Raw genomic sequence first — 72,089 nt, 5'->3', positions numbered from 1 at the left:
GCAGTAGCAATAGTACATGTCCCCGGTCACCAGAAAGGAGAAGACCTTAAGGCGCGGGGCAATTGTGCCGCTGATGCGGCCGCTCGAGAAGCGGCTAGCCGGGACTACGCCACCCCCATATTAGCCGTGGGACTTCCACCTCCTGGTATGGGGACTCTACCGCCAGTCCCCGACTATTCCCTCCCTGATCTCGCCTGGATCAACAAGGATGCCACCCTCCAGAAGGATGACCAAGATGGATGGTACCGGGACCAAAACAACAACCTGATATTGCCTGCCACCCTGGGTCGTCACCTGTGTGAACACCTGCACACAACTACACACTTGGGAGAAAAAAAGACCCTAACACTTCTCCAGACGGCCTGCCTGAGGTTCCCTCGACAAAATGCAGCTGTACGAGAGATAATTCAAGCCTGCGAAGCGTGCCAGCTGATGAGGGCAGAGAAGAAGCAGCACTCGGGAATGAGGTACCGAGGGGAGGAGCCAGGGCAACACTGGGAGATAGATTTCACTGAGGTAAGGCCAGGCAAGTACGGGTATCGCTATCTGTTGGTTCTGGTAGATACCTTCTCGGGGTGGGTAGAAGCTTTCCCCACTAAGGGAGAGACAGCAATAGTGGTTGCTAAAAAGATCTTAGAGGAGATAGTGCCTAGGTATGGGCTGCCAGTGACTATGGGCTCTGATAACGGACCTGCCTTTGTGAGCCAGGTTGTACAAGGGCTGGCCCAAGCTCTGGGGACGAAATGGAAGTTACATTGCGAATATAATCCCCAGAGCTCAGGACAGGTTGAGAGAATGAATCGGACCCTAAAAGAAACTTTGACAAAGTTGGCAATAGAGACTGGCGGGGACTGGGTGACCCTCCTTCACTTTGCACTCTTTCGGGCGTGTAACACCCCTTATAAGCTGAATCTTACTCCTTTTGAGATTTTATATGGAAGACCCCCTCCTGTGTATCCTATTTTCGAAGGAAAATGCCTGCCACCCCCTACTTTGGGACAATTCCAGCAAACTCTGATGGCATTAAGTAAGGTGCATAACCATGTTTGGAAATTGATTCGAGAGATACACGAGGGCCAAAACAAGAGGGCCCTCCCCTCACATAATATTGGCCCAGGTGATTGGGTTTGGGTAAAACGACACCAATCTAGAGTATTAGAACCTAGATGGAAAGGCCCTTATGTTGTTCTCCTTACCACTCCTACTGCTGTCAAGGTCGACGGAATTGGACCCTGGGTTCACTGCAATCACGTGCGGCAAGCCACGCCGGAAGAACAGGAAAAAGCACGAGCAGAATGGAAGGCGAATCCTCACCCGTCAAATCCTTTGAAACTGAAACTCGCCCGCCGGGAGGCCTCCTAATTCTCCTGCTGATGGCAGCTCTCATCGACCCAGGAGCGACCAGTCATAACCCCCATCAACCTGCTAAGATCACCTGGAAACTCAACGACGGGCAAACTCATGAGCTGCTCAATGAGACCTCAGGAATCCACCCTCCGAACACCTGGTGGCCAGACCTGAACTTCGACCTCTCAAGCCTCTTCGCAAAGCAGGACGGTCTCTATGATAAGTACTATAGGGATGGGATAAAAAACCATAGGTTGGGGTTCTGGGCTTGCCCGGGCTATGTAAGAAATAACTGGAAAACCTGTGGTGGCATAGAAAGCTATTATTGCAGGAGCTGGAGTTGTGTGACCTCTTGTGATGGACCCCAGAGGTGGGATGTCGGAAACAGAGATCTAGTTAGCTTCACCTTCAAGGACCGTAGACACCATGGCCCTCAGGTACGAGTACAATTTAACCAGGAACGGGCGAAAAAAGAAAACCGCTGGACCTCAGGACTGACTTGGGGTTTTCAGCTTCATGTAAATTGGCCCGGCCCCTACCCAGGCGAGCTTTTGATCATTAAACAGGTTATTGAGCCAGTGCAGGTACATAGTTTAGGTCCCAATCTGATCAAAACGTTACAGGGGCACAAGGCGACCCCCAAGCCAACTACCTTCAGACCAAGCTCGCCGGGAACATTTAACATCTCCTCTACTCCGAGCCTTAGAGGCAAATTGACGGAGACCCCTGGCCCTCTGGCTGTTACCATTAGCTCAACAATTCAGGACCCCCTATGGGCCTTAGTGAATGCAGCCTTTACGGTCTTAAACCATACCAACCCTAATGCGACCCAGTCCTGTTGGTTTTGTTATAATCTTCACCCACCCTTTTATGAGGCTATAGGCCTCAATGTCTCTTACCACTTGTCTTCAGGCCAGAACCCGCCCCAATGCCGATGGGAAGAACGCAAGGTTGGCCTCACAATGAATGGAGTTTGGGGACAGGGACTCTGTTTGGGCACAGTGCCACGTGATAAAACTCCCCTCTGTGCCCGGACTATCAGTAACCTACGCTTACATGGCAAAAATTGGATTGTGCCAGAGGTTGGGGGTTGGTGGATTTGTTCACATACTGGGCTAACCCCATGTTTAAATGTGAAGGTTTTTAACCAGAATCAAGAATTCTGTGTCCTGGTTGCTGTAATGCCAAAAATCTTATACCACTCTGAAGAGGTTATGTACTCACATTGGGACCGGGAATTGCTAAGACAAAAGAGAGAGCCAATCAGTGCGATTACCATGGCAGCCTTGTTCAGTCTTGGGCTGGCAGGAGCAGGGACAGGAATAGCTTCACTGTCTCTGCAAGGCCAAGGGTTTTCCTCCCTACGAGCCGCCATAGATGAAGATATAGCTCGCATAGAAAAATCAATCAGCCACTTAGAAAAGTCTCTGACTTCATTGTCTGAAGTGGTCTTGCATAATAGGAGAGGATTAGACTTAATTTTTCTCCAACAGGGTGGGGTCTGCGCGGCTCTGGCAGAAGAATGTTGTTTCTATGCAGACCATACAGGAGTGGTAAGAGAATCTATGGCAAAAGTGAGAGAAGGGCTGGTGCAACGTAAGAGGGAACGAGAGGCCCAACAGGGATGGTTTGAGTCTTGGTTTCAACGCTCCCCCTGGCTGACCACCTTAGTTTCCACCCTCCTGGGGCCACTTATAGTGCTATTATTAACACTTACATTTGGCCCTTGTATTTTAAACCGGCTAATGTCATTTATTAAAGAACGTCTCAATACAATTCAGATTATGGTATTAAGGCAGCAATATCAGATGGTAGCCCAGGATGAAGAGAAAGATTCCTCTACAGGAACAAGAAGACAGGGGGGAATGTGAGGCTGCCAGGGTTAATTCCATGACAGGCAGCCTGGACCTAAGTTTTAGCTTTCCCCGAAATGGTAAGATTCCCTACCCCCATCAGGTAACCTGAAGCCAGCCAATCAATATGCGCCCAGTAAGAGACAAAGGGAAAGCTGAAAAGCCCGCGAAAGCCCAGGTTTGAAAAAGCCCGCGAAAGTCTGTACCAATAGAATTGCTTTGCAAACATGTAACCAATCCGCTTAAGCCAGCTACTAATTGATTATGCATATCTTATAAATTTGTGTAACAGCTTGGGCTCAGGGCTTTTCTGACCCTGCACCACTGTGATGGCAGAGGCAGAAGGCCCTGGCTCGAGTCAGTAATAAACTTCCCTTTTTTTGCGAGTTGCATTGCCTTGGAAGCCTTCTCTCTTCCCGCTCGGGGATTCGGACATCGGGCATAACACCTAATAAGTGCTTTGCAGAAAAAAGCATTAACTTAGGTGTTTGGTTGGTAGATGGTAAGCAAATTTACGAAAATGGATCTACAATAGATGATGAAGTTGAGAAAACTATAATTCTATTCACTTGACTTTACCAATCTGAATATTTATAATTTGATAAATGAATGCACTTATTCATTTAGAATTAAAATAAATATATCCACACAGAGCAAGGCATATAAGGAAATTCATAGACTATAGACTAGTTCTGAGCACGGAGAAAACTTTCCTTTCACTCTGTAAGGGAATATAAGAGAGAGAAAGAAGCAGCACGTACACTCATGGGCTAGAACAAGCAGAGGAGGCCTTCACCAGTGAAGGGACGGGAAGACGCTCGGTCGTGTCCGACTCTCTGCGGCCCCATGGGTTGTGGCCCACCAGGCTCCTCCATCCATGGGGTTTTCCTGGCAAGAGTACTGGAGTGGGTTGCCATGTCCTTCCCCAGAGGATCTTCCCGACCCAGGGACTGATCCTGGGTCTCCTGCACTGTAGGCAGACGCTTTACTGTCTGAGCCACCAGGGGAATCCCTGGCCTTCACCAAGATAATCAATAAATGATTTATGGTAATCAATAAGTGATTAGTTGGTGGAATTTAGCAGATTTAGAATTTCATGTAGTCTCTTACAATTATGTTTAACTTCATGATGGCTTAACTATTAAAGGAATATTATGGAGGTGAGTACAGTAAATCTTTTATGGTAAAACATAATTAAGCAGGTAAAATTCGATGGGCTATCTGAGTAGCAGTACATGGCTGCAGAGGATTTCACCTGTTGAGGAATTTTTCTGTCCTTATTCTTATATGTAACTCTGCCATGTCTCCTCAATTACAATCCTCTTGAAAAGGTTACAAGAAAGTGAGGGTTGTAAATATATGATAATTATGATTCATTTCCAAAGCCCATAGTAGATATTGCTAAAAATTTCTTATTCTTTCTAACTGAATCTCATAATTTTTTTCCATGTGGTTCCCCAGGCAACTGCTAGCAATTAGAATTGCCTTTAAAAAATATTTCAGGTAAGGAGATATATACCACAACATAGCATGACCTTTGAGGAGATGTTCGCAAGAGAACACAGCAGAGCATTCCTAAAAATAGAAATGAGAAGGATAATATGAGCACAGTATTGATATCCAGATGAGATTACCCATACTAGTTGTTAAGGATGGTACACATATAATTTTTCAGAATAAGCTGAAATATTAGGTGCACTATGTCTAAGGTCAAACTAAAACAGGGCAGTGAATTGTTTCTTATCCTGTTCGTTGTGCCAATTGTCTCGCTATTCATACTGTGTGCGCTGTTCCTTGAACCCATGGTAGACGAGGTGCAAGCGGGGAAGCTGGAAGAAAACCGCAGCACAGCCTCTTCCTTGGCTGGCACAGCGGCCACAGCTGTATTCTCTCCTGCCTGTTGCGGCGGTGGAAGCAGCAGACGCGCTGTCTTCTCTCCTCTCGTGGCTTACCCAACGGACACAGCCGTGATGCAGCAGTAATGCCACTGCTTTCTAGGTGGAGTTCATATGTCTGATTCACAAAAAGTAGCCCACAGGCAAGCAGCACCTCATGATGTGAATGCACAGCGCTCCAAGTGATCAGAGCTGTTACAGATCATTATTTGCAAAATGTGGAGCGAAGGCAGGAGGCTGTAGGGTGAGAGAGTCTGACCGTGTCATCTTGGCTAATTTGCAATTTCCCTACAGGCAGATACAATCTAACACAGGGGAAAAAACAAATAAGATGAAAATAAGGAGAGAAAATATGCCTTATTCCAGGTTCCTTGTTTTGCAATATCTTAATAAAATACCTCAAAAGAGATGATCTTGAAGATGTTTGCATAATTTAGGTTTCCAATAAGTCTTTAGAAGGACTCTTTGCAATGTTTCCATAAACTTACTGAATCGTTGATAAGTTTAGATTTGTAACGTGAAATAGGCCACTATTTTCTCTGAATTCATTTCTATTACAATTTATTCTCCATTTAAAAACACAAACCTTCATGACACTTCAGAAGATTGTTCAATCTATTCTCAAACCTCCCATTCTCAACACTCTTTAATTGCTTTATATTGCTAAAAAGTAGGACTCACAAGGCCTGAATACTCTACCTTTCTGTATAATCTCTGCACAGGTCTTTCTTCCTTTTATATATCAACCTCCCTCATAAATATCTGTCTTTCGTACCTAAAATGACTTTCTCACACTACAATATCCATATAAACTGGCCCTTCTGCCTGCAATGTACTTTTTTCCACTCAAATGTCTATTCTTTAGCTTTCTTAATGCATTTCTGTGAAGACTTCTGTTTAACATGATCTTCTAACATCACCACGCCTAATATGGGTGCCTCCTCATTATTCTCTGCAGGCAGAGAACAGTGTTGTGTGATAACCATGTAAGTGTATTATGTACTTTAAACATTCATAAGGGTTCCCTTGAATTTGAAGATAAGGAGGTAAAGGAGGTAATGAATGCAAGCTAAATTATATATTACGTTTGTGCTACGACTATTTTCCAATGAAGTAAAAAGATACTGTAATATTCCTCACATTTTGTAAGGTGGAAATTCAATATTATTTAATATTTGATTTCAATTATTTGAAGAAATATTTAAATGGTCTTCCCTGGTGTCTCAGTGATAAAAAATCGACCTGCTATTGTAGGGAACATGGGTTAAATCCCTGGATAAAGAAGATCTTCTGGAGGAGGAAATGGTAACCCACTCTACGGAGAGTGGAGCCTCTTGGGCTACTGTTCATGGGGTTGCAAAGAGTCGGACAACACTGAAACTAAACAATAACAATAACAACCTCCAAATTTGCAGAGATCAAAAAACGATCGTATACAACAGACAATATTTAGGGGGTGAGCCAGGAACTAATGTGCTGGTTGCTCAGTCTCTTAATGGCTGCCTTCATTTCCTGATTCCTTAGAGTATAAATCATTGGATTAAGGAGAGGAGTGATGATAGAGTAAAACACAGAAAGAAACTTATCTACAGAGTAGCTATTAAATGGGAAAGCATAGATGAAGATGGCAGGGCCAAAGAAGAGAGTGACTACAGTGATGTGAGCAGAGAGTGTAGACAGAGCCTTGGAGGATGCACTGGAGGAGCGCTGCCAGATGGTGACCAGCATGACAGCGTAGGATATGAGCAAGAGAATGAAGCAGATCAGCGACAGAAATCCACTGTTCACGATCACCAAGAGCTCTAGGGTGTAGGTATCAGTGCAGGCAAGCTTGATGACCAGTGGGAGGTCGCAAAAAAAGCTGTCCAATACATTGGGACCACAGAAAGGTAAATTCACAGTGAAAATCATCTGACTTGTAGTATGGATAAGCCCAATCACCCATGAGAGCAGCAGAAACCCAATGAGCACCCTGTGACTCATGATGGTCTTGTAGTGCAAGGGTTTGCATATGGCAACATACCTGTCAATGGCCATAGCTATCAGAAGAGACATCTCTCCACCCCCAAAGAAGTGCATAAAGAACATCTGGGTCATGCAGCCCCACCAGGAGATGGTCTTGTGTTTTCTAAGGAAGTCTGAAATCCCTTTGGGAGTTGCAGCAGAAGAAAGACATAAATCAAAAAATGATAAGTTTGCCAGAAAGAAATACATGGGGGAGTGAAGATGGTTGTCAACTATCACAGCGATGACAATGAGGAGGTTTCCTACTATGATGGCGACATAGATGAGAAAGAAGATTGCAAAAAAGAATATTTGAGTTTCTTGAGAAGCAGAAAGTCCCACCAAAATGAACTCAGAAACACTTGATCTGTTTTCAGGATATCCATTCATCCTTCTGCAGAAGCTTTCTGAAAAGGAAAATAAACAGTGTGTGATAGGGACTAACACGTCAGGGACTCTAGTCTTAATCACCCTATTTCTTATTCAGGAAAGTAATCCGTTTTATAACATGACTGCTTGTAGATATGTTGCAATTGGAGATATCTTACAGGACCACAAGACCATAAAAGTGTGGTGGTTATGAAACCAACTAGATTACTTTTTCTCTTCGTTAGTGCAAGGCAAGATCAACTGGACATTGAGCAAACTTGTCTTCCTTCATGTTCAGCTCCAGACCACACTCTGAATAACCACTTAATTTATTAGAGTGATAAGAGTTTTCAAAAGCATTAGGAGAATAGATTTTTTCTTTTGTGGGTTTCATATAATATATTTACTGACATGTTTTGTTACATACTACACTGGTGCTTCCATGGTGGCACAGACATAAAGAACCTGCCTGCAGTTCAGGAGATGCGGGTTTGATTCATGGGTTGGAAAGATCCCCTGAAAGAGGAAAGGGAAACCACTCCAGCATTCTTGCCTAGAAAATTCTACCGAAGAGGAGACTGACAGGCTATAGTCTATGGGGTCACACAGAGTCAGACACGACAGAGTGACTGAGCTCGCATACACTATGTAGTAAAATGTGTACCATATTAAAGAGGTATTGCTGAAATTGTATGATGTGCATTATATTTCCTGAAGAGAACTAATGATGAGTATGACTGTGACCACATTATGATAGAAAATTGAATTTTGAGACAGTTATATAGTAGTTAACAAAATTACTGAGATTTTATATTTGAATGACTTAGATTGACTCTCACAATATCAGATATTCATCTCACATATTTTCCTAACTCTTCAGTCTGTGTGGTCAGACAAGTAAGTGTATCCTGTTTGTGCATTCTCAGCCAATTGTTGCAAAACTGAATCAAATGACCATTTTTTCTGATATTTCTTTTCAATTCATATATTTTCACATATAGTGAGTCTATAGTAATGCCAAAATAACCATTATTAAGACTATAAACTAGTGAGGATTCCATGGTACTCTTGTTCATCTTGTCCGTCTTAAAGAGATGTAAGGAGTAAGGTGAATACTGTATCATTGTGAGTCTCAACTCAAAAAGGTTAATGATATTCTGTTTGAGCAGAGTAGTATTTTCAGGTTAATTTCTTATCCTCTTTGGACCTCTGTTCCTCACAGTAATCTACCTTAAGTTTCATTTAATTGACATTTAACCTTGTCAAGGATCAATAGACTCATAATATTGTGTTACTGACTGAGGTGAACTCAGCTAAACTAAATTTAAAATTTTCAAGTACATGGAAGGGGAAGAGGTCAGTGCTCAGTCTACATAAAGGTACTTATTTCAGTGCTTCCCCTGCTTCTCTGATTTTAGGCCTATTTTTCAAATCTCATTCCAGGCTTGTTGATCATCTTTAGTGCTTTTCTGGCCTTCTTCAGAGCCTAGAGCCGAACTTAAGGCCAAAATGAGAACACAAAATAGGACATATTTGATAATCCATGTACCCTTAGCCTTTCCATCACACTGTTTAAATGTTAGAAGTACAGTATATGTAGTTAACCATAATAAACATTTAATTATATACACTTATGTATGTAAGTTTACATACATTAAGGCACATTTGACCATAAGTGGCCCATACTCTAACCATTATGCTTGACAGCATCACTCAGAGTAGCACAAAACTTCTTATTTTCACATAAGAATGGAATGGAAAATGAAAATCTATATTCTTCTTTGTGCTTTGTTCTCTTAACGCAAGACAATGATTTTGTCTTATCCAAGCTACAGTCTTGGATGGCTTTGTTTTTCTAAAGTTTGCAAATAAATAAATAGATTTATAGGTACACATGAACTGGGCAAAGATAAGATCCCAGACAAGGTGATTTCTCTCAGCTTTTTTTTAACCAATTAATTTTTGTTTAAATATATGGCTATTTTCAGACTGTTATCAGAAGATGGTTGTATATTCCTCTCTAAAATTTCTGACAAGTGTAATGATAGTATCAATATTTTGGAAGTGGTGACTTTCTATGATTTTTTTTCAAGCCATGGATCAGGTGTTTTATCCTTGTAGTTTTCTTAACTCTCTTTTAATAATTGTATTCCTAGAAACAAATATGCAATTTTCTCTACATTATGCAATAATTCAAAGAAAAATTTAACCAGTCTGATAAGTATCACCAAACAATTTAAGCTTACCTAGATCCCTTTTCTGTACACATAAGTTATTTTGCCTGGATTCCTGTATTATTATCTTAATTCCCTGTAAACATCATTAGGGTGACTTTTGTATCTTTTTTCCATTTTTATAAAAATCAAATTTTTTCCAGTTTAAGATCTCCTTTCCCTCCATTCTTTCAGTTACTATTTTGGCATTTGAATTCATCAGTATGGATGGACACACATGTTGTAAATGAAATTTGTGATGGGTGTGTTATATAGGCAGAGAAACATGTCAGTATTATGTAACCTACCTGTTGGACTTCAGAAGTAAAATCAACATGATATCCTGAATGCTTATCTTCATCATCTAAAGGTTTTTGTCTCTGAACTTCAAAAGACAACGGTATATAAAAGTATCCCTTGATGGGTGACATAAAGGAGAAACCTCATTTGGTTATTTCAGCGTCCTCAGGGACTGGCAGTAAGAAGTAATTGGGATTGTTCACAGACACTTTTGCCACTCCAGAACATGAGAAATCAATTTTCACCTCTCAAATTGACAATACTTTAAAGACATCAATAAATAATCAAGAGAGTATTGAAAGATATCACTAGCTGTGAATTGTGAGTTTTTTGTATGATGTTTGTCTTGGCTGTAGATTCTTTCCTACAGGAAGCATTTATGATTGCTCTTCAGGCAAAATATGAATATACAGTCTAGATAATTTTAATTCTAAATCTTATTAAAATTGAACTTTTCCCATGCTTTAACTTCAATCTCTTGGAATTTATTGATAAAGGATGTGTATAATTATTTATATCATTGTAATTAAGTAAGTTAATTCCACTGAATTTTATATTTCCTTTTCCATTTAAAGATATGTGTAGACAAGTCTGCTTCAAGTAAACCCATTTTTCTCCTTTTTAAAAAATGAACTGTTTTTTAGAACAGGTTTAATTTCATGGCAATATTGAGAAAATAGTATTTCCCATACATGTGGTATTTTCCTTCACACAGGCATAACCTCCCCTTTAATCAACTTATTGCTCTATGGTGCATTTGTTACAAATGATGAACCTATGCTGACATATAACTGTCATTCAAAATCCACACTTCACACTATAGTTAACTCTTGATTGTACACTGGATGGATTGGGACAAATCTATAATGATATATAGACATCATTATAGAATCATATGGATTAGTTTCATTGCCATAAAATTCCCTCTGTTCCATCTAGTCTTCCTTTTCCCCCTCTATTCACTGACAACTACAGACCTTTTTCCTGTCTCCATAGTTTTTCATTTTCCAGAATGTCATATGATAGGACTTATAGAATATGTAAAAGTTTTTAAATTGGCTTTTCATTTAGCAATATGCATTTTTATCCAAGCTTTTAATGGCTTCGTAGCTTGTTTATTTTTTTTTTCATTTATTTTTATTAGTTGGAGGCTAATTACTTTACAATATTTTAGTGGTTTTTGCCATACATTGACATGAATCAGCCATGGATTTACATGTATTCCCCATCCCAATCCCCCCTCCCACCTCCCTATGCTTGTTTATTTTTAACACTGAATAAAATTCCATTGTCTCGATGTATCATAATTTATTTAACCATAAGCCTACTGAAGAACATCTTGGTTGGTTTCAAGTTTGGGTACTCATAAAGAAAACTGCTCTGAACATCTGTGTGCATTTTTTTCAGGATAGTTTTCAGTGCATTTGGGTAAATACAAAGGAACACAACTGCTGAAACATAACTGTAAAAGTATGCTTAGTTCTCTAAGAAACCACCAATTGTCTCCTGAGGTGGCTGTACGATTAGCATCCCATCAGCAACGAATGAGAATTCTTGTGTTTCCACATCCTTGCCAGCACTTGGCCTCATCGGTAATCTGGGATTTGACCATTTTCATAACTGTGTAGTAGTGTTTTATTACCATTTAATTTGCATAATCCTGATGACACCTGATGTATGACTTCTTTGGTGAGGTGTTAGGTAAGGTCTTTGCCATTTTCTCAATAGGACTGTTTATTTTCTTATTTTGAGTTTTAAGAGTTCTTTTTATATTTTGGATAGTGGTCCTTTTTGGATATGTATCTCACAAATCTGTTCTTCATCTGTGGCTACTGGTTTCATTCTCTTGACATTGTCATTCAGAGAGTAGCATTTTTAAAATTTTAATCAATCCACCTTACGAATTCTGTCAGAGACTGTGCCTTTAGTTATATATCTGAGAAGTCATTGCCTAGCCCAAGGTCATCTAGATTTCCTCCTATGTTATCTTCTATGAATTTTATAATTTTACATTTTATGTTGAATTCTGTGATCTATTTTGTATTAATTTCATGATGAATGTAAAGTTTATACTTAGATGGGTTTTTTTCTTGCATGTGAATGTCTATTTGTTGAAAGTCTATCTTGTATTACCTCTGCTCACATGTAAAATAAGTGTAAAATAAGTTGACTATATTTATGCAGGTCTATCATGTTCCACTGATCTACCTATTCTCTTTCATATTGTTACCACAAATTTTAATTTTACTCATTTTATTTTACAGTGCATTTTAATATCAGGAAGGACATGTTGATGCTTTAGATGTTCAGAATATCTTAGATATTCTGAGTTTTTTAATGAAATAGAATTATTTTCTGAAATTAAAACAAGTCCCAGTGGGATCAATCAATGCAATATTAGAAACTCATGATAAACATAGGAGAAATGAACAGTTGTACAAAATTGAGCATTTTCTTCTGGAAAGAATTTATGTAGTTTTTAATCTGTCTTATTTATAGCTTACAATAAGGTTTTATCATCTTGATTATATGAACAATGCAAAATTTTTATTAAATGAAATGTTACGTATTTTGTAACTTTTGTTTCTATGCTTAATCATTTTCCTTAACAAAAATATAGTCATATGAAATGTTATTATGTCTGTATAATTGGTAAATGTCAGTACACTGGAATTTAATTTTTAATTTTATTTTTATAAGGAAATTCATAGATCTCAAGCAGTTGTTATCATAGACAAAAATTTTTTACCATATAAAGGCTCTTTGAGAGATTAAGTGATGGGGGTGGCATGAAAGCTGTGAAGGGAAGAAGGTACGGAGAATAGCTGAAAAGGCAAGAAGAGACAAAGAGGCAGAGAGAAAGGAGAAAGAGGAGAAGGCTCTTTTCATCATATGGAAAGCTCTTTATGGATGAATGGTAATGAATTAATGCTTAATTAGTGGAGTTGAGTGGTCATCACTCTAAAATTTTCAGATTTTGCTATGTCTGTTGTGCAAATCTCTATGAGGTTAAAAACATTTAATGTTTAAAATATTTTAAAAATTCAGTCATCAATATCTGAATTTAGTTAAAAGAATATTAGTATTCAAGCTATCTGGTATAGCAAGATACAATGAGCAGTTTATGATTTTGATATTCAATACTTCAGATCATTATGGTGCTGAGAAAACTATTCTGGTTGCCAAAGAAATTATTGGAATATTATTTTATAAGTACATGATACATTCTACTAAAAATGATTAGCTTATCGAAGCTATACAGTGAAAAATTATTTTTCAAATTGTCATTCAAATCACAACTCCTTTATGAAGCTTCTATATGGTTGACATATACTGCAAGATTAATACCTGGTAAATTACTACATACAACCTGGAAACTAAAAGTCACACTGAACATCATATAATGTGCTTTCATTAAAATTTCATATTTTTATAGATTGGTTCACTAAAATATTTTATAAAAATAATTTTTGTCTTATGGATTTTATACATATGAAAATTTATATTATTTAAATACTTACTTACAATGTTTTTATATATACTTAAGACTCACTACCCACAAATAGCCCTGGAAGAGGAAATGGTAACCCTCTCCAGTATTCCCTCCTGGAAAATCCCGTGGGCAGTGAATCCTGTTGCACTACATACAGTCTCTGGGGTAGCAAAGAGTTGGACATGACTGAAACGACTTACACACAGACACACACAAACAGCAGAGAACATAAAACAATTGTTTGTAACAGACAATATTTAGTGGGTGAGCCCAGCACCAATATGATGTTTGCTTAGTCTTTTAATGGCTGCCTTCATTTCCTGATTCCTCAGAGTATAAATAATTGGATTAAGGAGAGGAGTGATGATAGAGTAAAACACAGAAAGAAATTTATCTACAGAGTAGCTATTAAATGGGAAAGCATAGATGAAGATGGCAGGGCCAAAGAAGAGTATGACTACAGTGATGTGAGCAGAGAGTGTAGACAGAGCCTTAGAGGATGCACTGGAGGAGAGCTTCCAGATGGTGACCAGCATGACAGCGTAGGATATGAGCAAGAGAATGAAGCAGATCAGGGACAAGAGCCCACTGTTCACGATCACCAAGAGCTCTAGGGTGTAAGTATCAGTGCAGGCAAGCTTAATGACCAGGGGGAGGTCGCAAAAAAAGCTGTCCAATACATTGGGACCACAGAAAGGTAAATTCACAGTGAAAACCATCTGGCTTGTAGTATGGATAAGCCCAATCACCCATGAGAGCAGCAGAAACCCAGTAAGCACCCTGTGACTCATGATGGTCTTGTAGTGCAAGGGTTTGCATATGGCAACATACCTGTCAATGGCCATAGCTATCAGAAGAGACATCTCTCCACCCCCAAAGAAGTGCATAAAGAACATCTGGGTCATGCAGCCCCACCAGGAGATGGTCTTGTGTTTTCTAAGAAAGTCTGAAATCCCTTTGGGAGTTGCAGCAGAAGAAAGACATAAATCAAAAAATGATAAGTTTGCCAGAAAGCAATACATGGGGGAGTGAAGATGGTTGTCAACTATCACAGAGATGACAATGAGGAGGTTTCCTACTATGATGGCGACATAGATGAGAAAGAAGATTGCAAAAAAGAATATTTGAGTTTCTTGAGAAGTAGAAAGTCCCACCAAGATGAACTCAGAAACAGTTGATCTGTTATTCAGAGATCCATTCATCCTTCTGCAGAAGCTGCCTGAAAAGGAAAACAAACAAGGTGGGATAGGGACTAACAGGTCAGGAAACTCACTATTTCCTTAGGCATGCTGCCTGTCACTCAGGGAAATGACAGCTTTGGCAGTACGAGTGCTTTGTAGGTATTATGCAGTTGGAGATATTTCACAGGACAACGAGACCATAAAAATGTGATGATCATGGACCAAATTAAATCAAATTTTCTCATGGTTAGTGCAAGGCAAGTTCAGTTAGACAGAAGACGTGTCTCCTTTCATGTTCAGCTCCAGATCGCACTGTGTAGAAACCCTTAACTATTAGAGTGAGAAAGGAGAATTTTAAAAATCTCCTGGAGGTAGATTTTTGTCTTTTGTGAATCTCAAGAAGTACATTACGATATCCTCAGTATGCAGTAACAAGGTTACCTTACTAAAAAAGATTTTATGAAGACCACTTAAAGACTAAAGCAACATGAAGAAAATAAATAACAAAAATTATAGCAAAAATTAAATGTGAAATTCAGAGAAAGATAACAAAGGAAACCAGTGAAACTAAGACCTTACTGTTATAGAAAAATGAATAAAAGCAATTATACTCTAAATAGGCTAAGAAGAAAAGAGAAGATGCAATTTTACAAAATCAGAAATGAAAGAGAATTCATCACTACTGGTCTATTCATCTCATAAACGTTATGAGGATAGTAAATAACTCTACGAAATAAATAAAAAATTATTGCCAAAATCACATTATGTGCATTATGCTTCCTGAAGTAGATTGATTAAAGACATGTATTATTAATAGAAAGTTAAGTATTGAGACAGCTCCATGGTTTACTGAGATCAAACCCTACCCCTTTACACCTGAAACACCAGATTAACTCTCAAAAGTGCAGTTTCTCATTTCACCTGTTTTCCTAACTCTTCCCTTTATGTGGCTATGCAAATAAATGTATTCTATCTGTGCATTCTTACCCTGCATGCTGCATGCTGTCACTTCAGTTGTGTTCAACTCTGTGCGACCCTGTGGACTCTAGCCTGCCAGGCAAGAATACTGGAGTGGATTGCTTTGACTTCCTCCAGAGGAACTTTCTGACGCAGGGATATCAATTGCATCTCCTGCATTGGCAGGCAAGTGTTGCAAAATCTATGACCATTTTTATCTGATGTTTGCTTTTAATTCACATATTTTCATAAATACAATGAGTATGTAGAAATACCAAAAATACTGTCACTAAGACCATGAGCTAGTGACGTAACTAAGGTAGTCCTGGTCAACTTTTCACTCAAAGAGATGTAAGGAGCAGGGTGACTGAATTGTTTCCCATTGTGCATCTAAACAAACAAACTAAAAGTATGATGAACTGTTTGAACAGAGTAGCATCTTTGGAGAGTTACTTCTCACCTTTGGACCTGTTTCCTCTCATTGATTTTCCTTAAGTTTCCTTTAACCTTTAACTTTGTCAAGGATAGACAGAAATAGATATGTGGTGCTGACTGAGGTGAACTCTGCTAAGCTAAATTATTTTTTAAAAATACAAATAAAAGGAAAAGTGAATATTTCATCTACATAAATTCACTTATCTCATTGCCTCCGCTGTTTATCTGATTTTAGCTCTATTGTTCAAGATTAATTACTGGTTCAATGATCATTTCTAGTGCTTTTATTGCCTTCTTCAGAGCCTAGAGTCAGTCCTAATGCCAAAATGAGAGAATAAAATAGGAAATATTTGAATATTTGTGGACCTTCAACTGTTAATCACACAGTATAGTTTTTGGAGACTCAGTATATCCAGTTGACCATAATGAACATTACCTGCACTTAGGTATGTCAGATTACTATCAGTAAGACACACATTTGATAAGTGGCCATACTCTAACCATTATGTTTGACACCATTACTCAGAGTAGCATAGAAACTTCTTTCTTTCAGGTGGTAGTCAGACAGAAAATGGAAATCTTTATATGTGAATCAACATTCTTTCTTTGTGCTTTGTACTCTTAATGCAAGACAATGATTTTATGTAAGCTATAGCCACTGGATCTTATGTTTTTCTGAAGTATGCAAATAAGTAGATTAAAAGGTGCTCATTGACTTGGCAAACATCACATCCTAAAAAGGGTGATTCTTCTCATTTTTTTTTTTTTTTTTACAAACTCAGTCCACTTCAATTCAAGTCAGTCGCTCAGTCATGTCTGACTTTTTGTGACCCCATGAACCTCAGCACACCAGGCCTCCCTGTCCATCAGCAACTACTGGAGTTTACGCAAACTCATGTCCATTGAGTCAGTGATGCAATCCAACCGTCTCATCCTTTGTCGTCTCCTTCTCCTCCTGCCCTCAATCGTTCCCAGCATCAGGGTCTTTTCAAATGAGTCAGCTCTTCACATCAGGTGGCAAAAGGATTGGAGTTTCAGCTTCAACAGCAGTCCTTCCAATGAACACCCAGGCCTGATCTCCTTCATGATGGACTGGTTGGATCTCCATGCAGTCCAGGCGATTCTCAAGAGTCTTCTCCAACATCACAGTCAAAAGCATCAATTCTTTGGAACTCAGTTTCTTCATAGTCCAACTCGCACATCCATACATGTCTACTGGAAAAATTATGTTTGTTTAAATACATGGCAATTTTCCGACTGCTGTCACTGGATAGTGTGTCATATATTCCTCTCCATAATTCTGAACAAGTGCAAAGAAAGCATCAATATTTTCTATGTGTTGAAACTCCATGATTGACCAAGTCATGAATCAGGCATTTTATCCTTGCAGTTTTGTTATCTATCTCCCTTTAAAAATAATTGCATCCCTGGAAACAAATATTCAAATTCCTCTATATTATGTAGTAGTTCAAAGAATAAAGTCATTTAATCTGATCAGGGTAACCAAACAATTAAAATATCTTGATAACATACCCCTTTCTCTAAGAATAATTTCTTTGGCCTAATTGCTGCTTTAATTCCCAGTGAACATGATTAGAGTAATTTTTATATTTTTTCCACTTATATAAAAATAAGCATTTTTTCAGTGCAATTTCACTTTTCAACCCTCACCTCAGTATTATTTTGGCATTTGAATTTTATCATTTATAGACACATTTATATCATAAATGAACTAACATGATAGATGTGATATATAGGTAGAGTAACACATCAGACTTATGTAACCTACCGGGGTGCCCTTGTACTTTAGAAGTAACATCACTATGAAATCCTGAATGCTCAGTTATTATCCAGTGATTTTATTTTCTGCTCTGGACTTCAAACTGCTCGGTATATAAATGCATCTCTTAATACGAGGTATAAAGGAGAAAACTCACTTGATTGTTTCAGAGTCCTCAGAGACTGGCAGTAAAAAGTAACTGGGCTTGTTAAAAGAGACTTTTGCCATTACAGAAATTGAGACACCATTTTTCAATTCTCAAATTGACAATTCTTTAAAGGCTACAATAGATAATCAAGGGGGGCTTTGGAAGCTGTCTCTAGTTGTAAATTGTGGGATTTTTGTATAGTTTTTTTTTTTTTTCTTTTGTTGTAGTTTAATTTCTAAAATAAGCATTAAGAAATGTTATATTTAGGCAAACATATATATGTTCTAGGTGACTTTAACTGTAAATTTTTTTAGGATTGAAAATGACACATTTAAACTCAAATCTGTTAAAATTTTTTGAGAAATGATATGAAGAATTTTTCCATCATTCCAATGAAATAATTACTCCAATAACAATTTGTTATGCTTTTTTTTTAAAAAAAATCATCTAGCAAATTTGTAGATGGATCAGGTCCTTTTTTAGGTCTGCTCATATTCTTCCTTGTCTTGGCTGTTAAATTTGAGAAGGTTCTACACACTTTATTTTTACTCTTTATGTTTCATGATGTATTTTAGTGTTAGAAAGAGCATGTCCTTTATCTTTGCTTTATTCATTCAAAGGTTTCTTGTATGTTTTTATATTCTTTTATTCTAAATTAGATTGATTTATTTTCTAAAATTAAAATAAGTTCTACTAATCATTTTGATATCACAGTATTAAACTTATAAAATGTAGAAAAATTAAGAGAATTACAAAATTGAGTCTTCTAGGAAATTCTTACATCCCTTTAAATATGTACTATCATGACACAGAAAATTTTGTCATAATTTTTATTTCAACACATTTTTTGGTAACACATTTTTGTTAAATCTAATTTTGCACATTTTGTACTTGGGTGCTACACTTACTATTAAGTTTTCCCCTAACATGATTGATCTTACTGTTACTGTTTTTGTTTTACATATAATAGGTGGTAAATGGTATCATTGCTGACATCTCATTTCTAATAGTTTTTCTACTACATTCTCTTCTTTTTATTAGGTTAATGATAAAATGATCTCCAAACAATATTTTTTCTATTACTTATCCTGTTAACTAAAATTTTCTAGCAATACTGAGTAACAGTGACAATAACTGCTATGGCCAAAATTTGTTAGCTTCCTAACCATGACTCTTTTTTCTTGATAATGACACCTCATTTTCTTGGGATTAGTTGCCTATGTACTTCCATGAAGCCTCAAACTCTATAAAAAGCTGCATCTCACTAACCAAGGTCAAGCCCAACTCCACTATTTTCCTCACCAGTATCTAGTTTAGCCATGATCGTAGACCATGTAGCAGAGACTGCTATTATCTACTGTGTGGCCTTCTCTTGTTCTTCATATGTAATGGATCCCTGAATTCATTTAGAGACATTGTACAGCCTCCCTTGTAATTAGAATTGGTAAATAGCATGAAATAAAGCAATATTATCATGAGGCTACTTGGTGGAAATTCCCTATAAGGGCTGACTCACCAAAAAGTTATGCTCTTTGCCTCTTGCTAACCCTATATAATCCACGTCTATGCTCCGGCCAGTAATACTGAAGAAGCTGAAGTTGAATGGTTCTATGAAGATCTACAAGACCTTCAAGAATTAACACCCCCAAAAGATGTCCTTTTCATTATAGGGGATGGGAATGCACAAGTAGGAGGTCAAGAATCAACTGGAGTAACAGGCAAATTTGGCCTTGAAGTACAGAATGAAGCAGGGCAAAGGCTAATATAGTTTGCCAAGAGAACACACTAGTCATAGCAAACACCCTCTTCCAACAACACAAGAGAAGACTCTACACATGGACATCACCAGATGGTCAACACCGAAATCAGATTGATTATATTCTTTGCAGCCAAATATGGAGAAGCTCTATACAGTCAGCAAAAACAAGACTGGGAGATGACCGTGGCTCAGATCATGAACTCCTTATTGCCAAAGTCAGACTTAAATTGAAGAAAGGGGGGAAAACCACTAGACCATTCAGGTATGACCTAAACCAAATCCCTTATGATTATACAGTGGAAGTGAGAAATAGGTTTAAGGGACTAGATCTAATAGACAGAGTGCCTGATGAACTATAGACAGAGGTTTGTGACATTGTAAAGGAGACTGAGATCAAGACCATCGACAAGAAAAAGAAATTCAAAAAGGCAAAATGGCTGTCTGAGAAGGCCTTACAAATAGCTGTGAAAAGAAGCGAAGTGAAAAGCAAATAAGAAAAGAAAAGAAAAGATATAAGCATCTGAATGCAGAGTTCCAAAGAATAGCAATGAGAGATAAGAAAGCCTTCCTCAGCGATCAGTGCAAAGAAATAGAGGAAAACAATAGACTGGGAAAGACTAGAGATCTCTTCAAGAAAATTAGAGATCCCAAGGGAACATTTCACACAAAGATAGGCTCAATAAAGGACAGAAATGGTATGGACCTAACAGAAGCAGAAGATATTAAGAAGAGGTGACAAGAATACACAGAAGACTGTACAAAAAAGATCTTCATGACCCAGATAATCACAACTGTGTGATCACTCACCCAGAGCCGAGCATCCTGTAATGTGAAGTCAAGTGGGCCTTAGGAAGCATCACTACGAACAAAACTAGTGGAGGTGATAAAATTTCAGTTGAGTTATTTCAAATCCTAAAAGATGATGCTGTGAAAGTACTACACTCAATATGCCAGCAAATTTGGAAAACTCAGCAGTGGCCACAGGACCGCAAAAGGTAAGTTTTCATTCCGATCCCAAAGAAAGGCAATGCCAAAGAATGCTCAAACTACCACACAATTACAGTCATCTCACACGCTAATAAGGTAATGTTCAAAATTCTCCACGCCAGGCTTCAGCAATAAGTGAACCACGAACTTCCAGATGTTCAAGCTGGATTTAGAAAAGGCAGAGGAACCAGAGATCAAATTGCCAAAGTAAACTGGATCATCAAAAAAGCAAGAGATTTCCAGAAAAACATCCATTTCTACTTTATTGACTATGCCAAAGCCTTTGACTGTGTGGATCACAATAAACTGTGGAAAATTCTGAAAGAGATGGGAATACCAGACCACCTGACCTGCCTCTTGAGAAACCTGTATGCAGGTCAGGAAGCAATAGTTAGAACTGGATGTGGAACAACAGACTGGTTCCAAATAGGAAAAGGAGTATGTCAAGGCTGTATATTGTCACCCTGCTTATTTAACTTATATGCAGAGTACATCATGAGAAATGCTGGGTTGGAAGAAGTACAAGCTAGAATCAAGATTGCCAGGAAAAATATCAATAATCTCAGATATGCAGATGACACCACCCTTATGTTAGAAAGTGTTGAAGAACTAAAGAGCCTCTTGATGAAATTGAAAGAGGAGAGTGATAAAGTTGACTTAAAGCTCAACATTCAGAAAACTAAGATCATGGCATCCAGTCGCATCACTTCATGGCATATAGATGAGGAAACAGTGGAAACAGTGGCTGACTTTATTTTGGGGGGCTCCAAAATCACTGCAGATGGTGATTGCAGCCATGAAATTAAAAGAGGTTTACTCCTTGGAAGGAAAGTTATGACCAACCTGGACAGCATATTAAAAGCAGAGACTTTACTTTGTCAACAAAGGTCCGTCTAGTCAAGGCTATGGTTTTTCCAGGAGTCATGTATGGATGTGAGAGTTGAACTATAAAAAAAACTGAGCACCAAAGAATTGATGTTTTTGGACTGTAATGTTGGACAAGACTCTTGAGAGTCCCTTGGGCTGCAAGGAGATCCAACCAGTCCATCCTGAGTGAGTTCAGTCCTGAATGTTCATTGGAAGGACTGATGTTGAAGCTGAAATTACAGTCCTTTGGCCCCCTGATGTGAAGAGATGACTTATTTGAAAAGACCCTGATGCTGGGAAAGATTGAGGGCAGGAGGAGAAGGGGGTGACAGAGGATGAGATGGCTGGATGGCATCACCGACTCAATGGGCATGACTTTGGGTAAACTCCAGGAGTTGGTGATGGACAGGGTGGCCTGGTGTGCTGAGCTTCATGGGTGGCAAAGAGTCGGACATGACTGAGCAACTGAATTGAAATGAACCCTATGTTTTCTCAGGTCTAATTTGGAAAAGTGTTTGTTTTAATGCTAACATGAGACACTGTAAATATTTATAGTTAAATAATGTTATTTTAAACACATTTTGATTACTCAAGTGGCACAATGACCAGGGTGATAACAGCCTTTGACCATCATTACTGTTGAGGACATATGAAATGTTCAATGTAAGAAGAGTTTTATTATGATATGTTAGTTAGTTAAGCTTAGTTTTCAGCAAAAGAGATTCAAGAGTTAATCACTGAGCAGATATCTACTGGCCTTATCATTTAATGCATAACAGAGAAGGTACTGTGCTGGCTGGTAGAGTATCAGAGTAATTATTTGATATCACTTTTTTTTTTTTTTTTTTTTTGCTATCACATTTGAACCATCCATTTTTATATTGCATCCTGCTGTCTTGGGATAGCATTCTCTAATATACACTCTTAGCCAGTGATTATTATAAGTCATTTTGTCCTAAGTTCCCCTATAGGAAGAATCTGTAGAATTTGTATTTTTTTCCTCCCACAACTTTAGACTCTGTAGTTCTGGAAGTTCTGGACATGCTTTCACCAGAAAATGCATTAAGATTTCTCTTTACTTCAACCTCTTGCTGCCACTCAGTAACTACATTTTCCTTTTCCAAAGACTCAAAGGCAAGGAAAGGTGCAACAGCCTTATAAAGAGTATTTTACATTGGTCATCAAGAGAAGCAGTAGTACTACAGTATAAATGGTTGAGTCATGGAGGATATTAAAAAAGTCCAAACTGAAACATGGGATTGAACTATTCTATTTGTGAGATGAAAATGCATTGACTGGTATTAATGACAAAGATGATATTGCAGAAAAAAGATTAGTGCACTTGAAATTACCAATAGAACTAAAACATGGAGAGAATTAGAAGATAATTTTTATTATATGTCTCTTTAAAAAATAAATACTTTTGCAAAGCAAAAGTAATAATAATGTGTTGTTGAATGTGTTAGCTCAGTAAGAAAATAGTAGACATTGAATATACAACACAAATATAAAAGCAGGGGGGAGGTAAATGGAAGTATACTGCTGTAACTTTCTTATATTACACCCAGAAGTATATAATTTCAAAATTAGGCAATGATAAGATGTACAGTATATATTTACAACCCTAGATAACCACTAAAAATCACAGGAAAAAGATTACTAAGTCAACATTATTAAAATGAATAAATATAAATTAATAATAGAAAATACTTAAATATTTCCCTAAAAACAAAAAGGATAAAATCAGAAAAAAATGGGTGAAACAAATATAAAATTGAACATTTTGTCAGTTTTAATCAAACTGTACCTATAATCATGATATATATAAATGGCTTAATAACCCAATTAAACACAGAGATTATCATATTGGATAAGATATATGTTACAGACAAGAAGTCATCATTAAAATAAAGATACATCGATTAAAAGAGGACAGAAAAGGAAAAGTAATACGTCATTGTTTAACTAAAATGTGATGTGCTGGTTGCCTCCTGCTGCTATAAAAAATTACCACAAACTTAGTGACTTAAAATAGCCATAATTTATTATCTTACAATTTTTAGGTCAGAAGTCTGATGCAGTCTCATTGGGTTAAATTCATAGTGTTGGCAGAGTTGCATTTCTTTCTGTAAGCTATAGGAGAGAATTCATTTCCTTGTGTGTGTGTGTGTGTGTGTGTGTGTGTGTGTGTGTGTGTATTAGTAACTCAGTCTGACTCTTCGCAACCCCAGAGACAGTAGCCCTCCAGATCCCAGGCTCCTCTGTCCATGGAATTCTCCAGGCAAGAATACTGCAGTGGGTTACCATTCCTTTCTCCAGAGGATCTCTCTTCCCCACCCAGGGATTGAATGCATTCTCCCACATTGCAGGCAGATTCTTTACCATCTGAGCTGCCAGGGAAGCCCTCATTTCTTTGCCTTTTTCAATTAAACCAAAAGAAAGCAGAAAAAATAGAGTAATACAAAACATCTGGCAAGAAAACAAGTTTTAATCTAACCATATCAATATCATTAAATATAAGGGATCTTTCATTTTTCACTATTGTCCTGCATTTATACATGTATGTACTTATGTCATATATGTAAGTCCCATGAGATAGCTACTATTTTTTGTACAGTTAATTTTCATTGTGTACTTATTTACATGCATCAACATAGTTGACAATCTGCTTCTATATCCCCCAGCTTTATAATTGCTATGAGGCCAGTAACTTGTCTTATATATCAATTTGTTGGCAATGTTTTGGGATTATCACTGAGTACCATACCAAAATATGCCTTTACAGCACTTTCCATGATTTTGTAAGCACCTAATGCCTTATATTACCTTATTTAAAAAATAACCAGAAAAGTTTAGTTATCTGTAACCAAATAATGACTGATATACCAAATACCTATCATTATTGCATTAAGTGAAAAGATTTTTGAGTGAACTCAAATTCCTTTCTAAGATTTAAAAAATAACCATTACAAATAACCACAAAACTCTCCAAAACTTTGAAATATGAAGTTAAACTCTTTCATGACCATTTTCCATAGGATATAACAGCTTTCTTTACCTCACTCCACCAAATTAGGAACAAACAACTACATCTTTAAGTGTCCATTAAAATTATGTAACAGCATGATACATTGTACGTAATGATATTTTACTATGCAAAACCCTTTATTTAGAATCTCGAGAATCCTGCTTTAAATCAAATAGGAAACATTAGTCACTCTTTTACTTAATACCTTTTTTGGCATATCTTTGAAATTTGAATAGATTGAACATTTTTTTAATCACCTAAAATATGTGATTTTCTGGTACCAATCTCTCTAGCTTCAATTTCTGCCACTTTCACACTAACTATGCTATAGCTAGTCTATTTTCTTTATGATTTTCAAATGTATCAAGCTTATAAGATCTTTGTGTCCCTGTATTAGTCATCCTCTCTGCCTAGAATATTCAGTCACTATGGTTATTGCATGGTTGTTCTTTAAAATCATCTGGATATCAGCTAATTACCACTCAATATCTTGCTTAACAACCAAAAATAAAGTAACTACCATCTCTCAAACTCTAACATGACATTATTTTTAATTTGCTTCAGAGTAGTATATCTTTCAGACATTGTGTCTTTTTTTCAGTTTAATAGTATAACCTATCTTTATCCACTCAAATATAGTCCCAGCAGATCTGGAATCTTACCTTTCCCATTCATAGACTTAGAATAATGCCTGAAACCTGAAAGTGTTGAATAAATACATTATTTGCTAAGTGATTGATTGATTTGGTGCATTAATGAATAAATAACTTACTTAAATCCAAATGAACTTACTCCCTTCCTTGGTTTTCCAGTCTTTCCATTGTATTCAGCAAACCATGTGATGACTCAACAACTTCCTCATGGAAGCTTTTACTTCCTGATTGCGAAGGGTATAAATCACAGGGTTCATCAAAGGAAAGATTACAGTGTGAAAGAGAGAAACCACTTTGTCAGCTGGGAAGCCTCTGAAGGGGCGGGTGTAGATGAAGATGGCAGGTCCAAACATGAGAAACACGATGATAATGTGTGTGGAGCATGTGGAAAGAGCCTTGCTCTTCCCTTCAGAGGAGTGCCCCTTTACATGGCAGAGGATGACTGCATAGGAGGCCAGAAGCCCCAGAAAGCACAGGAGGGTGAGCAGGCCACTGTTGGAGACCATCAGGAGCTCCACCACAAAGGTGTCAGTGCAGGCCAGCTTGATGACCTGCGGCACATCACAGAAGAAGTTGTCCAGTCGGTTTGGACCACAGAAGGGCAAGTGGATAATAAGAGCTACTTGAACAATAGAATGAGTAAATCCCCCAAGCCATAGAGCCAACAGCAAGGCATAGCAGGCTCTAGGGTTCATGACAGTAGAATAGTGTAAAGGACGACAGATGGCGATGTAGCGGTCAAAGGCCATCACGACAAGAAGGAACATCTCCCCTGCCCCAAGAAAGTGCAAGAAAAAGAGCTGAGTGATGCAGCCTCTATAGGAGATCACCTTCTTCTCGGAGAGAAAGTCCACCAGCATCCTGGGAGCCACAATGAAGGAGTAGGATGCATCCAGGAAGGCCAGGTTGCCCAGGAAGAAGTAGAGGGGGGCCGTGAGACCAGGGTCTGACCTGATGGTGAGGATGATGAGGAAATTTCCAGGGAGGATGATGAGGTAGAAAATTAAGACTAGTGTGAAGACCAGAAGTTGAACATCTTGAGATTGGGTCAGACCAAGTAGGATGAATTCTGTCACCTCAGTGCTGTTCTCCCTCTCCATCAGTCCTCAGTCTGTGGAATAACAAAAAGCAGAATACCATCTGTTATAACCACCTTTTCATCTATCCCCTTGCTCTTCTCCAAATAAAAATAATATTTTCCACATCCAGCACTTTGCCAGCTGAATGCAGCTTATGCATCATAGCTCTCCTGTGTTTGCAGTTAAGCTTTTTATCTTTCATTTTCCTGACTCTCCAAGACACTGATCTTACGGCCACAGTTACATTCCTATTTAAGCGTGTGTTTCTGTGTAATTGTGTTCCTAAGCTGTTTTGCTTGAAGTGTACTAGAAAATTCCTGATTAAAGAAAAAACTAGTCATTGTTAAGGTTGTCAGGTTGTTGGTCTTGTTGTCAGTGGTGCACTGTCTCTAAAGCTTGCATTCGTTGCTGAGTTTTGGTCCCCTTCTTCATCTCCACAGAGCAAAGATATTTTGCAGATGCTTCTTTCCTCCAGTTCCTGTAGAATTCCCAGTTCCTGACTTGCAGCTATGTGCCTTGTTTTCAGAATTTGTGCCTTATTAGTTCCATCACAGTGTTTTGCTTTGATGCCCTTGTGCAACCTTACTCCGTTTAGTCACCTGGATCTCAGCAACTACACTGTATTATTATATCTAACTTAGAAGGATTCCCCTAGTTGGGGCATCCCAGGTGACTCAGTGGGAAAGAATTCACCTGCCAATGCAGGAAATACTGGAGATGCAAGTTTGATCCCTGGATCACAAAGATCCCCTGGAGGAGATAATGGCAACCCACTCCAGCATTCTTGCCTGGATAATTCCATGGACAGAGGAGCTACAATCCACGGGGTCACAAAGAGTCAGACATGACTGAGCAACTTAGCACACATTCCCCTACTTACACCTCTGACTGGTCCCCAATCCTGCATGTATTCCACACCCTGTTCTTAAATCCTAATTAATACTAGTCCAGTCTCACTTGCTCACCATATATATCCACAGTCTACTTTTCCCTCAGATCTCAGGATGATAGCCAAATGCTATTCCCACAAATATTTTCTTGTAATGTAAAGCTTATGCAAATATAAAAATATTTTGACTATCTCAACTAATAAAATCAAAGCGAGATCTGGAAATGACCATATAGAACATGTAGTCTAATATATCATTTAACAGATGAGAAAAAATAGAGCAGTTTCAGTTAAGATTTTAAATTTGCAATGACTTGTCTTTTTTATTCTAATTAGTAAGTGATAGGGGAGAAAAGGTATGTGTTCCTCAGTTTAAACAGATTGTGTGTGTGTGCTCAGTTGTGTCTGATTCTTTGCAATCCCATGGACAATAGCCAACCAGGCTCCTCTGTCCATGGGACTTTCCAGGTGATAAAGTTACTAATTAGGGCCCCATCAACTTGTATGATTTTATTTAGGCGCTTAAATAATTACTATTTGTTTATGTAAATACTTTGTCCTTGTGGGCTATAATCTGATCTAAAGAAGAATTCTGTTCATGACATCCAGAATTAAGGTTTAGTCTATATAGTGGTCTCCAAAATGGAATATGCTCATCTCAATGGATAAACAAGATAATCCATTAGGGTACATAAAAACAGTGGAACTTCTCCATATATTATTATAAATCATGCTTGAATTTTTAAAAGTATTTGTGATTGCTTTCTAAGTTTTACATTACTATAACTGTAGAAACATTCTATAAATAAATATTCATATATGTGATATCTGTGCGTATTTGTTGAGATGAATGATGTGAAAGAAGAAAGGTTGTTGATTATAACAACATATTATAATGTGACATAAAGCAATATTTCCCTTGATTTTTAATTGCACACAATGTTGATTTTCAAAAATGCTATGCATATAGTGGAATGCAATTTAGTAATAAAAAGGAATTGAGTACTGATATATATTAAAACATGGATATAGCTCAAAACCATTATGCTATATAAAAGGAACCAGTCATAAAGGACCACATGTTGTATAATTCACTTTATGCAAAATGTCCAGACAAGGCAAATCTGTAGATATAGAAAGTAGAAGAGTCGTTGCCAAGGAATAGGAGTGGGATTGGAGTGACTGTTAATGAGTGTGAGATTTCTTGGGGAGTGACGAAAATGTTCTAAAATTATGTCATGTTGATGCTCACATAGCTCATTAAATACACTAAGCACTGAATAATACAGTCTAAATGGTAAATTTTATGATATGTTTTTTATATCTCACTAAACATTATTTGCACTGTGCTCAATCGCTCTAGTTGTGTCTGACTCTTTGTGTCCCCATGGACTGTAGCCTGCAGGGCTCTTCTGTCCCTGGGATTTTCCCAGCAAGAATACTGGAGTGGGTTGCCATTTCCTTCTAAAAATCTCTTTAACTACTATTTAATATGGCAGAGAAGAGTAGAGAGGAAAAAATTTCTAATTGAAATTTGACATGATTATCACTAGCATCCCTAGAAAGAGGAAGAGAGAAAAGGATAGAGTAAAGGAAGATCGGCCTTAACAAGACTGTACAGGGGGCTCATGGGAAATTCAGAAAACCCACCAGTATTTTAGGCACACTTATTAGGAAGCATCAGAACATGTGTCCTGTGTGATTAGTGACATTTGTAAGGAGCAGCCAAATGTGACAAAGAAGCTGTTTATAACTCATGGCTGGACTTCCCTCAGCTCAATCGGTAAAGAATCCGCCTGCAAATGCAGGAGACCTGGGTTTGATTCCTGGGTTGGGAAGATCCCCTGGGGAAGGAAATGGCAACCCACTCCCATATTCTTGCATGGAGAATCCTATGGACAGAGGAGCCTGGCAGGCTACAGTCTGTGGGGTCGCAAGAATCGGATACAACTAAGGGACTAAACCAACCAAAACATAACTCATGGGCACATATTTGTGCATAAAAATATATATTCACACATTGTGAGTCTAAGAAAATTGAAATAGAAAAAAAAATATCTTTGGTGACCTTCAAATTATTTAGGAGCTTCTTTCTTTCTTTTATCCACTTAAACACTGATTTGTCTCCACATTCATTCCTCATTCTGCCTGTGGAAACCTGCTCTCAGGAAAGTAAGTCAACAGCTCCCTCTATCTGTTCTTAAGTTTTATGCATTTCAGGTGCTCAAGGTTATTTCTTTGGGTTAATAGTTCCAGTTATTTCTTTGGGTTAATAGTTCCACTCTACCTTTGCTTTTATTTTCTATTACCCACCTCTACCCCCTATTTGTTATTAACAAATGAAAATCTATACCACTTAATATTTTAAATTCACTACTCTTCTCCCATTCTCATGTACATACCTTCTATTCCTGTGATCCTCAAATTGTGTTCTTCACAGAGATAAAGGACAGATGTGCCTAGAATGACTATTTCTCTGTTAAAAAAAAAAAAAAAAAAAAGAATTCTGAAAAAAAAAAAAAGCCCCAAACAATGGATCTTAGAGGGACAAGCTTTTGTCCTAATCCTATAAAGCAAACAAGTACTGTCAGTGTAGGCTAAAATAGAGATCTGAATGCTCTCATCATCTCTAATATTCCTTGTTGTTTCAACTGGTACAAAAACACATCTGGCACTGAAGATGCATGGGTAGAGATGTCTATCTCTTTTCCCTCTTTCTCAGAGTGCAGACCTGCAACATCCATCCACAAGCAATACTGATCATGCCTAAGTTTCCAGCTGCTATCAGATCAGCTCCCCTCTGGGGACCTGATTACCATCCTGGCATCTCACTCTTTAATCTTGCCTCATTTATTTCCTGTTGTTTTTTTATGATTCCCCATTCTCTTCCTGTTAATTATACCTTAATACATTCATTTTCTCAATTATTCTTTTCATATTTTCTTTAGCTTCTTTTATTTTCAATTTTATTCTTTTATTTTTTCTTGCAATTTCTCTTCCTTGTTATACCTCTTGCTTTCCCTTCCTCCTTGCTTCCTTTCTTATCATTCTCTTTCTTTTCCCTCTTTTTGCCCAAATTCTTTGTGTTAAATCTTTTTCACCTTCTTCTCTATATGAATTTTATTTCATCATGTTCCATGCCTGTCTTTCCATTAATTCTAAGATAATAGATTGTTTTTCTCATTCCATGGTAGAGGGAGCATGATAGGTGCTTCCTAAGTGTTCACTTAGAATGAATTTTCTACAGACTGAAAATTCTTAACTTGGTCTTCTGTGCTAGGCCTTTTCTCCTGAATACTATCCTCTGAAATTTACTCAGTCTCAATATCACATTAGTTATTCAATCACACATTCTCTCACATGTTTTGTCTGTTTTTAACTCATTCTGATAGATATGAAATGACTTTGTGCTCTAAAATTTATCTCCTTGATACCACCCTTGCCAAGATGAAAGTTCAAATATGACAATGTGTTTTCTAATAATGTATTGATTTCTATATTTTATTACAATATATTGTTGTTATTACTACAAGCTTTAAAAAATGTGGATCAGGCAGAAGAATAAATATTTAATTGATAGTAGAGTTGAGGATTATGTAAAATTTTATTCAATTGCACAAATCTTCACCCATACAGTATCTTATAAATTAAATGGAATAGTTATTATAGATCATGGAAATTTGTATTTTCCTTTAAGACTCCAAGATTTTATATAGTATCATGAATATTATTTGAAGATATTCTATTTAATAAAAGTGACTATTTCTATAGTTTGGTAACTGTATAACCTTGGGTAAGTCATTTAGTGCTTTAAAATCTTTTTTTAATCTAAAAAGGAGAAATAATATATCCCATCTTTCTGTTCCATGGTGTCAAATGAGACTATCAGTAACCAATTCACATCTACTTAGACTAAACTAAAACATCCAGTAATTAGACAAATTCTGGTAAAAAATGATAAAGTGGACACTATGTCAGTAGATCTTTGGTTATCGTCCTGGAGTTCATTCCATCAAAGATGATGATGGCTTCAATCTGAATCATTTCAGGGTAGAAGATCGTGGATGTTCAAGAAAGTGCCCATGTAAAGTTTTCTTAAATATTTCAGCTAGGGTTTGTGAATCAAGTCTTTCTTGTTTTAAGATCCCTAACTTGGAGCCTTACGTTTGTGTATGTTAGGACCGGATGCAAGAGAAAATACTCATGCCCACTGAGTGTGGGATCCAAGAAATGTGCAAACTTGTGACGTCAGTGTAGTTTCTGGGACTCTTAGGACTCTGATTCTTCCTTCCTTTATATCTGATTTAGCGTGAGGAAAAATCATTTGTATGATATCCCAACTTAAATTCAGATGATTAATCTTCTAAAGCTACTGGCATTTATACTTTTTTATAATAGAGGAAATAAAGATTTTATTTTCTTTAAAGTAACACTAACACCAGGAGGATGTGGCAGAAGGTGCATTTGAGGGGCAGGGTAGAAAGTGCTGCTGGAATGTAGATCTCACCTTTCCTCTGTTCCTGCAACATTATCCTATTATCATGCATTTTCAGGCAGCAAATGTCCGACAGCTAGTGTGAATTGTTTTCTATTTTCTTCTTCCTTTCAATTTCTTTCAAATACAAAGGCTGAGCAAAAATTTCACCTCAGCAGGTGTTCAGTGTTACTCTCAAACAAATGGCTATTATCTTCCTCCTGATGAAAAGGAGATTAACTGATCATTCCAGAATTTTTCCTTAAATATATATTCTCATGGTGAAACACGATGAATTCTGAATCTGTTCGACAATTTATAATACAATAAGCAGTGTTTGGAGTATTATAGCTACTTTAAGCCTGCAGAGTACTTCCAGTGGGAATATTAGAATGTCATTTAGAATTAGAAAAAGGAAAAGATGAGAATATTTTAAGGATTAACTGTTCAAAAAATGTACCAGCTAGGGCCACACAGGTCTTGTTAGGATTTAGAATTTGACATTTTATCAGTGGCAGTGATAATGGAATGGCACATATGTTTATTAAGCATAATGAAAGTAGAAAGTCTAGGGAGATTATTTTAGATCTTATTATACAATTCATACAAGTGATGAAAATGCATGGTTGTTTAATAAGAAGTTAAATAGTGAAAATAAGTCAATGGTAAATATGTTACTACCTGCATTTCTTTGTATAGAAGAGCTAGACAGAGAATACATTATGCTCAAAATGTTTTTCAGGAATAATTCTCCTTAAATAAGAGAACTTCATGATGTCTTGTAGAATAGTCTCTCTAGGGATATGCTGTATCAAATAAAAGAATTATTCTACTGTGATTTTTATGTTTATAGTTATTTACTTTTTTGAATGTGTGTTCAGCTGTAGCAAAATGAAGGCTTTTTAGTTTCTAAATTAATGTTATATGGAAGAAAAATGCTTAATTGTAAAATATTTATTTAGCTTTTTGTTTAAGAAGTGAAATAAATCCATCACATTAAAATTAAAATAACAAACATCTTTTACAAAAGGAATACAATATATGATCAAATGTACTTTCATTCAAATTTACATCCAATTCAACCAGAGATGCAGTAGGAGATAAAAAGTTGGAGAAAGAGGTAAAGAGATGAAAATAATGCTATTTATTTTTTCTTATTATAATCTGTGCTGCAAATAAATAACTTTGAATATATGTCATTTTGCTTGGGCAAAATTAATATAACAATATAAATTCCCAGAAAGACAGACTGAAACGTAATTGGAAAAGACAGGAGGAAAGAGGGAAAAAATGGAAAGACACAGTGGAAAAAATAGGAGAAAAGATGTAGAGACAAAGAAACCATGCCCACAGAGATGCCTGTGCCACAAAGGCATGTATGCAGACACAAAAAAAGGAGGAGAGAGAGGACAAAGGGAGAGGAAGGAGTGTCCAAGAGAGATGAAATATCTCTGGAAATGCAGTGTCTTGTGTTGTGGTTTTTGGTTTTTGTTTTTATTGTTTTTTTATATAATTACAGATTTCTCAGGGATCTCAGTTTTCAGTAGTGATTGATAAGATAGATTCTAGTTCTTTGAGAAGCCTCTGAGAAATTGAGGTGTTAGGTGCATGGATCAATTCTTTCCCTCCCAGGGAGAAATTGAAAGTTGAGGTTTTTAATCACCAAGTAATATTCTATAATATGGATATAGCACATTTTGTTCTATCCATTTATCAGTTGATGAACACTTGGGGATGTTTTAACTTTTTTATTATTATGATTAAGGCTGTTGTAATCATTCATCTACAGTTTGTTGTGTGCATATGTGTTTTCATTTATGTTGCATTGATATTTGAAGTAAAATTGCTAGGTCATACGTTAACTCTATACTTAACATTTTGAAAAACTGACAGAATTTTCTTTAAAAGTGTTGCACCATTTTATGTTTCACCAGCTATGTATTAGGGTTCCAATTGTTCTACATCCTTGTTGACCTTTGGAATTGTCTGTCTATTGGATTATAGCCATCCCAGTGTGTGTGAAGTGGTTTCTTATTGTGAATTTGACTTGGGTTTCCTCTTGATACTAATCATGTTCAGCATCTTTTTACATACTTATTGGCCATTTGTATATTTTTTATGGAAACATTTATTTAGATTATTTGCCCATTTTTAATTGAGTTGTCTTTTGATTCTAGAATTTTCTAAATTCTTGTATTCTGGATACACATCCCTAATCAGATACATGATTTATAATCGGCTTCTACCATTCTGTGTATTGTCTTTTCCCTTTCTCCAGATTCTCAACTATGCTGAACTTTTTGTTTGCTTGTCTTGGGTTTTTTTAATTGTGAAAGTGTGAAAGTCTCTCAGTCATGTCCAGTTCTTTTGCGATCCCATGGACTGTCATCCAGTCATGCTCTTCTGTCCATGGCATTCTTCAGGCAAGAATATTGTAGCCCAGCAGGCTCCTCTTTCCAGGCAAGAATATTGGAACAGGTAGCCACTCCTTTCTCCAGGGGATCTTCCCAACCTCAGGATCGAACCTGGGTCTCCTGCACTGCAGGCAGATTCTTTAGTGTCTGAGCCACCACAGAAGCATCTTTTATTGCGAGTTCTCTTTAAAATCTTTCTACAAGAGTGAGTATAGCCTGTCTGAAAATTAAAAGGAAACCTTAACTAAAATTGGATTTGGGAAGGCCTGTAAAGGGAGCTCTCATGGCCTACCATCTATCCTCAATTACCCCAAACAGGAAGTAATCAGGCACTAGCCTCAATGGGAATAGATGTATATAGTTCTCCCAAAAAGGAAGGGCAATTGCTCTACTTTCCCAGCAGGAGGAAAGAATACCTTCTTGTCCAGCAACAAGTTCAAGTCAAAGGAAAATGCCTAAGCTCAGACTTCACCTGAACTTTTACTTTCTTTCAATTAACTTTCTTCTTTTTATGACTTCCTTTTTATGACTTCCTTTCCTTATCCCACTCTGCTTACTATCAAAGCTTCATGTATATCTCACTCATAGTATCTTTCTGGCAGATGAGCTTTTCTACCTGACATGAATTATTTAATAAGCTAATTAGATCTGCAAATTTACTCAGTTGAATTTTGTATTTTAACAGGTGTTTCAAACCACAGTTTTTTCAGGAACTCTTGTGTTTTCTTCTACCAAATACCCAAGCCTATCACTTTGAAGTTGCAACTTAAAGGAAAATTCTCACCTACAAAGAATTTGATGACAAGCCAAACCCTTACTAGGGAAGCACTTATTTTCATCTCCACTAAGAATCAAGTTTGAGAGACATTTTTTTTTTTTCCCCTTGCTGTCTGCTTCTGCTGGGCAGGCTTTCTTCTGATCTTCTCTCTTTTTTTTTTCCCCCAGACTCTGAGCTCTCATTCAAGTGAAGTCTGAGCCATCCCTGTTCAGGCTCAAAGTCTAGTCCACAGGGCTCTCCCAAATTCAGTTTTACTAGCAGGCTCTAGGCAGTGGTATTCTATAGATGTTCTCAAAGTAGGCAGTGGTTCCATGCTGGTGTGTTTTCCTGGAATGCCATTCAAAGTTCAAGCTAGAGTTCAGGTGTGATTTTTTTATAAATTTCTTTTTTAAATCACTAATTTAAAAAATATTTTAAATGATTTTGACAATTCTATATGTTTTGCCAACTGAGGGACTGAAGAGCTCTAGCGAGTTATGCTGATAGACACAAAAATCTTACATAATATTTTATCAAATGACGTATAATTCCATCTACCACTGAATGTATATTTACCTTGCAATTAGTTCGGATTCCTTTAATATCAGGTGTGCTATATTGTAGGACTGTGATATTTTTGCTTATTATGTAGAAATAGAGTTGCATATAATTCTTATGACAAATATTCTTAAATTGTGATATATAATATAAAATCAGTGTACTTCTGTTTTTTAATTGACATTTGAAAGTCAACTCTTCACACTTATGAGCATGTGGTTTCAAGGCTGCTCTTTGTAGTTCTATTGAAATTGTCCTTCCATTATTTCTTTTTCCTTTCTGGTATTTTATATTCACTCTGTCACCTTATATTAACTATACTATCAAATTTATTTATTTTTATTCTTTATCTCAATGGTTCAAGAGGTTGGAATTAAATTTTTGCCTTTGCTGTTAGCATTCTTTTAATCATGATTTATTCAAGGTACCACATTTATGGTAGTATAAGTTAGTGATAATCATTAGCAATCTATATTAAAATAATCTCTAATAGTACCACTACATATTTTTAAATTTATCTCTTCACTAATAAATAAATATTGACTGTATCATAAAGTATTTAATGACATTATGTGTCTATTTTGCTGCAGATAACTATCATTATGTGTTAAAATAGCATTAAATGTGAATTTAAAGCATTTTATCATTAATTTTTTCTGCACCAGTTATGATTCTAAAATAAAAAAATAAAAGCATGTATTACATATAATGTATTCAAATTATGTTAGCCTTATATTTGAAAGCTGGATTACTTATACAATTCTAAAATCTAAAAATTCTATGTGGAGCTAACATTTTGGAACTGTAACTTTCTCATGGCTACTTGCATTTTCTGATTTCTCAAGGTGTAAATAACAGGATTCAATAAGGGTGTGATAACAGTGTAAAATACAGCAAGGACTTTATTGCTGGCAAAACTCTTGAAAGGCCAGGCATAGATGAAGATACATGGCCCAAAGAACAGACTGACCACAGTGATGTGGGCAGACAGTGTGGACAGGGCTTTGGAGAGGCCTCCAGATGATCTTCGTTGCACGGTGGCCAGGATGACAGTGTAGGAGACAAGCAGGAGTAGGAAACAAATAAGTGACCACAGTCCACTGTCAGCAATGACAAATAATTCCAGGGTGTACGTTTCCACACACGCAAGCTTAATCACAAGGGGAAGGTCACAAAATATATTGTCTATGATGCGGGGGCCACAGAAAGGCAGGTTTACCATTAATACCATCTGACTCATGGTGTGTATAAAACCGATTGTCCATGAAAGTATAACAAACCCATTCAGCACCCTGTGGTTCATGATTTTCCTGTAGTGCAGGGGTTTACATACGGCCACATATCTGTCAAAAGCCATGGCTACCAGAAGAGTCGCCTCAGCACCTCCAAACAGGTGCATAAAGAACATCTGAGCCATGCACCCCCATATAGAGATGGTCTTGTGTGCAGTGAGCAAGTCTCTGATCATCTTGGGTGTGGTGACCATGGAGAGACACATGTCCAAAAAGGAGAGGTTTCCGAGGAGGAAGTACATGGGAGAATGAAGGGTGGAACTGCAAGTCACTGTGACCATAATGAGAGTGTTTCCCAGCACAGTAGCCCCATAGATCAAGGAGAATGTCACGAAGAAGACAATCTGAAGTTCCCATCCTGCAGAAAATCCTTGTAAAATAAACTCAGTCACTACAGATCCATTTTTCAGATCCATTTGCTCAACTCAAGAAAAGTTCCAGAAGTTCTTTCTTATCTCAGATATTTTCAAGAAATGATTAGTGCCTACAAATTAGAGAAAATAAAATGAAAAAAAAAAATAATGTTGTTCCTATAGGTTAGCCTCTAGAAGTATACAGAGTAGATACTAAAATGTTGACTGTGGACCTGGGGAGTACACAGAGGACAGCATGACACTAAGCCTTCCATGAAGAGTTGTGCTACACGAATAACATGTAAATGAGCAGTAATATTGCTATTGACACTTTTGTGACAGTAAACGCAATAATTACATGCATTATGGAGAAATGACAAGGCTTGCTAACTATTAAAATGAAACCAGCTATAATTTGGGAACCATTGCCTTTGTCATATGGATTTATTTTTTTTACTTCCAGAACTATATTTTCTTCTTTTTTAAAACTAAACATAAAGAAAAGTTTCTTTTGTAAATGTTCCTGTTAATGAAAAAGGGACTATATTTTTCACATAGTTCCTATGCTACATAGAATTTTGCAACCCATGATACAACTAACGACAGAAAAACCTAAATATGAAATTAATTCAATTAAGCAAAAATTGATTAAAAAGACTTCTTTTGGCCTTTTACTTTATTTCAGAGGGGAAGATGACATTCATTTAAGTTGATGACTTTCCCAGTGTTTGTGTCTCTTATTCTTCTTCCCGAGCAAGTCTTCTCAAAATATTTATTTCTGCACTTAATAGACCTGTCCTTCTATTATGAATACAAAGGCAATATAAATGAAAGGAAAGAAATTATTATATAGCTTAGACAAAAAAATGTATTGGTAAAGAAACTTTTATTCCTCTTGAATAATTAATTGCCAATTTCATTTTATTGCTTTCACTCAATTTATGATCCACTTTGGAGAAAATTGAAGGTAGAAAAGTAATCATTAGCACTAGGATAGCACTTTCTAATCATTTTTTTCCTCCATATCTTATTTAGTAAATGAAAAATCAAGATCTATGTAATTAAGTAAATCTCCCCAAGTCCTGCGGAGAAGGCAATGGCAACCCACTCCAGTACTCTTGCCTAGAAAATCCCATGGACGGAGTAACCTGGTAGGCTGCAGTCCATGGCGTCGCAAAGAGTCGGACATGACTGAGCGACTTCCTTTCACTTTTCACTTTCATGCACTGGAGAAGGAAATGGCAACCCACTCCAGTGTTCTTGCCTGGAGAATCCCAGGGACGGGGGAGCCTGGTTGGCTGCCGTCTATGAGGTCGCACAGAGTAGGACACGACTGAAGCGAGTTAGCAGCAGCAGCAGCCCCAAGTCCTAAAGGCAAGACCACTCCCAAGAATGTGTAGTGAGTATTAGATGAGATAGTGTATGTATAAGCGCCTGGCTTGTCACAGAATGAGCACCCAGAAGGCATATATTGAGTCAGTTATTCATGTAAATGCAAGATTAAAGTTTGAGAATAATTTATATAAATCCCTATTGCTGCTGCTGCTAAGTCACTTCAGTCGTGTCCGACTCTTAGCAACCCCATGGCCTGCAGTCTACCAGGCTCCTCCATCCATGGGATTTTCCAGGCAAAAGTACTGGAGTGGGGTGCTATTGCCTTCTCCGAAATCCCTATTAGAAAAGTAATAAACCAAGGCTTGTTTTATTAAGTTATCAGATATGAATATTTCCGCTCTTACTCATGTGTATACAATACACATTACTTAATGTAACAAGTAAATATTTTCTTTCCCTTTTATTATAGACATTTTAAGAAAACAAACAATTTCAGTATTGATGGATTTCATATTTTTTAAAACCTATGCACACTTATCCTAGACAAACCTCAAAAACTAAGTGAAAGAGACCTAACACAAAAGACTACATGCTATATAACTTCATTTATATGAAACATTGAAAAACAAAAATCCATAAAGATAGAAATTATATCAGTAGTCCCTTTGAGTTGGGATGTGAGTGCCAATGGGCTTTGCTGATGATAATGATTTAAAATTAGATTGTGGTGATAGGTACACAAATATGTGAGTACAATAATAATCATTGAAATGTGTACTTAAAAAGGGTAAATATATAGTATGTGAATTATATTCAATAAACTGTAAACCATTATATATATTTTAACTTTTATTCTTGTTAAAATTTAGTGTTTGTAAGTTATAGTTTTCTAGTACTATAGAGCTGCTTGTACTCAAATATATTTCATTGTGAGATAATTAATGACCTACTGCAGTCTAATCGAATCTAATTATAAATGTATTAATACCCCCTATTTGAATTTATAGTTTTGGCTACCTTTAGTATTTGGAAACTTGCTCTTCTCTGTTCTTGTTAAACAGTTTCCTTTATACGTTTCCTACTGTTTTGAATATTTGCAATTTGTTTCGGGGAGTATTCAAAATTTCCTTCATTCTCTTGAATATGAGGGGTTTCCCTGGTGGCTTAGACAGTAAAAAAATCTGCCTGCAATGCAGGAGACCCAGGTTCCATCCCTCAGTCAAGATGAGCCCCTGGAGAAGGAAATGGCAACCCACTCCAGTATTCTTGCCTGGAGAATCCCATGGACAGAGAAGCCTGACCTGTTACAGTAGTACATAGGTTTGCAGAGAGCTGGACACTACTGAAGTGACTTCGCACTTTAATACGAACATCCTGTAAGGACTTCTCACTCTTTCAGATTTATTTAAAATCTCATTGTATTAATGGTAGGTTTTATACAGAGATTTTCTAAATATCTAGTTTGTGTCTACCTAATTCTACCTTGCCAACTCCTGTTTAAACTGTCATTATATATGCATATTTACATATTCTGCCGACACTTGAAGCATGATTCCTATTCTGCTCCATGAGTTTCTAGGTTTTCCATTATTTTCAAAGATAGTATGAATTATCTGGATACTCAGGATTTACTTTTCTTAATTTTAGTCATGATTCCTAAACACATCATCTATTGCCATATTTTACTTTGCAATATCATTTTGAGAATATATACCTTTTAAATTTTCATGAAAATTGTTGATGATAGCTCATTGTGAAATAAATATGTGATTTCATATCTTAGAATCCATAGCCTTTTTCTTTCAGCCAGGACAGAATTAATTAAAATACCATTTTCAGTATATTAACCTTCTAATGAATTAGCTCTCTGTAACATTTTCACTTACCTGCTCTAAAGGCACAGTATTAAGAGAAGCATGTTCAAGGGTTTATTCAAAATGAGAAATCTACTTTTCACTCTCTGTGAGTCCCTTCATATGGTTCTGGATACTATTTTAGGCCTGTGTTATAAAGATGTGAACCACCTTGGAGGCAGATTTGTTGGATCTCTGGGACTCCAAATTTCAGTGGGAGTAGTTAAAACACTGAGGCTTCTGCCATAGTGTGACCAGGAAAGATGTTCACACTAAATTTCTGATCCTGGAATATGCTGTCACTCTCCTGTCATTTCCTGAGTATTCAGATTTTGCTTTAGCCTCTTGAATATGAGGGGCTTCCCTGGTGGGAAGTTGAAATGATTAAAATAGGCATGAGAGTGTTGGTTGATTGTGATAGTGTGAGTGTAAACAGCTTTGATTTAACACACACTTCATTTTCCTCACTTCACTCCCAAGAAGTTTTCTTACATTCCTTCTGACAACTCTGCAGTAATTTTTTAGATGAGTAATCAAATAACCTTTCTGTCCATCAAAACCTTAATATAGAAATTGATCTACACATATTATATAAAAGCACATCTTATGTATATGTTTACATATTACAGAAGTAGAAATTTTAAAAGATAAAATTGAAATAAATTATGTTAAATTATTTTAAATTGATATTCATTAATGGTTATCTGCTTTAAGCTAACTAAAATATAGTGGTTTTGTTATTCAGGTATCTTTCTATGAGATTTGAGGGAATATTTATACTTGGCACAAAATAGCTTCATAATCATTTCTGTGTGCTGCTGTGCTGTGTGCTCGGCTGTGTCTGGCTCTGTGACCCCGTGGACTGTACCCTGCCAGGCTTCTCTGTCCATGGAATCTTCCAGGCAAGAATACTGGAGTGGGTTGCCATTTCTTACTCTATGGGATCTCCACGACCTGGGGATCGAACCTGCATCTCTTGCATCTCCTGCATTGGCAGGAGGATCCTTACTACTGTGCCACATAGGAAACCCTTTCATAATCATTATCCTTTTTAAAACAAAAATAATAAATTCTTGTTTTGTAAGGTGTTGCTTTTACTAAATTAATCATATTGATATTTCTGGTATAGTTTGCAACACAGGCTTCAAAGTCTGTTTCGATAACTTGATAACAAGGGATGCCCTGAATAACTTGTGAATTGGTTGACATCTCTGTTCCTTATCTACAAATCTTTATTTAATTCTAGTCAAATTCATCATTTAACCCATGGTTTAATGTAGAGTTTTTGCATAGATATTGCTTTTTTGCAAGAGTCATTGTAGTTGGGAATTTCTCATACACAAATGTTAAAATTTCCCATAGTCTTGCAATGAGCAAAATTCCTTTCCACAAGACTTAATTTATTTTATCACTATATTTGAAAACATTAGAATTGGTTTGTGTGTACTTTCCCATGGTGTTTGCTGATAAGGAATGCATTTTATTTATTGTCATATTGCTCATCTTACCTATTTTTACAGAATAGCAGAAAACACAAGTAATTTCTCAGTGGAATGTGGCTTTGTTCATTTGCTATTAATAAGAAACATTCTAAAACACTTTTTATTACATTAAGTGAAAAATTTAAAGCCTTCCACTGATTATTATATGGCTATTAATATTTCAAAGAAAATTATCAGTAGTTTCATTATGGTATTATTGGAAAATGTGCTTGATATATTTTCAATCTTCTTATGTTTACTGAGACTTATTTTATTGCCTAACTTGATATCTACCCTAGAGAGTATTCTATGTGCTGTTGATAAAGTATATATTCTGTTGATTTTGGACAGAATGCTCGGTAAATATCTGTTAAGTTTTTCTGTTCTAATCTGTTATTAAAGACCAATATTTCTTTACGATTTTCTGTCTAGAAGAATATCCATTGATATAAGTAGTGTGCTAAAGGTCCCTTACCATTATTGTACTGTCCTTTTATGTCTGTTAATATTTGCTGTGTGTATTTAGGAGTTCCTATGCTGAGTGCATAAATACTTACAAGTGCTATTTCTATTTTGAAAAATAAATGATTTTCATTTTTACAAGATGTAATACCAGTCAATCTTGTGTATATCCAGGTTAGCAAATAAGGCATGAGTAGTTGCAAAGAGATTTTAATATTTTGGTAAATTCACAGAGTACTTGATAGTGTAACACAACTTGTAAGTTAAAATTGTATTACATTTAATCATAAATTTCAGATATTAAAAGCAGGAGATAATCAGCAGCTTAGAAAATAACATAAAAGAAACCCAAAAAAGAAAAATTTAAAGGCGAGACAGGGGACATAGGAGAGCTACTTGGTAAGTTTGGTGTCTCAGTGGCATGTTTACTGGATGACTTGAAGGCAGAAATACAAAATAAAAGACAGCCATGAGGTTATTTTCTGATACCTGTTTCTCCTGCACTACACTGCCTTTTCAAAGCTCTGCTCCAGGCATGTCTTCCATGATTCAGGCTTGCTCGTTGTTTCCTAGCATTCCAGAAACTTATTTCTCTTTCTTCTATTTTAGTTCCTAAATGTATGTTATTTTAAACTTAGAAATATTTCATACTCTGCAATTATTTGCTTTTTCTTATTTATTCTTAGTTGAAAATTTTGAAGAAAATATTCCTATGTAGTATCATTACACCAGTTCAATTCAGTTCCATTGCTCAGTCATGTCTGACTCTTTGCAACCCCATGGATTGCAGCATGCCAGGCTTCTCAGTCCATAACCAACTCCTGAAGCCTGTTCATGTTCATCAAATTCATGTCCATCAAGTTGGTGATGCCATCCAATCATCTCATCCTCTGTCATTCCATTCTGCTCCTGCCTTCAGTCTTTCCCAGCATCAGGGTCTTTTCCAATGAGTCAGTTCTTCGCATCAGATGGCCAAAGTATTGGGGTTTCAGCTTCAGCATCAGTCCTTCCAATGAATATGCAGGACTGATTTCCTTTAGGATTGACTGGTTGGATCTCCTTGCTGTCCAAAGGATTCTCGAGAGTTTTCTCCAACACCACAGTTCAAAAGCATCAATTCTTTGGCACTCAGCCTTCTTTATGGTCCACCTCTCACATCTGTACAGACTACTGGAAAAACCTTGGCTTTGACTACATGGACCTTTGTCAGCAAAGTGATGTCTCTGCTTTATAAAACACTGTCTAGGTTTGTTATAGCTTTTCTTTCAAGGAGCAAGCGCCTTTTTATTTTGTGACTGCAGTCACCATCCACAGTGATATTGGAGCCCAATAAAATAAAATCCGTCACTCATTCCATTGTCTCCCCATCTTTTGCCCATGAAGTTATGGGAGTGGATGCCATGACCTTAGTTTTTTGAATGTTGAGTTTTAAGCCAGAGTTTTCACTGTCCTCTTTCATCCTCATCAAGAGGTTGTTTAGTTCCTCTTTGCTTCCTGATATAAGAGTGACTATCATCTGCATATCTGAAGTTGTTGATACTTCTCCCAGCAATCTTGATTCCAGCCTATGAGCCATCCAGCCTGGCATTTCACATGATGTACTCTGCATAGAAGTTAGATAAGCAGGATGACAGTATACAGTCTTCACATATTCTGTTCCCAGTTTTGAACCAATCAGTTGTCCCATGTAAGGTTAGAAATATTGCTTCTTGTCTTGCATACAAGTTTCTTAGGAAACAGGTAAGATGATCTGGTATTCTCATCTCTTTAAGAATTTTCCACAGTTTTGTTGTGATCCACATGGTCAAAGGCTTGTATTGAGGAAATAAACAGATCATCAAAGGAGATAATTCATTATAAAAGAAGAACCCTATATACCACCATTCATCATTGGATCTTGATTGTCAACTAAGTTCTCAATTAATAACTTGAATACTTTAAAATATATAGGACTCCTGGGATACTTCTTATTTAAACTCTTAATTTTATTTATAATAAAATTGTGACCCAGGATTTGATTTTCCCCAAACACTTGACAAATTACCATGTCAGAGAAGAACACTGAAGCTCTTTCCATCATATAAAATAACCCATGTCTTCCATGACTAATTTTCTTCAGTTTGATCTGAGAAGTTCATATATACATATTAATATAAACTAAAAGTCAAATGTCCTAAATTATGCTTAAATTTATAAAAGATGGGCAGTTATGGTGGTCTTAATGCTTGGGAAAAGGAAAGACTAAGGCAATACACAACTTACTAGTGAATTACCTTTATTTTTCTGAAAAAAAAGAGAAAACTTGAAAAGCTATTAATTTTAGTGCACTGCTAGTTTAATTTTAACATATAAGGCAAAATTAGAGAAAAATATGGCACACAAAAATGCCAAAATGTAGAGAATATTAAAAAAAACAAACAATAAAATATCTATTAGGACCAATAAAACTAGAACTCCTCTCTGCCACACCTACTTTTACCTTGGAAAATGAATTAGACCTTGGCTTTAAGAGCTTATAGCTGCATCCCAAGAGAAGGAGAAAAAGTTTTTTGGTAAGAAAACAAATCAAGATATTGCTCTATTATAATTAATATTATTTCCATAAACTACCCTCAAACTTTCTTTTATTAACTATTGAGAGGATACCATCCCAAATAACTTTATTTGATATTTTTTCTATTCTTTTTTAAAGCCAACCTTTTAAATTCTGTTATTTACATGATAAATAATTTATAGGTGTTGAGATGAACAAATCTTAAATGTATAGTTTGAAAATTTTGTTTTCCTTGTGCAGGCGTCTATGAAACTACCACACTTGTCAAATTTCTCAATATTTTTCTCACACCAAAAATCTCCCTTCAACTACTTTGCAATAAACATTCACCAGCAGAGATAAGGACCATTCTCATTTCTCTCATGTAATATGTTTTGTCTATTGTTGAATTTCTTTTAAATAAAATCTTACAATGTGTATGCTTTTGAGTATCTTCTCCCTAAAATAACAGTCTCTTAGAGATGTATCCAGACTTTAAGGTATAAGTTTAAATTTTTTAAATTTATTACCGAGTTTTATTCCACTATGTGGATGTACTATGAATGTAACCTCATCTTGGTATCCATTTCTCAGAAGACCTAAATTAACATAATTGGTACTGGGAGTGGTCTGAGAAACAGACGAAAATGGGGACTTGTAGCTGAATCAATTGGCCTAGTGGCCAATAAAATTTCACTGCAAATGGTAGGGTTCCCAGGTGGCTCAGTGATAAAGAATCCACCTGCCAATGCAGGAGACGCAGGTTCAATTCCTGGCTCAGGATGATCCCCTGGAAGAGGAAATGGCAACCCACTCCAGTATTCTTGCCTGGAAATTTCCATGGACAGAAGAGCCTGGCAGGCTACAGTCCATGGGCTAATAAAGAATTGGCTATGACTGAGTTAGTGAGCATGCATTCACACAAGTGATAGATGGGACACAGGCCCTGGCATAGCATAGTTGGCTGATGGCTAAATATTTCATGGGTGGTGATCTGGGAATACAACCTGTTGGAAAGGAATGCTGTTGCAGGTGAATGATTATTTTATTTGAAAGAAAGAGAAGAGAAATTCCTACAAAGAGTGCAGTTGTTTGCTTATTGTAAGTTGTATTAATGCCTTGAAATAAAAGAAATTGAAAGCCATTAACTAACAAACGTTAAAGGTTAGGTGTAAGGACTTAAAAACTCTTTGGTAGTTTACAAAGAGTTCCTTGTCTCCTGAGTAAGGAGACACAGACTAGCAAGATGCTGCAGATCTAACAGAGCTACACAAGTATACCTTTAGAATACCCTTCACCTTTGAAACTGTTAGTTACTCAGTAGTGTCTGACTCTTTGCAACCCCATGCACTGTAACCCACCAGGCTCCTCTACTCATGAAGTTCTCTAGGCAAGAATACTGAAGTGTGTTGCTATTCCCTTCTCTAGGGGATCTTCCACAGTTACACAGATCCAAACAAGTACAAACACTCTAGGCATGTGTATCATGATAAGGTCAGAGCACTGGTAGGGAAAAATTTAAAACCCTGAAATATGGAGTGAGTACATCTGGATAAATGCCCCAGCAGACTTTGCTTATACAGACTCCTCAACATCAGTAAGAGCTAGAACTTTCTGCTCAAGGAGCTTCAGAGGCCTCACTTCTGCAAGGAAATAGGTCATCTTTTAGGCCTGGACTAACTTCCTCTTCTGCATAATAACTAGAGTAGAAGCCCAGCATAACCCCTGGGATATGCTGGGCCTGATAAAAATGAAAGAGACTGTATACTAAAGTAATTGTGAGATTTTACTGTCATGTTCTGGCAGGAGCCATGAGACTATTATTGAAGGGAGTCATGAAACTGTTATTGAAGGGAGTATTCATGCATTGTTCTCTTCATTCCAAAGGGAATCTTTATGACAGTTGTTTTTGATTCTCAATCAGGTAAATCATGAAGTCTGTTTCATCACTGTCAGTTTCTGGAGATTTACCTTGCTTCTTCATTTACAACATCTTTGCCTGATTCTCTGTTGATTCTCTGTGTTGGTCTCTAAACATTAGACCATGCACACACCTCTGCCAATCTTCACGGATTGGCCTTGTACAGGCGGGGGTCCTCACCAATAAACCTGAACAGAGGTTCTGGAGACCTCTGCCAATGGTTTCCCTCCTCAGGAGGAAGCATGCCTCTTGGCAGTGATTTTTGTTTTCTCACTCTGTGGACAGATCGTGGTGGGGTATGAGGTGGAGCTTTGGCATTCTAGAAGCCCAACCTGCCATGGCCATTGTCCCCCAGCACCCAGACTCTATCAGAACCATCACAGCTCCAAGCCTGGTGAGATAAGTACTAGCTCTTTGGGAATCCTCTGTGAAGTTGGGATACTAGATCCATAAATTAACTCTTTTCCTTTACAGGTGGAAGCTGAGAGCTGAAATTTTTTATCCACTCGTTCTGTGCTGAGTTATGGATCAGTGATATAACTGGCCCAGCTAACTGCCTCTGTCTTCCCCCAGACAGCCAGACTGTGACAGACCTGTCAGAGCTCCAAGACTAGCAAGACCTGAATCTCCTTGCCTGATTTGGTGAGTCTGGTTTTTCATTCTTCAGGGGTAAAAGAGACTTTCAGTTGGTTTCAGAGTTCTCAAAAAGAAAATCTGTCCTCAAATTGCTGTTAAATTGGTGTGTTTGTTGGAGAGCAATGGTCCAAGGATTCCTCCTCTCACGTTGCTCATGTCACTCTTAGCATCAAGTAGTGAGGTAAGCTGTGACATGAGTGAGTCTTGAAAACATTGAAGAGAAGCCAGTCTAAAAAGACCACATCCTTTTCATGTGTTTGTTAGCCATCTGTATGTCTTCTTTGGAGAAATGTCTGTTTAGTTCTTTGGCCCATTTTTTGATTGGGTCATTTATTTTTCTGGAATTGAGCTTCAGGAGTTGCTTGTATCTTTTTGAGATTAATCCTTTGTCTGTTTCCTCATTTGCTATTATTTTTCTCCCAATCTGAGGGCTGTCTTTTCACCTTACTTATAGTTTCCTTTGTTGTGCAAAAGCTTTTAATTTTCATTAGGTCCCATTTGTTTATTTTTGCTTTTATTTCCAATATTCTGGGAGGTGGGTCATAGAAGATCTTGCTGTGATTTATGTCGGAGAGTGTTTTGCCTATGTTCTCCTCTAGGAGTTTTATAGTTTCTGGTCTTACATTTAGACCTTTAATCCATTTTGAGTTTATTTTTGTGTATGGTGTTAGAAAGTGTTCGAGTTTCATTCTTTTACAAGTGGTTGACCAGTTTTCCCAGCACCACTTGTTGAAGAGGTTGTCTTTTTTCCATTGTATATCCTTGACTCCTTTGTCAAAGATAAGGTGTCCATAGGTTCGTGGATTTATCTCTGGGCTTTCTATTCTGTTCCATTGGTCTAAATTTCTGTCTTTGTGCCAGTACCATACTGTCTTGATGACTGTGGCTTTGTAGTAGTGTCTGAAGACAGGCAGGTTGATATTATCTATGGTGAAACATATCACCAGCCCAGGTGGGATGCATGAGTCAAGTGCTCGGGCCTGGTGGGCTGGGAAGACCCAGAGGAATCGGGTGGAGAGGGAGGTGGGAGGGGGGATCGGGATGGGGGATACGTGTAACTCTATGGCTGATTCATACCAATGTATGACAAAACCCACTGAAAAATAAAAAATAAAAATTAAAAAAACAAACAAACAAACAGAAAAAAAACCACATCCTTGCTTCCCTCACACTCCGGACTCTAGGCAACCATTAGTCTACTTTTTGCTTCTAAGGGTTTGCCTATAAAGGACATTTCATACAAATGGACTCAGTAAGGTGTAGTTTTTAGTGACTCATTTCTTTAACTTAGACAAATGTTTTCAAGATTCATGCATAGTGTAGCATATGCCATACCTGATTCATTTTTATTGACATATAATATTCCATTGTATGGATATAGCATGTTTTATTTATCCATTCATTAGTTGATGAACATTTGCATTGTTTTAACATTTTTACTAGTATGATGAAAGCTGCTACAATCATTTTAGTATAACTTTTTGGGATGTACATGTGCCTTAATTTTTTTGAGGGTGTATTTGGAGTGAAATGACAGGGGCATATGGTGATTCTATATTTAACATTTTTGAGGAACTGCCAAAATTCTCTCCAAAATGGTTACACCATTTTGTATTCCATCAGCAGTATATGAGGGTTCCAGTTACTCTACATCCTTGTCAGCCCTTGCTATTTGTCACCTTTTGATTATAGCCATCTTAGAGAAATAATCATAATTTTATGAGACAATTTTAGGTACAGTATAAAACTGTTTCACTGGAAATCTTTTATGAGCATTCTGATCAGTAATATGTTATAGGGTATTTTGACATTTGTGAACTACTAAGCCTGAATTTAGCTTGCCATACAGTTTAAAGAAACAGGCTCCCAACATGCTGCAAAGAATCCGAGCATTGTGCTTTATAGCATCACTGTGGATGAACTTGAGGATGCACTGAATGGAGAAAAATATCTATATGCTTCTTTAGGATTAATTTCAAAAATATTGCCTAGAACAAGAAAAAATGTTTGGTCTCTTGAATTGGGGAAGAATATTTAAGATTAGCCATCAATAAGTTTGGGACTCTGAATTCGACAAGAAATTCCCCCTTCCCCTCAACACTAACAAGCTTAACTTGCTTATAATTGCAATAAAAATTGCAAGCTTACCAAAGACAGTTGAACCATAGTTTAAGCACTTGGAAAAAACAAGTTACATGATATATTACATAAAATAAAAAAAAAAATGTGCTTCTACTTTTATCTCCTTAGGTTTGAAAGTCAACTGTGCCTACAAATGGCATTTCTTAGAGTGTTTGGTTTCAAGGTTGCTCTGTGCAGTTCTATTGAAATTGCCCTTCTATTGTTTTTTCCCTTTGTAATCTTATGTTCAATCTTGCATTTTATATTTATGATGCTGTCAAATATAATTTTTTATTCTTACATTTTCTCGGATTGGTTCAAATTCTTTCAATCATTATTTGTTTAGGGTGTCTCATTTAATGATAGTATAAATGACTGTCATTTGTATAAATGATAATTTTTTATAAATGACTATGAGTACAAATGATAGTATTATGACTATCATTAACAACCCATATCAATTAATGTCTAAAAGTAATCACCATGTTTTTATATTTATTTCTTCACTAGCAAATATATATTGCCTGTATCATAAAGTATTTAATGATTTTTATATGTCTATTTTGCTGAGATCACTAATTATCATTATATAACAGCATTGTGTAAATTTAAAATACATTATCATTAATTTTTTCTGCATCAGTTATGATTCTAAAATAAGAAAGTAAAACCATGTATTACATATGTATTCAAATTATATTAGCATTATATTTGAAAGCTCAGTTACTTATACAGTTCTAAAATCTAAAAGTTCTGTGTGGAGCTAACATTTTGGAACCTTAATTTTTTCATGGCCTCTTGCATTTTCTGATTTCTCAAGGTGTAAATAATAGGATTCAATAAGGGTGTGATAACAGTGTAAAATACAGCAAGGACTTTATTGCTGGCAAAACTCTTGAAAGGCCAGGCATAGATGAAGATACACGGCCCAAAGAACAGACTGACCACAGTGATGTGGGCAGACAGTGTGGACAGGGCTTTGGAGAGGCCTCCAGATGATCTTCGTTGCACGGTGGCCAGGATGACAGTGTAGGAGACAAGCAACAGGAGGAAACAAATAAGTGACCACAGTCCACTGTCAGCAATGACAAATAATTCCAGGGTGTACGTTTCCACACACGCAAGCTTAATCACAAGGGGAAGGTCACAAAATATATTGTCTATGATGCGGGGGCCACAGAAAGGCAGGTTTACCATTAATACCATCTGACTCATGGTGTGTATAAAACCGATTGTCCATGAAAGTATAACAAACCCATTCAGCAACCTGTGGTTCATGATTTTCCTGTAGTGCAGGGGTTTACATACAGCCACATATCTGTCAAAAGCCATGGCTACCAGAAGAGTCATCTCAGCACCTCCAAATAAGTGCATAAAGAACATCTGAGCCATGCATCCCCATATAGAGATGGTCTTGTGTTCAATGAGCAAGTCTCTGATCATCTTGGGTGTGGTGACCGTGGAGAGACACATGTCCAAAAAGGAGAGGTTTCCGAGGAGGAAGTACATGGGAGAATGAAGGGTGGAACTGCAAGTCACTGTGACCGTAATGAGAGTGTTTCCCAGCACTGTAGCCCCATAGATCAAGGAGAATGTCACGAAGAAGACAATCTGAAGTTCCCATCCTGCAGAAAATCCTTGTAAAATAAACTCAGTCACTACAGATCCATTTTTCAGATCCATTTACTCAACTCAGAAAGATTCCAGATGTTCTTTATATACAAAGAGATTTTTTTAAAAAAAGCCACAATTAGCACTGACATGGGGTTGCAAAGAGTCAAACACAACTTATCAAATGAACTTCAACAAAAACACCAGTTTTTTTATTTCTATTTGATGAATAATAATTGGTGATAAGAGAATAGATAGTCTTAAATCTCAGACCTTTTGAATTGTTTTCTCAAATCCTTTTATCATCACTGTTCACAGTGAAGAGTTTGGGTGTTGTGTGCAAACGGTATGACATGGTTTAGAGTAAATAGTGAAATGATTCAATCCTAATGTATAGCTATTGCTTTGGTTGTAATATATCACACTAAGTTTTCTTTGCTGAGCTTTTTAGATGTCATTCTTAGGATGTAGAGTGATCAAAATTAATTATAATTATGTGATCACTATGTGATAAGCTGTGTTGTATTTCACATATGTTAAGCTTTACTGTTATGAGCATAACAACCCCATTATTATAATTATCCTAATTTTGTATTAAAGGAAACTTGTCATAGATGTTTTAAATTACTTACTCACATCAGCATCTAGGCTTGTAGCAAAACACCATATTCCTTCCAAACATAAAGGAATGAATATTTATGGTCAAGTTATTAAATATTGATTGAATTAATATATTCCATTAATGAACATAACAGATATCATTCAACAAGTATTTGGAATCCCTCTATGTAATTAACTGCACTTTTTTTCTTATGCAAAAGGAATCAGAACCTGGTATCTCAGGAGTTTACCATCTAGAGATTAATTATCAATCAAAAATTAGCAATGAGACATGTAAGAAAATATTTAATTTAGCACATGCTGTGAAAAATGTTGTAAGATTTTTTAAAATTGGCAACCAATTCCAAGTGTCACTTTTAAGACACAGCTTCAAGCTGGTTTGTTTTTATCTTCAAACCATTTTAAAAAGTAAAATGAAAAGTACTCATGGTCAGTAAATAAAAGGACAAATATTAAAGACAAGATTTATAAGAAGAAAAGAATTGATAACAGTGAGTAGAAAGAGTGGTGTATTTGGAAAAGTGACTGAATTAAATTTTAAAGATTCTTAGGAAATGTTTGTTTTCTTTTCTCCAATGACCTGTAAGTCTCTCCTTGTTTTCAGCTCTGCTTGGTCTCTTGTCAAAATATCTTATCACCGTTATCCAACCTTAATTATCTCAGTTGTTATCTTACCTCCAATATTTTTAAGAAATAGTCAGTGTCTACAAACTAGGGGAAATAAAAGTGAAAAATGATGTAGTTCCTGTAGGTCAACCTCCAGGAGTTGCTAAATGGCGAACTGTGGACCTGGAGGGGCCTGCAGAGGACAGTCTCCACACCATGCCTTCTATAACGGTTGTGTTACATGACTATCATGAGAGTGACTGGAAATATTGCTATTGAGACTTTTGTGACAGAAATTGAAATAATTGCATGGACTTTGGGGAAGTGACATGGCTTGATAACTGTTAGAAAGAATGAACATGCCAGCTATCATTTGGGAACCAATACCTTGAATTTTATATCCCACAATAAAGTAAAAACAGAAAAACTTGCAAATGAAATTAATTTAGTTAAACATAATTGATTAAGAAAGATTTATTTTGGCCTTTTATTTCAGAGGGAAAGCTGGAATTTACTGTGTTGATGACTTTCCCAGTATTTCTGTCTCTTATTCCTCTCTTTCATTTTTAAGCAAGCTTTCTCAAAATATTTATTTGGTTCTGCACTTAGCATACCTGTTTCCATATTGTGAAGGTAAAAAGACTATACAAATGAAAAGAAATAAATTATCACATAGTTTAGACAAAAATCCTATCAATGAAGAAAACTATCTTCCTCTTAACTAATTGCACATTTTGTTTTAGTTACCTTTACTCAATTTATGATGCACTTTGCGGGAATTTGAAGACAAAATCACAGTATATTAGAGTTAGGATGGAACTTTGTAATCCTTTGTTCTCTTTAGTAAATGAAAAACCAAGATCTCCATAATTAATTAAATTTTCCCAAGTCTTAGATGTAGGACCACCCTGAGGAAATGTAGTGATTATTAGGTGAGATGGTGTATATATAAGCTCATGGCTGGACACAGAATGGGCACAGAGAGGGCATGTGTTGAATCTCAGTCACTCATATAAATCTTATATAATCCTGAGACTTTTCCATATAAATCTCTATTAGGAAAGGAAGAATTCAAGACTTGTTTTAGTAAATTGTTGAAAATAAATATTTCTACTCTTGCTCATGTGTATATAAGACATAAATTACTTAATATAACAAAAGAAAAAGGGGGTAGCAGAGGATGAGATGGTAAGATTGCATCACCAAATCAATGGACATGAATCTGAGCAAATTTCAGGAGCTAGTGAAGGACAGGGGAACCCTGTGTGCTGAAGTCCAGAAGGTTACAAAGAGTCAGATACAACTTAGCAGCTGAACAGCAAACACTGCAAGCATAACTAACTCAAATAAATATTTTCTCCCATTTTCATTATAGATAGTTAAATAAACTAAGCATAATTTCTATCTTGACTAATTTCACCTTCTTCTAAAACTATAGGTATTTTTGTTAAAATACAGATGAAACTGAAAAATATGCTTAATAAAAGAAGCTAGTCACAAAAGACTATATGCTTTGTAACTTCACTTATATTAAATGTCTAAAAAAGCAAATCTTTGATAAACGAATGCATATCAGTAGCCCTTCGGCTGGGGATCGATTGGAGATGGGCGTGAGTTTTCTTTTTGCAGAGGTGAAAATGATTTAAAATAAGATTGTGGTGATTCTTGCACAGCTATGTGAATAGGATAATAATCATTAAAATGTGTATTAAATGGGTTATTTTATATTAGGTGATTATGTTCAATAAAACTATTATGCATTTTTTGCTTTTATTATTAAATTAAAATTATCTTTAATATTTTAATTTAGTGTTTTTAAATAGAGTTTTCTAATACTGTCCAGTTGCTTGTTCTCAAATTTATTTCACCAGGAGACAATTATTGTCACACTGCAATCCAATACAATCTAGTTTTAAACTTTTATTAAAGTCTCCTATTTGAATTTATGGTTTTGAATGACATCTATTTGGGAGCTTACTTTTCTCTGTTTTGTTAAATAGATTTCTTGATATTACTACTGTTTTAAATACTCATAATGAGATTCCTGAATATGAACATCCTGTAATGGCTTCTTTGTCTTTACTCTTTAAAATGCCCTATGTATATATGGTATAACCATAAGTTTCAAACAGCGATTTTCTAAATATCTAGCTCTAAATACCTAAATATCTAGTTCATTAATTCTCCCTTGCCAGCTTCTTTTCCAACTGTAATTATGATATTCTTATCTATATGTACTGGGTATACCTGAAATTTATTAAAAGAAATCTGCAAAAAAATATACTGCAAAAAATAATGAGTTTCTAGCTTTTCCACTGTTTTCAATGATAGTATGAATTATCTGGATGCTCAGAAATTTATGTTTCTTAATTTTATTCATCATTCTCTATCACTTACCATATACCACCAAATTTATTTGCAATATCATTTTGAAAACATATACCTTTTAAATGTTCATGGAAATTGTTGATTATAATCCATTGTAAAATAAGTATGTAATTCCATGTCTTGAAAACCATAGTATTTTCCTTCCAGTCAACGCACAATTAATTAAAATACCATCTTCAGTATACCTAATTCGTAATGAATTAATCCTCTATAATATTTTCACTTACTTGTTGTAAAGGCGCATTATGAGAAACAGTGTGTTCAAGACGTTATTTGAAATTAGAAATAAAATTTTCACTCTCTCTGATGCTCTTCATGTGGTTGTGGATACTGTTTTCTGCATCTTTTATAAAGATGTGAACCACTTTGGAGGCAAATTTTTTTGGAGCCCTGGGAATCCAAATTTCACTGGGAGTAGTTAAAACATTGGGGCTGCTGTGATAGCATGACCAGGAGAGATGTTCACTCTTAATTTCTGGTCCTGTGATATGCTTTGCTTTCCTTGAGCATTGGAATGATGAAAATAGTCATGAGAGAATTGGTTTTTTGTGACATTATAAGTGCAGACAGCTTTGATTTAATGGATACTTCCTTTTCCTCACATTATTCCCAAGCTACAGTCTTACCTTCCTTCTAACAATTTTGTGGTATTATTTCAGATGAATAATCTCTAAACTTTTCTGACTTTTACATCTTTAATGGAAAAACTGGTCTATACATGCTACACCCTTACTCCTAAAAGTGTACATTAAGTGCACGTTAGTATATTTAGGAAATAGAAAATTGTAAAGATATACTGAGAATAATGCACATTAAATTACTTCAAACTTCATATACATTAATGTTACAACTAACTGTTTTATGGTCATTAAAATACTAATATTTTTAAAAATTTATTATGAGAGTTTCAGAGAATATATATATGGCAAAATATGTTTTCATTGTCATTGCCCTTTTTACTATAAAATCTTACAGTAAATTCTTCTTTTATAAGAGTTTGTTTCTTTTACGCAGTTCATCATATTGATCATCCTAATGTACTTTGCACAGCAGGCTTCAAAGTCTGTTTCAGTAGCTTGCCAACAATGTCATGAGTAACTTTCAAATTGGTTGACATATCTGTATCTTATCTGCAAGTTCTTACTTAATGCCAGTCAAATTCACTATTCAACCAAGGGCTTAATGTAGATTTTTGTCATAGACCAGCTTTTATATGATTCAATATTATTGATAAGAATTTCTATGTACAAGTGCTAAAATCTTTCAACTCTTATATAAGGCAAAACTCCTCCCAAGACATAATTTATTCTATCACTTAATTTGCAGATAATTAGAAATAGTTTCTGTGTGCTTTTCAGTAGCATTTGCTGATAAGGAATGTATTTTATTTATTGTCATACTGCTCATCTTAATCATTTTTATAGAATGGTAGAAAATACAAGTAATTTCTCTGTGGATGTGGCTTTTGTTCTTCTGGTATTAGTAATAAATGGAAACACTTTTTACTACATTTAGTTAAAATTTAAAGCCTTCCATTGGTTATCATTGCAATAAATTGCAATAATAATATTGCAAAATTATTGCAACAATAATATTGCAAAAGTATTGCAATAATAATATTGCAAATAAAATTGTAGAGGTTTATTTTATGTTTTATATATTTAGTTTTTAGTGTTTTACTAATTTTGATGACAAGCTAATTTATCAAGGTACAATATATATTGTCACATTCATTGTTGATAAAGATGAAAGTAAATCCATACTGTGAAATAATTTTTCTTAACTTAAAATATTGTGACCAGTTTACTGTCAGTTCTGTATCTCATTGTTCTTTTATTAATACTTTGTAATTTAACTAAGAAAAAGTTCATATTGTGGGTATAATATGACAATTATTATTATGACAATTATAATTAATATGACAATTATTATAATATGACAAATATAAAAAGACAATTCTGTCTTTTTATAATCATTTACATGAATTCTAAAAACAAGAATGATCTTCAATCCAAGGTTTATTAACAGAAGCATTTTTAAAGCCCTAATGAAGTTGTGGAGGATGAATTGAGCTAAAATAAGATAATATAATCTTTAAATATTCCCTCCCCTTTACTTTAGCACACCTAAGCTATTATACAGAGACATAGCTGTTTATTGAATAATAATTTGTTCAAACCAAATGACCTTGAAGAGAACTGCTTTTGATCCCCCTCTGTCATTGGTTAACTCACATTTTCTCCAGAAACTTTAAATGCCATATAGCATGACCAGGCAACACACAGATTAATTGAGTACCTAAAGTAATCTGTGTAGTAAATAATAGCAAAACTTACTTATCATTTAATATTAAAAGACATAAATAGATGTTCTCATTTTTTCATACCTAATTAAATGATTACAGTTAGCTTAAAATGCATGTACCCTCCTTAAAACGATGGGTTTGAATAACATTTTAAAATATCTACTTAATTCAGGCTTCTCTTTTGTTTCAACTATGAGTTCTGACTGAATAAAATATTCCTCCAGATCCCTCATTACTTATATATATCCTTTATTCTTGATTAAATATGCACCCTAAGTTACTGGTCAGGGTAAAATTCTGTGATTCTCGATAAATGCCTTCTCTTTTCTCAAATGTTTAACACTCTTATTCTATCTTTATTTAAACTCCCAAGGAACAACCGTTGTCTTATCCTAAAGATTTATACAAATTAAGACATTCACCCTCTTTTCTCCAAATGGAAAGACAAAATTCTATAGATTACTATGTCCATCTCAGTATGGTATTGGTATTTCCTCTAATTTAGTCATAATCCCACATGAATATGCCATATCTTAGAGACAAAATTCTAAAGTTAACCTCCAACAGCTCCTTGATAATGAACAACAACAAAAAAATTGAAATATGTCAACAAACACTATACATATATAATGACCATAAATATTTTAGGTAGAAAACAGTCTTAGTTTCTATAGTCATCATTTATTTTAATTTTTTTATTTTTTTCAGTTTTATTTATTTATTTATTTTTTACTTTACAATATTGTATTGGCTTTGCCATACATTGACATGAATCCTCCATGGGTGTACATGTGTTCCCCATCCTGAACCCCCTTCCCACCTATCTCCCCATCCCATCCCTATGGGTCATCCCGGTGCACCAGCCCCGAGCACACTGTATCATGCATCGAACCTGGACTGGCTATCTGTTTCACATATAATTTACATGTTTCAATGTCATTCTCTCTTATCATCCCACCCCTGCCCTCTCCCACAGAGCCCAAAAGACTGTTCTATACATCTGTGTCTCTTTTGCTGTCTTGCATACAGGATTATCATTACCCTCTTTCTAAATTCCACATATATGCGTTAGTATACTATAATGGTGTTTTTCTTTCTGACTTACTTCACTCTGTATAATAGACCCCAGTTTCATCCACCTCATTAGAACTGATTCAAATGTATTCTTTTTAATGGCTGAGTAATATTCCATTGTGTATATGTACCACAGCTTTCTTATCCATTTGTCTGCTGATGGACATCTAGGTTGCTTCCATGTCCTGGCTATTATAAACAGAGCTGTGATGAACATGAGGTACATGTGTCTCTTTCAATTCTGGTTTCCTCAGTGTGTATGCCGAGCAGTGGGATTGCTGGATCATAAGGCAGTTCTATATCCAGTTTTTTATGGAATCTCCACACTGTTCTCCATAGCGGCTGTACTAGTTTGCATTCTCACCAACAGTGTAAGAGGGTTCTCTTTTCTCCACACCCTCTCCAGCATTTATTGCTTGTAGACTTTTGGATAGCAGCCGTCCTGACTGGCGTGAAATGATACCTCATTGTGATTTTGATTTGCATTTCTCTGATAATGAGTGATGTTGAGCATCTTTTCATGTGTTTGATAGCCATCTGTATGTCTTCTTTGGAGAAATGTCTGTTTAGTTCTTTGGCCCACTTTTTGATTGGGTCTTTTATTTTTCTGGAATTGAGCTGCAGGAGTTGCTTGTATATTTTTGAGATTAATTCTTTGTCTATTGCTTCATTTGCTATTATTTTCTCCCATTCCGAAGGCTGTCTTTTCACCTTGCTTATAGTTTCCTTTGTTGTGCAGAAGCTTTTAATTTTAATTAGGTCCCATTTGTTTATTTTTGTTTTTATTTCCAGTATTCTGGGAGGTGAGTCTGAGAGGATCCTGCTGTGGTTTATGTCAGAGAGTGTTTTGTCTATGTTTTCCTCTAGGAGTTTTATAGTTTCTGGTCATATGTTTATACCTTTAATCCATTTTGAGTTTATTTTTGTGTATGGTGTTAGAAAGTGTTCTAGTTTCATTCTTTTACAAGTGGCTGACCAGTTTTCCCAGCACCACTTGTTAAAGAGACTGTCTTTTCTCCATTGTATATTATTGCCTCCTTTGTCAAAGACAAGGTGTCCATAGGTGCATGGATTTATCTCTGGGCTTTCTATTTTGTTCCATTGATCTATATTTCTTTCTTTGTGCCAAGACCATACTGTCTTGATGACTGTGGCTTTGTAGTAGAGACTGAAGTCAGGCAGGTTTATTTCTCCATTTTCATTCTTCTTTTTCAAGATTGTTTGGCTCTTCAAGGTTTTTTGTATTTCCATACAAATTGTGAAATTATTTGTTCTAGTTCTCTGAAAAAATACCATTGGTAGCTTGATAGGGATTGCATTGAATCTATAGATTACTTTGGGTGGTATACTTATTTTCACTGTATTGATTCTTTCAATCCATGAACACGGTATATTTCTCCATCTATTTGTGTCCTCTTTGATTTCTTTCACCAGTGTTTTATAGTTTTCTATATATAGGTCTTTTGTTTCTTTAGGTAGATGTATTCCTAAGTATTTTATTCTTTTCATTGCAATGGTGAATGGAATTGTTTCCTTAATTTCTCTTTCTGTTTTCTCATTGTTAGTGTATAGGAATACAAGGGATTTCTGTGAGTTGATTTTATATCCTGAAACTTTACTATATTCATTGATTAGCTCTAGTAATTTTCTGGTGGAGGTCTATAGGGTTTTCTATGTAGAGGTTCATGTCATCTGCAAACAGTGAGTGTTTCACTTCTTCTTTTCCTATCTGGATTCCTTTTATTTATTTTTCTGCTCTGATTGCTGTGGCCAAAACTTCCAAAACTATGTTGAATAGTAGTGGTGAGAGTGGGCACCCTTGTCTTGTTCCTGACTTTAGGGGAAATGCTTTCAATTTTTCACCGTTGAGGATAATGTTTGCTGTGGCTTTGTCATAAATAACTTTTATAATGTTGAGGTATGTTCCTTCTATTCCTGCTTTCTGGAGGATCTTTTTTTTTTTTTTTTTTATCATAAATAGATGTTGAATTTCGTCAAAGGCTTTCTCTGCATCTACTGAGATAATCATAGGGTTTTTATTTTTCAATTTGTTAATGTGGTGTATTACATTGATTGATTTGTGGATATTGAAGAATCCTTGCATCCCTGGGATAAAGCCCACTTTGTCATGATGTATGATCTTTTTAATATGTTGTTGGATTCTGTTTGCTAGAATTTTGTTAAGGATTTTGGCATCTATGTTTATCAGTGATATTGGCCTGTAGTTTTCTTTTTTGTGTGGCATCTTTGTCAGGTTTTGGTATTAGGGTGATGGTGGCCTCATAGAATGAATTTGGAAGTTTACCTTCCTCTGCAATTTTCTGGAAGAGTTTGAGTAAGATAGGTGTTAGCTCTTCTCTAAATTTTATTAGAATTCAGCTGTGAAGCTGTCTGGTCCTGGGTTTTTGTTTGTTGGAAGATTTATGATTACAGTTTCAATTTCTGTGCTTGTGATGGATCTGTTAAGATTTTCTATTTCTTTCTGGTTCGGTTTTGGAAAGTTGTACTTTTCTAGGAATGTGTTCATTTCTTCCAAGTTGGCCATTTTATTTGCATATAGTTGCTGATAATAGTCTCTTATGATCCTTTGTATTTCTGTGTTGTCTGTTCTGAGCTCTCCATTTTCATTTCTAATTTTGTTGATTTGATTTTTCTTCCTTTGTTTCTTAATGAGTCTGGCTAATGGTTTGTCAATTTTATTTAACTTCTCAAAGAACCAGCTTTTGGCTTTGTTGATTTTTGCTATGGTCTCTTTTGTTTCTTTTGCATTTATTTCTGCCCTAATTTTTAAGATTTCTTTCCAGCTACTAACCCTGGGGTTTTTCATTTCTTCCTTTTCTAGTTGTTTTAGGTGTACCGTTAGGTTATTTATTTGACTTTTTTCTTGTTTCTTGAGGTAATACTGTATTGCTATGAACTTTCCCCTTAGCACTGCTTTTACAGTGTCTGATAGGTTTGGGGTTGTTGTGTTTTCATTTTCATTCATTTCTATGCATATTTTGATTTCTTTTTTGACTTCTTCTGTGATTTGTTGGTTATTCAGCAGCGTGTTGCTCTTAGCTGTTTTAATAAACTCTTTTTATTGAATCATAAGCATAGGGAAACAGAAATTGTTGGTTTCTTTTTACTTTCAGATCAATAAAAAGTCATTTTAACCTTTGTTGAGAAGATTTACTTATTCATTTTATTTAAATGCAAATTTTTAATTTCCTGCACTTGTTTCCAATGTGCCAATTTTTCTTCCCTTCACTTACCATCCCCAGGCTCAGCTCCAGTTTTACAAGTCTTTTCTATCTTTCCTATACCAAGATTCTGCCAGGCATGTCACAAACATTATTATATTATTATTATTATTTTGTGGTTCACCAAACTCTTTATTTTTTTAAATTAATTAATTTATAATTAATTATTAATTAATTTACTTTATAACATTATATTGGTTTTGCCATACATTGACTTGAATTTGCCATGAGTGTACATGTGTTCCACATCCTGAACCCCCCTACCTACCTCCCCATCCCACCCCTCTGGGTCATCCCAGTGCACCAGCCCAGACTTAATTATTGGGAACTATGACATGTAAAGGAGAGGGCAGGAAACAAAAATGTATGAATGCTAATTAAAATTTATATAAAATTTTAGTTATAAAGTTATAGATTTTAGTTATAAAGGCATAGATTTTTGTAGTTAAATGTAGGATCTAATTCTAGGTCTAGTACTTACAATTTCTGTGACAAATTTGTTAAATTTTATAATGTGCAGTTTTCTGGTGATAAATATAAATAATATTCTCTATTTTCATTGTGTGAAGTTAAGAGAAAAATGCATGCAAAGTGCCTCAGACATGGTTAGAACTCAACAAACAGTATTTTAAAATCTAAGAATTTATAGAAAAATTTAAAATTACAACATAAATGAATGATAATATATTGGAATGATTTGCACTTGGATGTACAATTCTGAATGCTTTATTGCATATATGCTTGTGTAGGGAAAAGTAATAACTTCCCAAAATATTACTTATGCTTGATGTAAAATCTTATACCTGTGTCTCTGGATGATGACAACAATTATGATGCCTTTGATAAGTGTAATATTTAAGTTAAAAGGCTGATCTGGAACTCACATTCTTGGTCTTTATTTTTATTATTGCTTTCTTAATGTCTTTATTCCTAAATGAGTAAATGATTGGATTTAAAAGGGGAGTAAAAATTGTATAAAACACAGAGACGATCTTATCTATGAAAACATGGCTGAATGGCCATATATAGATAAAGAGGCAAGGTCCAAAGAATAGTACCACCACTGTGATGTGGGCTGCAAGAGTGGACATGGCTTTGGAATATCCACTGGAGGAGTGATGATGGACAGTTATCAGGATGATGCTATAGGAAATGAACAGAAATATGAAACAGAACAAAGAAAGTAGTCCACTAAATGCAATGACTAATAAGTCTAAGACATAGGTGTCAGTGCAGGCAAGTTTGATCACCTGAGACAGGTCACAAAAAAGAAACTATCCACAACATTGGGGCCACAGAATGGTAAAGTCACTGTAAAAACCATTTGGCTAACAGAGTAAACAAACCCAGTAATCCAGGAGAAAAGTGCAAGTCTGATGCAAATACGGTGGCTCATAATAATTTTGTAATGAAGGGGTTTGCAAATGGCAATTAATCTATCAATTGCCATGGCTACAAGCAACATCATCTCACTTCCACCTAAAAGGTGAAGGGAAAAATTCTGGGCCATGCATCCTTCATAGGAAATGGCCTTATTTTCACTAATTAAGTCACCAATCATTTTAGGAGTAGCAAAGGAAGCCAGAGACATATCAATAAAGGACAGGTTGACCAGTAGGAAGTACATTGGAGACTGTAATTGAGGGTCCAATTTCACTACCAAGATAATAATGAGGTTACTTAATAAAACGGCTATGTAAATAATAGAAAAAAAATACAAAAAATAAAATCTGTAACTCATGAAACTCTGTGAGTCCCAGCAAAATAAATTCAGTCACTACAGAGTGATTTTGTTTTTCCATTTGCTTGGCTGTTGGTGTATATTATCTAAAACAAAATCAAAATTAAAAGTCTGTTAGTTAAATTTGAAAGATAAGTGCATAGTCACTTAACTTTTTTCCTAAAATTCACTGAAATGCTTAAAAAGGATAAAAAATAATCAACAATAAATCCATTTTTTTGAAAGAGATAGACACAATTTCTTAACAAAAATTATGAGGAATATCTGCCATAAACCAAGATGTTTGAAAAATTGAAACTATCAATATGTAACTCATATTTGGGCTAATCTTAAGAAAAGTGATTATCTCAATTGGTGAGAGAATATGCAAGCTCCTTGACACCTTTTTTAGATTTTGAGAAATAGATTTATTCATCCTCCATAGACAAAAAAAAAAGGTCTACCATCTTGAGCTCTAATAATAGTGAGGATCATGTAAGTGAAAAAAAGGCCAAACGGTTTTCTAATTATAAGCAGGACTAAGAGAAATGAAACTGGGTAACTAGAATATAGAGCATTAACAATCTAGGAGTCATTCTGTATTTGCTGCTGAAACTCAGATGAACAGAGATAATAAACATTATGAGGCTCTGAGACAAATGAATCTATGGTTGGCAAATTGAGATAGCTTCTCATCTTTTTTTTTTCTGAGATGAAAGAAGTGTCCAAATATTTGAGTCTTCTCCCACAGGCCCTGATTTCCTTTGGGCCTATGAATTTAGTAGATTGGGAAGTACAGTACAGAGACAGCCTAAATGGAGGCTTGCCGCTGGCTTATGGATCCCTGATAAACAAAAGGAAATCTGTTTATCAGGGAACACATCCATGTTGCTCCAGATGTGTAAAGCAGATCTTTGTTGAATGACATCCATTTACACATGAATAATGCTAGCCAGAATTTTTGAAACAAAATAACAAGGAAGATACACCAGGTATCTAAGAAGAGATAGTAACACAACACATTGTTTTTTAAGATATCTGAAAAAAAAAAAACAAACAGAAAAAAAAACGCAGAAGAGTTTCTAGCTGAACAAAGAGAAATATTTTTAAATATTTTAAGAATCCAGAAAAGTAAAAAATGCTATAATGAAGATCTTCATCCTGTTGTCAGAATTAACATGTGCATTTTTATTACTTTGCTTCAAACTTTTTAAATAAAATTAAAAAATACTGGCAGAGGTAAAGTTCACTTATCATCTTACTAGTTTGTGTATGATATGAAAATGAATAAGTGATATCCTGTCATAACAACATTCTGCAAATGATTTTATTTTTACTGACAAATATTCTAAAATTGTACAACATACTTGTACATATCTATTTACATGTGAAAAACATTTTCAAGATTACATTACCAGAAGTACAATTACTAGTCATCTTCAACTAATCAAATAATGCAAAATTCTCAATAAAGATTTATATAAATACTACTTTGCACAAATATTGGTATTTTTTTAGCTCTCATCCTGACCACTTGATTTTATTGTAGGAATGCAAAAATGGTTCAATACTAGAAAATCACTTTATATAATTATCAAAATTAAAAAAGTCAGGCATGTAACATAATTTACAAGTAACAACAAAGTAAGCATATAATAAATATTAGATTCATGAATTGTAAAATATGCCAATTATCTTTAAGTTCATATATATTTTCATGTACTCCCAATCTGAATTCAAGTAGGAGTTTTTAGAAAATTGACATGTTAATTCTAAAATGTATATTGAATTGCAAAATATCAAGATGAGTCAAGGCAGTTTTGAAGAGCAAAGCTAGAAGATTTATACTGCCAAGACCTACTTATAAAGCCATATAAGACAGTTTGATTTTTGGTTCAAGGATATAAAAATAAACCAAAGAAAACAATGAAATATCACAAATGACAGCAACAGATAACATAGTAAAGCACATTTGTGGAGAAACAAATATAACTCTTTACTGATGAGCCAGTATGTAATAAGTAGCTGGTGCTGGTGGCTCTGTTTTGGGAAAGAGGACGTTTCTAATGTCAGAATTCCACAATATCAATAAATGCCAGTAGTTGGTTTAATCATATTCACCTGAAAATTTGGCTTCAAAATTAATATTGCTTAGCTTTAAAGATTTGATATTTTAATCTTTTCTTCCAGTTTGTTCTCAGGTTTGCCTGATTATAAAGTAGACCAAGCAGTGGGTGAGATAACTTTCCTAGGACACATTATAAGTCTACATGCAGCAATAATCCAGCTTCCCCATGAGATGATGAGAAAAGAAGGAACTCTGCTAAATTTTTACTTGTAATTTTTCCACTAAATCATACTTTTCACATGTGACTCTGCCATGTGACATAGTGGTGCTTGTCTTCATGCACTACTTATTCCACAAATTACAGATTTCAGAGAGTAAGGACCCAGAGCGGGAAGAATGAGACTGCAAAATGAAACAAAACTACAGTTGACCTTGAATAACAAGGGTTTGAACTGTGCATATGCAGAATTTTTTTCCAATAATAAATACTACAGTATTATATAATTGGTTAGTTCCACTGTGTTGGAGGGTTGGTGCCCCTAATCTCCCCATGTGTTCAAGTTGGTAGCTCAGTCATGTCCGACTGCGATCCTGGGGACTATATGTAGCTCACCAGGCTCCTCTGTCCACGGAATTCTCCAGGCAAGAGTACTGGAGTGGGCTGCCACTTCCTTCTCCAGGATGTGCTGAGTCAATTGTATTGTCCACACCTAGACACAAACACATAGGTAAATGAGATATATAATAGAGATAGATTTGGGGATCAGTAAGGGAAATAGTAAATGATAATGGGGCAGCTACTTAGCAATCAGGAATGGCAAGATCAAAGCTCTAATTTCACTTCTCTTTTGAAAATAAGTCTCAGAAGTGTAAAAGATTTAGATTTGTAAAAATACAGCTATGAAAACAGTAAAAGCAAACATAGGTACATATTTTAGTCCCTTAAAAACAGCTCATTAAAAATGTTTTAGATATGATGCATAAACTAAACTCTAGGAAGATATAGACTAGTAGGTTTGACTTTACTAAATGTAAAAAATAAAAAAGTGATCATAAAAAAGAGATGAGAATATACTTTCAACAAATGAAACCAAGAACTGTTACCTTTGATCAGTAAAAAAAGGTTAAAGAAACAGCGGAAAAAGTGGAAGAAACATATGGATTAGCAATTCACAGAAGTAGAACTTCAAATATCTTTAAACATAAGCCTGCTCAACTTTACTGATAATTAAGGAAATGCAAGTTATAGTAAAATATGTAATTTTAGTTATCACATTTAAAAACAAATTTAAATTTGACAGAATGTGATAGAGTTTAATAATTCTCTTTTTGATATTGGCCCTATATATATTTTGGGAGGGGTGTTGGTACTATGTCTTAGATTTAAAGATTTTACTACAGTTTAATGGAGAACCTCCTCTTATGGGATTTATACGCTAAGTGTTCGAAGAAACAATCATATGCTGTTTGTATCATTGTCTTTAATAACCAAAAATTGAGAAGTTCCTCAAAACCCACTATTAGTGGGATTATTTTATTTATTTTTTGGGGGGGATTATTTTAAAATAGAAATGTATATGTGCTGATCTGGAGAAAATAAATTTGTAAATGTTATATTTTTGTCAATGTATGGCAAAAACCACTACAATATTGTAAAGTAACTAGCCTCCAACTAATAAAAATAAATGGAAAAAACCCAATAAATTTGTAAATTTTATATTTTAAATTGTTGCAATATTTTAATGAAATATTTCATACAAATTTCAGAGAACTATCAATTCACTAAACTACCAAGACTGCTTACCTCTGGCATATTAACATATAAACTTTAATAAAGATTCTAAATTTTATAAGTTCAAATTCTGCAAAATTTAATAAAACTGAATTAGAGTCTAGTCCTGGATAAACGCTCTCAAAAATGTAGTTGGCATTTAGCTACCAAAAGCTTTGAATCAGAGAGTCATTTATTTTACACACAGCTATAACGGAATGTTTAAAAATATCCATAAGTAACCTGAAACTTGTGACATTAACTTGCTGTGCCAGTTTATCATCTACTGCCAAAAGCAAACTCTAAGTTGGTGATTATGGATTTGGCAATCAATCATACATAGCCAGAATTGGAAACATATTCTAAGTTGTACATCAACTTTGACAAAGAAACTTCAAGAAAGTCGGGCTGCTATCTCTGTCCCCTTACCCTTCAGCCGTTCCAAAGTGATCTCTGTGAATAATGAGAAAAATTCTTGAAGTGAAGGACAAAGAAGTCTGATATTAAAATGTATTACAAAGCAGAGTAATAAAATGATATTTTAGTTTCATAACATTAGATAGAGTAATGAAGTGATTGTTAAGAAACCTGAGAATTTAAAAATAGTCATAGATTAAAAATATGTTCTTAAGGATAAATTTACAGTTATTTGAGAATAAATATGGCTGGTTAGCTACATATCTTAAAGAAAAATAAATTCAAATATTTTAAATATTTCAACAATAATTTCAATGATAAAATACTGACACAAATATATAAGTGAATATATATAGTCTTTTGTATTAGTATTGGGTACCATCAAGATAAACCTATAAGTAAATATATTCATTTTGTTATGTTATAGTACTGAGTTAGGATCATGTAAAAGGCAAAAATAAAAGTCAATAGATTTTATTCAGTGAGGATGAGTAAACTATTATCTCAAAAACATAAAAAATTTTGTAAGAGGCAAGAGCTGAACTGGAGAGAAACAGTCAATACATATGCCCTTAATATCAATTTTTTACGAGTCAACAGGACAATATCAAGAGCCATGTAAAAAAAAATAAGACAAAGTGAAGTATAAAATATTTAAGAAATATATGTGATGTTTGAATCTGTGGAAAAAAGAAATTAATTTCCATAAAAATATAGCTTGAGATCATACACAGTAAAGTTTTGGTGATTTAGTTGGATAGTAGATTTAGATTTCTGGTTGTTTTCCTATATGTCTTGATATATCATGAATATATTGTAATAAACTTATTTGTTTTTAAAATTAAAGATGTTTGCATAAATGTTTTATGTAATACATTCAAACATAAAAATATCTAATTTTTTCTCCATACCTTGTACCTGCTTTGAGAGTTGTGACTGAAAATCACTGAGATTCTTCTAGAATTTTTTTTCACTTGCTCCCACTTTCTTTAATCTTCTTTTTGTATGTGCAAATTCTAATAAAGGAGAATTTTACTTGAAAATGTACAAAACAACATGAAAAATGTGTCAATTAATGACCTTGGGAAAGTCTGGCATCTTATAACTGAATTCCTTCAGCAATTAAAAGGACATGTATTTGGCAAGCTAGAGTATTCAAATTCTCTCATTAGTGTGTAGTTTTTCCCAATAACAAGGGACAAAAATAAAGCTTTACCAACCAAACAATACATCCACATTTCAAAAAGCAGACATGGATATAAAAACTGAGAGTCTATTTAAAATGTAGATAAAATTGAATTTTCAAAAATTGAAGTAAGAAGGACTTATAAATATGAGACAAGATTAATTATATTATAATTCACTTTATTATAGAAAATTTCTTTTAAAAAAGCTTTCCTAGCCATAAACATCTCTTTTTTTAATCCTATTATCTGAATAAAAGTCAAGATAACAAATTTAATTGGAAATATTGGAAATAACTTATTCCTAAGAGTCACATTCCTCTGATACCTTTTTATTTTCCTCTGTAATTAGTTCCTCTTGGATTTGCAAGCTCCCCCATAACTGCATTGTTCCAGAAGAGTTCAAACTGGTTAAAATTTGGTTAAAATTAAAGAGATTTGCTATTTTTTTATTTCTTCCATGTCAAACAGCAGCTAATTTATTTCTCACATTTGACTGCCAGTGTTTATTATGTCAACAAATGGCCTATACAACCAATTATTTTGTTGAACTGTATTGGGATTTCAGTGAAAAGTCTGGTCAATAGTATACAAAAGTACTTTTTTTCTGCTTCTATATTGACAGCTTCACATATTCATTACTTCATGTATTCATAGTTTAGATACTCTTAAGAAAATAACATACCTGTTAAAAGGTTAATGTGTTATTCCCAAATCTGTTATAAGCATTCTTGTACATTTCTTTTGGACATGATCATTTCTTTCTCTTTAGGTGTATACCTTGCAGTGAAATTACTGGCTCTTTGGTAGGCATATCTTTTAGAAACTGCCAGTTTCTAATGCTGTTTCACCAATTTATCCTCCCACCAGCAGTGTACAAGAATTCTAGATGTTCCATATCCTTCACAGACTTTGATATTCTCAACTTTTTTTAATTTAAAGCTATGTTCTTATGTACATAGCAATACTAATTGTTATAATATTAACTAATACATTTCCCTGATTACTAATAATAGGCAATACCTTTTCATATGATTATTATCCATTTGAATATTCCCTTTTGTGAAGTACCTATTTAACTCTTTTTGCCCAAATCTTGCGAATGGACAACTTAAATGAAACAAGCAAATCTTGAAACCACAAATTATACTACTGTCAAGAGCAGAAAAAAAATGTACATATTGTGTATCAAAGAGATTAAAACTATAATTTAAAATATTCCCTTTAAAAAAGAAACAAAGGAACATTTGTTTAACTAATGAGAAATTTTCCCAATGTTTTAAGTGAAATAATATACAGGAAGTAGACAGAGATGATGGTGGAATAAGAGGATGCTGATCACACCTCCCCCCCCAGAAACACATCAAAAGCATATCTACACATGGAACAATTCTCACTGAAAACAACTTTGAGACTGGCAGAAAGTCTCTTGTACAACCAAGATTGTAAGAAAGATACACACAGAATTGGGTAGGAAGGGAAGAGAAGAGATCAGTTCAGGACTCACAACCCATCAGAGGAGACACAGAAGAATCAGGGTTTGGAGATCCTCCCTGGGGAATGAGCAGTTCAAATCACATATTTGACACCCCAGCCCTGGAGTCTGACCCTGAGAAAATGAGTCCCATTAGCTGATTTGAAAACCAGTGGAACTTATAAAGGGCTGTGAGAAACCCAGACCCACTGGTGAAGTGCACGTACATCTTTCTTACTCCCAGGAACCAGGAAGAGGAAGCAGATTGAAACTGTGTCAGGCTCTGGCTGGTTCCCAGAAAACACTCCAACATGTACCTTTGCCCATGCCAGTCACCTACTCTGGCCCCTCTACCTCTGGCACAACTCCCTACTAGAGTGAACACTGCCTTTGTCAAGGAGAGTGTTCAGTGTTGATGAATTTATACCTAAAAAATTCCTGAGACTAAAAAAGGAGACAGATATTCAGGTAGGAGACAAATAGTCAGATATTCATCACAAAGAACCCTAATCAAGATGAACTCAAAGAGACCCACACCAAGTCATATCACAACTAAAAAGACAAAAATTAAAGATAGAGAATTCTATCTTTAGAATAGAGATTCTAAGCAGCAAGAGAAAAACCAAAGAGTCATATACAAAAGAACCCCTATCAGATTATCACCTGAATTTTCTGCAGAAACTTTGCAGGCTGGAAGGGAATGATATGATATAAATTACTGAAAAAGAAAAAAATAAACCTAGAATACTCTACCCAGCAAGATTATCATCGAGAACTGAAGGAGAGAGACAAAAGCTAAAAGAGTTCATCAACCTCATTTTGTTCTTTGATCTGTGGGTTCATTGTTGTTGTTCAGTCATCAAGTCATGTCTGATTCTTCACAACCCCATGGACTGCAGCACACCAGGCTTCCCTATCCCTCACCATGTCCACTGAATCAGTGATGCCATCCAACCATCTCATCCTCTGTCACCTTATTCTCCTGCCTTCAATCTTTCCCAGCATAAGGGTCTTTTCCAATGAGTCAACTGTTCACATCAGGTGGCCAAAGTTTCTTCTTCTCCAGCATCAAAACTTCCAAAGAGTATTCAGTGTTGATTTCCTTAAAGATTAACTGGTTTGATTTCCTTGCTTTCCAAGGGACTCTAAAGAGTCTTCTCCAGCACCACAGTTTGAAAGCATCAATTCTTTGGTGCTCTGCCTTCTTTATTGTCCAACTCTCACATCTGGACATGACTACAGGAAAGCCCATAGCCCTAACTATATGGACCTTTGTCAGCAAAGTGATGTCTTTGCTTTGTAACACACTGTCTAGGTTTGTCATAGCTTTCATGCCAAGAAGCAATCGTCTTCTAATTTCATGGCTGCGGTCACCATCCACAGTGATCTCAGAGCCCAAAAAGAGGAAATCTGTCACTACTTCCACCGTTTCCCCTTTTATTTGCCATGAAGTGATGGGATTGAATACCATGATCTTAGATTTTTAATACTGAGTTTTAAGCTGGATGTTTTACACTCCTCCTTCACCCTCATCAAGAATCTCTTTAGTTCCTCTTCACTTTCTGCCATTAGAGTAGTATCATCCACATATCTGATGTTGTTGATATTTCTCCTGGCAACCTTGATTCCATCTTATAACACATCCAACCCAGCATACTTTTCATTAAATTTAGAATTTTTTAAACATTATTTCTTTAGATATTTCTTTTCTGCCATCCCTGACTCCAGTGCCACATGTGGTATATCATGTGATATTTTTCATAGGTTATAGAGGCTCTTTTAAATTTTTCTCTAATTTTGTTCTGTTTCTGATTTAGCTTAGATGATTTCTATTTTCTATCCAGGTGTTTTATTTTTCCTTTGTTTCCCAAATGGAATTTTTAAGATTCTGTATTATATTTTACCACCTCCAATTCCATTTTGTTATTTATTTCATATCTTCATTTTTTTCTCTCATGTTCATATTTTCCTTTAAATTCTAGATCATTTGTGTAATGTCTATTTCAAAATTTTTAATTTTAAGAACTTATTCATCTAAATCATTTCTGAATATGTATCTCTTGGTTATACAGATCATATCTTACTTTTTTGAATTTTTATTAGCTAATGATTAGATGTCATATATCAGTGATTCTCCATGAATGGACATTTGGCATTATTTGGGGACATGATTGGATGTCA

General features: G+C 35.5%; 5 protein-coding genes and 1 pseudogene across 5 annotated transcripts; all 6 read right to left on the bottom strand.

Moving 5' to 3' along the window:
- Positions 1 to 6,544: 6,544 nt before the first annotated feature.
- On the bottom strand, positions 6,545 to 7,489 carry LOC136172583 (olfactory receptor 4K13-like). Its single transcript, XM_065942010.1, has one exon. The coding sequence runs from the start codon at positions 7,487 to 7,489 to the stop codon at positions 6,545 to 6,547; it is 945 nt and encodes a 314-aa protein (XP_065798082.1).
- A 6,242-nt stretch (positions 7,490 to 13,731) lies between these two features.
- On the bottom strand, positions 13,732 to 14,676 carry LOC136172582 (olfactory receptor 4K13-like). The gene has a single exon (XM_065942009.1). It carries the CDS (start codon positions 14,674 to 14,676, stop codon positions 13,732 to 13,734), a length of 945 nt encoding a protein of 314 aa, XP_065798081.1.
- Positions 14,677 to 25,442: 10,766 nt separating this feature from the next.
- Positions 25,443 to 65,740, bottom strand: LOC136171837 (olfactory receptor 4N5). Its single transcript, XM_065940864.1, has 3 exons — positions 65,676 to 65,740; positions 29,640 to 29,713; positions 25,443 to 26,380 (listed from the first exon to the last, which is right to left on the bottom strand). The coding sequence occupies exon 3, from the start codon at positions 26,367 to 26,369 to the stop codon at positions 25,443 to 25,445; it is 927 nt and encodes a 308-aa protein (XP_065796936.1). The 5' UTR covers positions 26,370 to 26,380; positions 29,640 to 29,713; positions 65,676 to 65,740.
- On the bottom strand, positions 36,219 to 37,148 carry LOC136172336 (olfactory receptor 4L1-like). Its single transcript, XM_065941599.1, has one exon. The coding sequence runs from the start codon at positions 37,146 to 37,148 to the stop codon at positions 36,219 to 36,221; it is 930 nt and encodes a 309-aa protein (XP_065797671.1).
- Positions 50,172 to 51,110, bottom strand: LOC136172192 (olfactory receptor 4L1-like). The gene has a single exon (XM_065941365.1). It carries the CDS (start codon positions 51,108 to 51,110, stop codon positions 50,172 to 50,174), a length of 939 nt encoding a protein of 312 aa, XP_065797437.1.
- LOC136172581 (olfactory receptor 4K13-like) lies at positions 62,135 to 65,768 on the bottom strand (annotated as a pseudogene).
- Between the last annotated feature and the right edge of the window lie 6,321 nt (positions 65,769 to 72,089).

Source organism: Muntiacus reevesi, chromosome 7, assembly GCF_963930625.1.
Source record: "Muntiacus reevesi chromosome 7, mMunRee1.1, whole genome shotgun sequence".
In the NCBI taxonomy this organism is placed as follows: domain Eukaryota; kingdom Metazoa; phylum Chordata; class Mammalia; order Artiodactyla; family Cervidae; genus Muntiacus; species Muntiacus reevesi.
This window is presented reverse-complemented; position numbering and strand designations above follow the sequence as displayed.

Bases quoted from the DNA above. Each gene is read 5' to 3' on its own strand.
- LOC136172192 (XM_065941365.1), bottom strand. From the start codon at position 51,110: ATGGATCTGAAAAATGGATCTGTAGTGACTGAGTTTATTTTACAAGGA.
- LOC136172582 (XM_065942009.1), bottom strand. From the start codon at position 14,676: ATGAATGGATCTCTGAATAACAGATCAACTGTTTCTGAGTTCATCTTG.
- LOC136172336 (XM_065941599.1), bottom strand. From the start codon at position 37,148: ATGGATCTGAAAAATGGATCTGTAGTGACTGAGTTTATTTTACAAGGA.
- LOC136171837 (XM_065940864.1), bottom strand. From the start codon at position 26,369: ATGGAGAGGGAGAACAGCACTGAGGTGACAGAATTCATCCTACTTGGT.
- LOC136172583 (XM_065942010.1), bottom strand. From the start codon at position 7,489: ATGAATGGATATCCTGAAAACAGATCAAGTGTTTCTGAGTTCATTTTG.